At 35.9% G+C, this 72,089-nt stretch overlaps 2 protein-coding genes across 2 annotated transcripts; both read right to left on the reverse strand.

The window, feature by feature from the left end:
* Positions 1-13,890: 13,890 nt before the first annotated feature.
* Positions 13,891-17,688, reverse strand: LOC145012906 (fumarylacetoacetase). Its single transcript, XM_078971703.1, has 13 exons — positions 17,294-17,688; positions 16,587-16,665; positions 16,433-16,491; positions 16,240-16,364; positions 16,077-16,151; positions 15,916-15,991; positions 15,728-15,827; positions 15,569-15,628; positions 14,783-14,916; positions 14,608-14,672; positions 14,434-14,530; positions 14,181-14,306; positions 13,891-14,082 (listed from the first exon to the last, which is right to left on the reverse strand). Exons 1-13 carry the CDS (start codon positions 17,501-17,503, stop codon positions 14,020-14,022), a joined length of 1,269 nt encoding a protein of 422 aa, XP_078827829.1. The 5' UTR covers positions 17,504-17,688; the 3' UTR covers positions 13,891-14,019.
* Positions 17,689-32,791: 15,103 nt separating this feature from the next.
* LOC145010968 (very-long-chain aldehyde decarbonylase CER3-like) lies at positions 32,792-39,591 on the reverse strand. The gene is made up of 11 exons (XM_078969566.1): positions 39,225-39,591; positions 38,931-39,157; positions 38,618-38,853; positions 37,807-38,026; positions 37,298-37,425; positions 35,891-36,147; positions 34,575-34,682; positions 34,294-34,500; positions 33,980-34,090; positions 33,253-33,426; positions 32,792-33,104 (listed from the first exon to the last, which is right to left on the reverse strand). The coding sequence occupies exons 1-11, from the start codon at positions 39,279-39,281 to the stop codon at positions 32,934-32,936; spliced, it is 1,896 nt and encodes a 631-aa protein (XP_078825692.1). The 5' UTR covers positions 39,282-39,591; the 3' UTR covers positions 32,792-32,933.
* Between the last annotated feature and the right edge of the window lie 32,498 nt (positions 39,592-72,089).

The following is a 72,089-nucleotide window of genomic DNA, read 5'->3' on the forward strand; positions in this document are numbered from 1 at the left end:
ATACATGAGTCAGAGAGAGAGTATCATAAGCCTACGAAGAGCCATAACATTCATGAGTCAACTAGAGAGGGTATTGTAAGACTGCGGGGAGTCGTAGCATTCACGAGGCAGTCAGAGAGTGTCATAAGACTACGGGGAGCCGTAACACTTGATGGTCAGTAAGAGAGTGCTGTAAAATAGTGGGGAGCCATAGCCTTTACTAGTCAGGGTGAGACGCAGAGGGGTTCTTAGGCTTAGGTAGCCTTTCCAAATGAGTTTGTGGGAACCTGGTGGCTAAACCAGGGGCGAGACTGGGGTCTCAACAATGGTTGGAAACCGTTGTGTTTTTAGTTGTGACATCCCCAAAATCACGGCCAGAAAAGACCGGTTTGTTTATGCTTTGTTTAAAAATCAGAGTAACATTTTAAATAAAAGTGTTGCGGAATTTGTCCCAAAACAATAACATGATAAAGATGTATCAAAAGCATTTCCATAGAAATGTATTTCATTAAAAGACTCGGGATGTCATGTTCGTACAGATCAAAAGCATAAACAGTACAATACAAGCCTTACTACATTATTTCATATCTACAGGCCTATATCCGTAATCCCTCGTCCAAACATCATATATATGCTCAAGCGCCACTACCTGTAATACATAAAACTGAGTGGGTCAGGCTTGGGAGCCTGGTGAGCACATAGGGTTTTCAACCCATAATAAATAAGTTTATTAATTTCATCAATCAACAATAACCCGATTACCCGTTCCCGTTATCCTCACTTTACGTCCCTAAACACCTATCATAAGGGACCTAGCCTAAGGATTATCATCGGGACGGACACTACTGCTAAGGGGATTCCTCAGCAATAAATGTCCTAATAGGCAACCATGTGGGGGATGGAGTACACCGGTGAACACATCGTTCACAACACCTACAGGTTGCGAACCTGCTAGTGTTCCACTGGACTGTCTAGAAGAGTCCGTGGTCGTCATCTATACTCCGCTAGATGACTGGATCAACAACAACAACATCGAGGCCTCTCATCATTTTATCACACATCACCTATTACATCTACCCATGTTTTACCCCAACATTTTCGTAGATATAAAATACATATACAGTTTAAATCATTGAAAACATGTATAACAACGTTCATCTAGCATAGATAGCAAGTATTCAGATAATATGCACACATAGCACGTAATTTATATAAAATACTTCATATCTATGTGTAAGTTGAAGGTAACTATGCACTCACCGGAAAAGGTGGTGATTCCGAACTCAGACAGCGCTTCGCTTCTTAAAAAGAATTTTTCTTCGACGAAACCTAGTATTATTACCACTAGAGTTTAGTTTATTATTCGTCGAGACTAATTAATAGTCTAGCTATTATTATTATTATTATTATATAAGTGTCAAAAAAATACTTATATAACCCATAATAATAGCCCAAGTATTTATTATAAGTTCCTAATAACGTTACTATAATTAAATAAAAGTTATATTAAAAATAGCGTAGGCGTAGCTCACTTACAGCGGGTTTTATAGAAAACCGGGCTTTGCTTGGAGCAGCGTTCCCGAGCCGAAAAGCTCTTCTTCTCAGAGCCTTCGAGCACTCCGGGGCTTCCGCCTCGTGCTAGGGAGGTTCCCTAGGCTTTTTGGGGGATTTCGGGGCTAGAGAGAGGTTCTAGAGAGAGAGAGAGAGTAAAGAGAAGAAAGAATGGGAAAGGTGTGAAGAAAATGAGGGTGGGAGAGGTGGTATTTATAGGGTGAAATGTGGCTGAACTTGGTGCCACATGTCACCATCTGGTGGCAAGCCTTGGGGAGAAAGCAATGGCCAAGATTGTGCCACATCACCCATTTTCGCACAGCACACTTCCGACTTCTAAAATCCGTAACTTTCACATACGACCTCCGTTTTTGACGTTCTTTATATCCACGCGTAGGTAATAATAAGATCTACAACTTTCATTTTGACACCGTCAGCTAATTCTCGACCGATCTTAAATTTAACAGTACAAGGAGATTATACTGTTAAACGTCTGCGTAAAATTAATAACTTCTGCATACGGACTCTGTTTTTGTCTGTCTTTTTACCGTTGATTTCCTATTAATGAGATCTTCAACTCTCATTTACGTTGCGTAAGCCAAAAACCGCTCGAACTAAAATTCGAGTTTCAGGCCGTGCACTGCTAAGCCGAATCTTAGAAAAATCATAACTTCTTCATACGAAGTCAGATTTGGGCGTTCTTTTTATCGATGTTCTTAGTTTAACATATTCTACGAATTTTGTTTAGATTGCTAAGGCTAAAAAGTCTTCTATCGTAAATTCACTATTTACGTCTCCCAGTGTCGTGTCGGTTTTGCCGTAAAACTTCGGCGGGCCATAACTTCTTCGTTATAGCTCGGATTTCGGCATTCTTTATATGTACGGAAACCTTGAGACATATTCTACAACTTTATGTAGAGATATCGGGATTATCTCACACTTTAATTTTGACGCTCATTTTTATTCTTTATTAATTATACATTTATAATTAAATAATAAACACATAAACACACATAATTCACATAATACTCAAATATTTCATATTTATTACTTCAAAAAGAGTTACAATAGTTGACCTAGACTATTACATTGACAAAAATGCTTAGCCCTGAAAACCCGGGCGTTACAATTCTCACCCCCTTAGGATGATTCCGTCCCGGAATCATGCATCAGCAAACAGATGTGGATAGCGACTCATCATGTCATCCTCTGTTTCCCAAGTGAGATTCGGCCCATTCGAATGTTTCCATCGGACTAGCACCAAGTCGACCATCTTGCGTCGTAACTTCTTAATCTTACGGTCAATAATTGCCTCAGGCTCTTCGATCAGCCTTTTATTCTCATCCATCCTTAATTCCGAGATTGGAATTATGTCGGGAACATCTCCCGTGAATTTCCTCAAATAACACACATGGAAGGTGTTATGAATACCATTGAGTTCTTCGGGCAATTCCAGCTTGTAAGCTTGGTTCCCAATCTTCTGAAGAACTTTGAACGGTCCAATAAACCTTGGACTCAAGTTTCCTCGTTTCCCAAATCGTATAAGTCCCTTCCACGGTGAGACTTTAAGCAAAACGGAATCCCCAACTTCGAAGGTTATCGGTCGTCTTTTCTTGTCAACATAGCTCTTCTAACGATCCTGAGCTGCTAACATTCTTTCCCTAATCACCTTCAATTTCTCAGCAGTCTCATGGACCATCTCGGGGCCCATAAACTGCTTCTCTCCGGCTTCAAGCCAACAAGAAGGCGTACGACACTTTTGTCCATACAAGGCCTGATAAGGTGCCATCTTGATGCTCGAGTGAAAACTATTGTTGTAGGAAAATTCTACTAGAGGTAAGTGCTCGTCCCAATTCCCTTGGAATTCGAGGGTACATGATCTCAGCATATCTTCCAACGTCTGAATCGTTCTTTCACTCTGACCATCAGTTTGCGGATGGTAAGCAGTACTCAAACACAACTTTGTACCCAGCTCCTCTTGTAGACTCCTCCAAAACCTTGACGTGAAACGACTATCACGATCTGACACAATCGTAAGAGGGACACCGTGATGTCTTACAATTTCCTTCACGTAAGCATTTGCGAGCTTATCCATAGACCACTTCTCGTTGGCTGCTATGAAGTGTGCACTCTTGGTGAAACGATCCACGACTACCCAAATCATGTCGTGTCCGTTCTTTGTTTTGGGCAGTTCAGTCACAAAATCCATGGTGATGTCTTCCCATTTACCCATGGGTACAGGTAAGGGTTCTAAACTCCCATACGGTTTTTGATGTTGTGCCTTAACCCTCGCACATGTTATGCACTCAGCCACATACTTCGCAACATCGAGCTTCATCGTCGGCCACCAGTAGTAGGGTTTTAGGTCCCTATACATTTTAGTGCTACCGGGATGAATCGAGTACATGGTCTTGTGTGCTTCTTCCATTAGAAGATCTCTTATTCCTCCCGTCTTAGGTACCCAAATTCGATCTTGGAATACCTTTAGTCCTCGACTGTTCGTACCGAACACTAACGTTTTTCCCAAACGTTCTTCCTTTCGGTCATTCTTTTCTAAGGCTTCTTCTTGAGCTTTCCTGATACTTTCCACAATCGTCGAGACGACTTCAATTCTTAACGCTCTCGGCCTTCTTCTTTCAAGATTGACTTTCCGACTGAGAGCATCAGCAACAATATTTGCTTTACCTGGGTGGTAAAGTATCTCACAGTCGTAGTCCTTGAGAAGTTCTAGCCAGCGTCGTTGCCTCATGTTCAACTCCTTCTGATTAAAGAGATACTGGAGACTCTTATGATCAGTGAAGAGCTTGCACTTCGTGCCGTAGAGGTAATGCCTCCATATCTTTAAGGCGAATACTACCGCTGCCAACTCCAGATCATGAGTGGGGTAGTTCTTTTCGTGCTCTTTCAATTGTCGAGATGCGTATGCTATCACCTTTTCTCTTTGGGTCAGAACACAACCTAACCCGACTCCAGATGCATCACTATAAACTGCGAAATCTTCGACTCCATCGGGTAGAGAAAGTATCGGCGCTTCACATAACTTCTTCTTTAGCTTCTCGAACGCCTCATCATGTTTCTCACTCCATGTATACGTAGCTCCTTTATGGGTCAAAGCTGTTAATGGAGCAGCTATCAAAGAAAAGCCTTGGATAAATCGTCGGTAATATCCGGCTAATCCTAGAAAGCTTCGAATCTCCGTGGGATTCTTCGGACGTTCCCACTTCATTACAGCTTCGATCTTGGCAGGGTCAACCATTATTCCTTCTTGGTTAACAACATGACCCAAGAATTGGACTTCCCGTATCCAAAAGTCGCATTTGGAGAACTTTGCAAAAAGCTTCTCCTTCTTTAACACCTCCAACACTTCTCGTAGATGCTTGCCGTGCTCCTCCTGGCTTTTCGAGTATATGAGAATGTCGTCGATGAACACTATCACGGATTTATCGAGGAATGGTTTACAAACCCTATTCATCAAATCCATGAATGCTGCGGGAGCATTGGTTAGTCCGAACGACATAACCAAGAACTCGTAGTGTCCATATCTTGTTCTGAATGCAGTCTTCTCAATATCCTGCTCTCTCACCTTCAGCTGATGATATCCTGACCTAAGATCGATCTTTGAGAAGTAGCTCGAACCTTGCAGCTGATCGAATAGATCATCAATCCTCGGTAATGGATACTTGTTCTTCACCGTTGCCTTATTCAACTCTCGGTAGTCTATGCACATCCTCATGCTTCCGTCCTTCTTCTTCACGAATAACACCGGAGCTCCCCAGGGTGATGAACTAGGTCGAATGAAACCGCTATCCAACAGCTCCTGAAGTTGCATCATGAGCTCCTTCATCTCCGTCGGTGCTAATCGGTAAGGTGCCTTTGCTATCGGTGTTGTTCCTGGTAATAAGTCTATACGAAATTCTACTTGCCTATCAGGTGGTAATCCAGGAAGATCTTCGGGAAAGACTTCCGGATAATCGCACACAACCGGTATATTCTGCACCTCTTTCTTTTCTTTCTTAGCATCGATTACGAATGCCAAGTACGATGCACATCCCTTGGACAAACATTTCCTAGCTTTCATCAAGGATATGATTCCAGAACTCACTCTGCGTTTGTCCCCGTACACCATAAATGATTCCTTTCCGGGTGGGTTTATCCTAACTATCTTCTTTCGGCATAATATCTCGGCATCGTTGGCGCTAAGCCAATCCATACCCAAAACGATGTCGAAACCGTTTAACTCTATGGGTAATAGTTCCTCCTGGAATTCGTTTCCGTTTAGGTCAATGACGATGTTCCTAATACGATTACTAACAGGTACGAATTTGCCACTGGCAACTTCTACAATTAGGGCGTTATCAAGTTTTTCTACAGGTAATGCTAATTTCGCACTAAATTTATGCGACACAAAGGAGTAGTTGGCTCCGGAATCAAACAGTATATTTGCAGGCAAACCATTTACAAGAAAGGTACCTGAAGCGACGTCTGCTGCCTCCTTTGCAGCCTCGAGCGTCATCTGGAAGGCTCTCGCCTTCGGCTTTGGTGGTATGTTGGGTCTTCCTGCCTCCTTCTTCTTCGGGCAGTCCTTCAAAATGTGCCCTTCTTCATTACACCCATAACAGGCCTTCTGGTTAAGGGTGCATTCGTTGGCATAGTGCCCAGGCTTTCCGCATTTGTAACAAGTGACCCCTCCATCACACTTCCCAGAGTGCTTCTTCTTGCACTTGTCACACCACTTTGCTTCTGATCCTCCTCCTCTCGAACTAGACTTCGAGAATCTACCTTTCTTACCGGACCTCGAGGATCCGTCAAATTTCCGTTTCTCTCCCACTTCCGCTCTCTCCAGACCCTTTTCTCGTATCTGGGTCTCCACATTCTTAGCAGCCCAGATGGCAGCTTTTAGAGTGGTAGTTTGCTTGACCATTGGACCGAAGTCCGCTGGTAATCCGAGGGCAAATTTGTTAACCTTGGAGAGTTCAGTTGGGACGAGGTGAGGAACAAGCTTCATTTTCTCAGTAAAGCTTGCAGCGTATTCAGTAACGCTCATTCTTCCCTTCTTCAGATTCTGGAATTCGTTGCTGATCTCCAGAAGATCCTGCTCAGAGCAGTATTGCATCTTCAACTGTACCAGAAAATCCTCCCACGACATTTTGCTTGCTTCACCTTTGGGCATTGAATCAGCTAATAGCTTCCACCAGCTTAGTACTCCAGATTTCAATAGAGGAACTGCAAGAGCAGTCTTCTGCCTATTGCTACACTCGCAACTCTCAAACATTGTCTCCATCTCAGAGATCCAGTTCATGACTTCCACCGGCATCGGGCTTCCGGATAGACTCGGTGGCTTGGATGCCATGAAATCCTTGTATTTGCATCCACGTCCATCATTTCCTCCATCCTGGTGGTTTTGCCTAACTATCGGTGGGTTGGCTTGACCAATAGTCCCACTGTAGTTTCCTTCTTCAGTCTGCCCTTCGTTCAACTCGGGCTGTTCGAGCTGAATAGTCGCTTCCTCTCGATTTTGCTGGAGCAAACGCCTGGTTTCCTCCATTTGACGATCCAACATTGCCTGGATCATCGCTTGCACTCCGGCCATCGTTATTGGTCCGGCAGCGGCTTCCACAACTGGTATTTGCTCGATCACGGGGGGTTGGTGTCCGTTCCCATTTGCGTTTACGTTTCCACTACGGGTCCTTACCATCTTGATCTATATACCGAATAAGGTGGATTTAGATCTTTATTTAGGAGAGACGTTTTAAATCGTCCTTATCACTCCGAAACGTTCACATGCTAGTTCTAATATCGTAGTCGTACGTTTAGAATCCTAAACACATAAGGTTCCAGATCCGGTCGGCAACAGACCATAGATCCCGAACAAAATAACAGCATATCATGCATAAAACATTTAGCACATAAAAGCATTTTAGGCACAATTCCTAAAATAAGCTAGTGCTCACACCTCACAATCATCGCTTAGCATTCTAAGTTTAAGTCTAGAAATCCTACAAATTTCTAGTTCGCTTAAACTAATGCTCTGATACCAACTGTGACATCCCCAAAATCACGGCCAGAAAAGACCGGTTTGTTTATGCTTTGTTTAAAAATCAGAGTAACATTTTAAATAAAAGTGTTGCGGAATTTGTCCCAAAACAATAACATGATAAAGATGTATCAAAAGCATTTCCATAGAAATGTATTTCATTAAAAGACTCGGGATGTCATGTTCGTACAGATCAAAAGCATAAACAGTACAATACAAGCCTTACTACATTATTTCATATCTACAGGCCTATATCCGTAATCCCTCGTCCAAACATCATATATATGCTCAAGCGCCACTACCTGTAATACATAAAACTGAGTGGGTCAGGCTTGGGAGCCTGGTGAGCACATAGGGTTTTCAACCCATAATAAATAAGTTTATTAATTTCATCAATCAACAATAACCCGATTACCCGTTCCCGTTATCCTCACTTTACGTCCCTAAACACCTATCATAAGGGACCTAGCCTAAGGATTATCATCGGGACGGACACTACTGCTAAGGGGATTCCTCAGCAATAAATGTCCTAATAGGCAACCATGTGGGGGATGGAGTACACCGGTGAACACATCGTTCACAACACCTACAGGTTGCGAACCTGCTAGTGTTCCACTGGACTGTCTAGAAGAGTCCGTGGTCGTCATCTATACTCCGCTAGATGACTGGATCAACAACAACAACATCGAGGCCTCTCATCATTTTATCACACATCACCTATTACATCTACCCATGTTTTACCCCAACATTTTCGTAGATATAAAATACATATACAGTTTAAATCATTGAAAACATGTATAACAACGTTCATCTAGCATAGATAGCAAGTATTCAGATAATATGCACACATAGCACGTAATTTATATAAAATACTTCATATCTATGTGTAAGTTGAAGGTAACTATGCACTCACCGGAAAAGGTGGTGATTCCGAACTCAGACAGCGCTTCGCTTCTTAAAAAGAATTTTTCTTCGACGAAACCTAGTATTATTACCACTAGAGTTTAGTTTATTATTCGTCGAGACTAATTAATAGTCTAGCTATTATTATTATTATTATTATATAAGTGTCAAAAAAATACTTATATAACCCATAATAATAGCCCAAGTATTTATTATAAGTTCCTAATAACGTTACTATAATTAAATAAAAGTTATATTAAAAATAGCGTAGGCGTAGCTCACTTACAGCGGGTTTTATAGAAAACCGGGCTTTGCTTGGAGCAGCGTTCCCGAGCCGAAAAGCTCTTCTTCTCAGAGCCTTCGAGCACTCCGGGGCTTCCGCCTCGTGCTAGGGAGGTTCCCTAGGCTTTTTGGGGGATTTCGGGGCTAGAGAGAGGTTCTAGAGAGAGAGAGAGAGAGTAAAGAGAAGAAAGAATGGGAAAGGTGTGAAGAAAATGAGGGTGGGAGAGGTGGTATTTATAGGGTGAAATGTGGCTGAACTTGGTGCCACATGTCACCATCTGGTGGCAAGCCTTGGGGAGAAAGCAATGGCCAAGATTGTGCCACATCACCCATTTTCGCACAGCACACTTCCGACTTCTAAAATCCGTAACTTTCACATACGACCTCCGTTTTTGACGTTATTTATATCCACGCGTAGGTAATAATAAGATCTACAACTTTCATTTTGACACCGTCAGCTAATTCTCGACCGATCTTAAATTTAACAGTACAAGGAGATTATACTGTTAAACGTCTGCGTAAAATTAATAACTTCTGCATACGGACTCTGTTTTTGTCTGTCTTTTTACCGTTGATTTCCTATTAATGAGATCTTCAACTCTCATTTACGTTGCGTAAGCCAAAAACCGCTCGAACTAAAATTCGAGTTTCAGGCCGTGCACTGCTAAGCCGAATCTTAGAAAAATCATAACTTCTTCATACGAAGTCAGATTTGGGCGTTCTTTTTATCAATGTTCTTAGTTTAACATATTCTACGAATTTTGTTTAGATTGCTAAGGCTAAAAAGTCTTCTATCGTAAATTCACTATTTACGTCTCCCAGTGTCGTGTCGGTTTTGCCGTAAAACTTCGGCGGGCCATAACTTCTTCGTTATAGCTCGGATTTCGGCATTCTTTATATGTACGGAAACCTTGAGACATATTCTACAACTTTATGTAGAGATATCGGGATTATCTCACACTTTAATTTTGACGCTCATTTTTATTCTTTATTAATTATACATTTATAATTAAATAATAAACACATAAACACACATAATTCACATAATACTCAAATATTTCATATTTATTACTTCAAAAAGAGTTACAATAGTTGACCTAGACTATTACATTGACAAAAATGCTTAGCCCTGAAAACCCGGGCGTTACATTAGTAAGAGAGGGGTTGTCGCAAATCGGAAGGATCAAGGTGTAATACATGTGTAGATTCGTAGAACATGGGAAATCCTTGAGGCTGCAACGATTTACTAGAAGCGACTTTAGCTACAAGCTCCTGTTCATCCATATTGTAACATCCATAAAATTTTGAAAATTTTAAAACTTTTAAATAAATCTAAGAACCATCATTTATTACATATTGTTTTCAAAATGAGTTTCACATCAAAGTTTTCAAAGAAATCATGACACAAAATATGAGGAGGTGCACAATCAAGCCTTTGCCTTCCCGCGATCATTTGAGGTATGTAACATCTTGTTTCAGATCGTCTGTGATTTAGGGTTTGTGGGCTGAAACCCGGACATGAGAAAGCCTTGAGGATGTGACGAGTTACTAGAAGCGTAGGGCTTCTCGCCATCTTTCTGAATATATAAGGATTCGTTGGAAACGGACTTATAAAGAAGAATCTATGATAATTTGAAGTTTTGGCAAGTTTAGTACTTTATTTGAGAAAAAGGTGATAGCAGAGTACGCGGGGCGTACGCATGTGTACACTCAACATACTCTTGTGTGTGTTTTGGACGTGAAAGCCACCTAGTATACTGGGCGTACTAGAGGGTACAATAGGCATACTAGGCTTAGAGTGAAAACCCTAAATGAGGGCTGTGTCCCTATTTAAAGAACATTATGGTCTCATTTCTGGCCACCATTTCCAGCCTCCAACTACTCTCAAAACCCTAATCTCATTTCCATGGCTTATGTAAGTGCGGTGGCTCATTTGAGTGTTTTTGGTGAAGCTCTTGGTGAAGAAGGAGTCTTGAAAGAGGATATCTTGTGCTTCTAGCTTATGGATCTGAGTTATACCCTTGCTGGTGCATCTTCCAGAGGTATAAAGGTCGAAACTTTCTTATGGTTGTGCTAGTTCTTATTTTGGGTCCATTTTTAGAGTTTTATGTCCCAAGATTGGAACTTTGTGAGTTTGGTGAACTCCGGAGCAAATCTCATGTCCTTTTAAGTGTATTGGGTTGCCTTAATTCATAAAAATGAGAACTTGGTCGTCTAGACTTCTTCATGCATGATTTAAGAGGATTTAAGAGAGTCTTAATGGTTATTTATAAGTTAGGTCCCATTAATACATGCAAACTGATAAAGTCGCCAACTTTATCAGTTAGGAGCTTGTAACAAAGGTTCCCTGAGGTTTGGATGCTTTGGGCTGAAGTGGTTAATTCGAGAATGAAGTTTATGGACATGAGCATTACACCCCGCGTAATTCTAGTATGCCCTGAATACTGATCTAGTGTCCCCGATCAGGATTCGTGTGTATGTTGAGCGTACCAAGGGAGGTACGCCCCGCGTAATCTCGTTGTGAGCTTTTTGGGCTAAATCTTATATTAGGCCTTAAGTGTTGGGCCTGGATTTTGGGCTTGTTGTACTGGAGATTTTGGATCAGAGGAATATATATATATATATATATATATATATATATATATATATATATATATATATATATATATATATATATATATATATATATATATATATATATATATATATATATATGTCTTGAGCCCTTATGTTGGGCTTGCCATTTGGACTTAATTTTAAAAAAAAGAAGTACCTGAAACATAAAATGAAAACCATAAACACAAAGCTTAGTAAGTTCCCCAAAATACCACATAGCATAGATACATAAACATATAATGGGCCCCGCCCAATGAGTGTATCGGGCCCCATCTACACTTGCATAACGGGCCCCACCCACTGAGTATATCGGGCCCCACCCAAACTCGCATATCGGGCCCCGTCTACTGAGTTTAACGGGGCCTTGCCCAAACTTGCATAATGGGGCCCTCCCAACATACATATTCACATATAATCATGTAACATACAAACACATGCAATAATTACAAAGATAATAGCATACAATACAATCATTGGGCCCCACCCACTGAGTATAACGGCCCCCACCCAAACTCGTATAACAGGCCCCACCCACATACAAATCATATATGACCAATCAGATACTATCATATAAAATAACCATCAGGCCCCGCCCAGTAAGCATACAAGCGCATACACACTCAAGAGTCATGCATACATATAGCACCCTACATAAAAAACTATGGGACGACATTGGTGCCTTTGACCTGCCAAACACAGTGAGGAAACTCACCTCGCACTGTCGAATCTCGCATAAAGAACCTTTGGCTGCTGGCCCGCTAAAATCCACGTGCTATTAATCATAAAATAGTCCTCCAATCAATAATCAGATCCTGACTTAAAATGAGAGTCCAAACTAAGGCAAAAGACCTTTTTACCCTTTTCATAACTTAGCTCAATCCAAATAACCAAAGGCCTAAGTTCCATAATAATCACTTAAAGTCTGATATGGCTCAATTTTCCAAATTGGGCCCAAATCCTTTTCATGGGCCTACAACCAAGGAGTCCAATAAAATTCCAATAGCACAACAAGAGAATCATGATGGCCCAATAAGGCCCAAGTCATCACAAACCCAACCTAGCCCAACACCTTGATGCCCTTAAGTCCGAAGTCCAACTTGCCAAGTATGCGGGGCGTACTCATCAGGTACGCATAGCATACTCGCTTTAGGGCTTGATGCTAAGCGTACCTGCTTGTACGCCCAACGTACTCCCCTATTTTGGCCAACCTTCACTTTTCCAGCACTTAATCGATTAACACCCCGATCCAAACTCATATATGACTTCCTTAAGATAGTTTATCATGTAAAGTTGCCTACTTTATGTGCAGCATGGCTTAATGAGGCTCTTAGAGCTCAAAAAAGCTTAATAAATGAATTAATGCATGCATGAGACCATAAACACCATAAATTTTGCACCATTAAGCTTGAGGAACTCATAATATGCCTAGATCTAAAAGGATAATCCCCACAAACGGCTTAACTCAAAAAACTAACCCAGAAGGACAAAAAGAATAAAAACCATGAGATGAAAAGATCCAATCATACAAGGATCAAGGTTGGGACTTTATACCTCAAACTTCACCAAGAGATGGAGCTAAATATGGATCTCTAAGCTTCCTTCCAAAGAATTAGTCCACCAACTTCTTCTTCTTTCACTTCAAGGAGCATAAGCCACCAAAATCAAGACCAAGGCTTAAGAACACTCACATAGGCTATTAGGGTTCGAGATTAGGGTTTTAGGACAATGGAGGTTGACAAAGAGACCAAACCTAGGAACTTAAGGAGCTTAAATAGGGTGCAATACCCCAAAACTAGGGTTTCATTAAGCCCCTCGTACGCCAAGCGTACTCGAATCCGCGATCACCCCTCCGTAGTACGCTAATCGTACCATTCGATATGCCACGCGTACTAGCTTCTTAGCTAGTATGCTAACCATACCTAATGGTACCCCCCACATACTACCCTAAGGACCAAATTGCAATATTTTAAATAAAAAGGGCTAAAAGGAAACATACCCCAATTAAGTGTTACATGTTTGGTGTCTTAGCTAGTATTTATTCTTCTCTTTCTTGTTCTTAGCTTTCATACTTTTCATCTAGAACACTTGTAACTTTTCTCTCTCAATAATCATATGTCTTAATTATCATGGTATCAGAGCGGAAATTTGATATGTTAGAAGGTTTTGTAGAAGTCATTAGGGTTGAGTGTCTTAGCTAGTTTCCTGTAGCTGATGCGTTTGATGTTCGGTTGTTGTTCGTTTACTTGTTATTGTTCATTTGTCGTTGCTGTTATTTTGTTGTACTTGTTATTGTTCTTTGGCGTACATACCAACCAATCATTAAATATGTTGAATTTAACTTAATATACACGTACAGAATTGCATTCTAAAAAAGGTTTCTTCTTGATTTTCTATTAATTTATGCAACATTGCAGAGTAATTGGTCCATTACAAAAATAGCCAACTTAACATACTCTGGATTTTTGTTTTTAGTTTTGTTAAATTCTCGAAAATAATATATAAAAACCAACTTGTAACCCTACACGGGAAAAACAAAAATCAACCGTTGCTTCAAAATCTATTTGATTACAGATTTTTGGTTTTTTTTGAATTATTGTTTAATAGTAATAGAAATATCGTACATAAAAGCTTTCAAGCTAAATGAAAATCACTAATCACGGCAAAGATGGAAGGATCTTCCCTGAGCATGTACCAAATCCAACATTGTACCCGTTTCCCTGCACAACATTTCACAAATTCACATGAAACAATTCTCGACACAAATCCATGAAAAATTATATTAATATTTATTTATTTTAATTAATTTTAATCATACCTTACAGATACCACTGATAATAACTTCATCTCCATCTTCCAAAAACTTACGGCTTGTTTTACCAACAGACAACTCTTTTGTTCCATTCCATGTTAACTCCAGCAAGCATCCGTAAGATTCAGCTTCCTGTAAAAATCAATCTAGTGTTATTTTCGACGATGATGAGGAGGGGCATTTACGTCTTTTCCACAAAAAGAGAGTGTAAAAAATTTATAATTAAAAATTTAGAACAGAAAATTTAAAAACAACTTACGGGTCCACTAATTGTTCCGGTTCCAAGGAGATCTCCAGGTCTCAAATTACAACCATTTATAGTATGGTGTGCGAGTTGTTGGGTAAGTGTCCAGTACCTAAAAAAAATTAAAATAAAATTAAAGTTTGAAGTCAAAGAACTTCATTTTGAAGTCAAATGTGCATATTTTCTTACAAGTGGTTGAAATTGCTGCTTGTGACAGTGAATGAGTTTTCTTCTCCTGCTGGTTTAATCCGAACCTTGAAGCAGTAGACAAGTTAGATTTGTAAAAAAAAGAGTAGTTCAAAGAATTTGCTTGAATTTATATGAACTTTATTTATAATTAAAGCATTAAAATTTGAAACCACACCTCCAATGAAATATCATAGTTTTTGGATATCTTTTCTGAAAGATATGGCAAGGGTGGAGGGATTTGAGTAGGAGCATCACAAGCAAATGGTTCTAGAGCATCTAGAGTCACAATCCATGGGGATATTGTAGTCCCTGGAAGACACCACACCACTAGTCAAAACACAGTTCCGCTAGCACAGTATATAACACGACATGACATGACAGGACAGGATAGAACAGATTGTACTATGTTTGGCATGCATTGGACAGGCACTGTGACTCATGTCAGTAAGACAAAAATTGAAATTTTTTGTCCCACCCAAAAAGGTGGGACACAAACTCGCTCTTGATCTCTCGTATATGCAAAAGACGTAAATGCCCTCCTCATCTTCATCATTGAAAATCACTCTCGAAAGCTTGTCTAGTATAGTTCAATGTAGTTCAGTCTAGTCTTGTCCCGTTACACGGGACAAGACTGAACAGAGCAGGACTAACCCTAACCAGGACTAGACAAACTTTCTAGAGCTATTTTCAATGATGAGGATGAGAAGGACATTTACGTCTTTTGCATATACGAGAGATCAAGAGCGAGTTTGTGTCCCACCTTTTTGGGTGGGACAAAAATTTCAACTTTTGTCATACCGACATGAGTCACAGTCCAAGTCCAATGCATGTCAAACATAGTACAACCTGTTCTGTTTTGTTCTGCTATGTCATGTCTTGTACAGCTTAACAAACAGGTCTAGATGATTGAAAACGTAAAACTCGTATTTTTCCAAGAGAAAAAAAAATCCCGGATTCTTACCAAAACTTTTCCCAAGAAAAGGACCAAGAGGTACATACTCCCACGCCTGAATATCTCTAGCTGTGTAGAAAAGGCCATTTTTTTAATTAATATCAACAGACAACGAAATCTTGTAATAACTTATGCAATAAAGTAAGGTGAGTAAAACAGCATACATACCACTCCAGTCATTCATCAGCACCACTCCAAAAATATGATCAGCAGCCTCATTAACATCTATAGGCTTTCCTAGTTCATTTCCAGGTCCAACTACAGCAGCCTTTAAACAATGTAAAAAAAAAAACAAGGTGAAGGAATATTATTTCTATATTTAAATCCCAAATAGCTTATGTACAACAAAAGCTCACCATTTCCAGCTCAAAATCCAACTTTCTTGAAGGTCCAAAGTATGGTGGAGAATTGCCACTTGGATGACCTTGACCTCTTGAGGAAAAACATATAAGTATAAGATTATTTATGCATAATGCAAAAACATCTAACACCATTCGGTTAAATAGATTTATGTTACCTTGGTCTAATAATATCAGTGCCAGATATAACAATAGATGATGCTCTTCCATGATAAGCAATGGGAAGATGGAACCTGAAAACCCATAGATTTCAAGGGTAAGTATGTAAATTCATAGAATGAGTCTTTAATTTGTATATATAAAAATCTTGAAATTTCATACCAGTTGGGATTGACTGGGTTTTCTGGCCCTCTAAATATCAACCCACAATTCTTAGCATGATGCTTTGATGAAAAGAAGTCTGTGTAGTCCCCTATAGCAATAGGAAGAAGCATTTCCACCTCATCCTGGAGCATTATCTGTTAAATAAGTTCTAATTCAACCAAAAGAAATGTACAATGAATATATCTCTTACCATAGGCAAAAGTGCCATCTGTTTCAAACTTGCATTGTTTTGTAAAGCGGGTTCATCAGCTACATGAGGAAATGACAGAAACTATTCAGGTAAATACTTGAAACCGAATATTATATACAAGTTGTTAAAAAAAATAGATTTAATGACATCGCACATGACAATAGTTTTTGCAATGTAGCACGAGCTTCCTTCCATGCTGGTCTTCCCAATTCAAGAAACTTGTTAAGATTTGACTGCATTTGCAACAGTTGAAGAAGTTATTAAGAATATTCTTCATAATGCACTCTCAAGTTTACAGTTTAACGGATATTGAACAAGTATATTTGAATCCATTATCCAATACAATTTATCCCAAAAACATTAATCCAAGAACAGAACAGAATCAGATCATATTTATTTGTTAGGATTGATCATTTAAAAAGGAGCGGCTGCTTCAATCATGTACTTTCAAGGTGCTCTACTTCTTATACTTATTCTTTGATTGTTTCGTTACTCGCCTAAAAGCTAAAGTTAACCTTAATCCAGTACGCAACTGGAAATAGAATACTCCATTCCCCAATAACTTCAACACTCAAATTAGAGCTTCATTATAACTAATTCTGTTAACAACTTCGAAGCTGAAATCCTCTAATGTGAGATTAGAAACCTATCATTTCGAATCTAATAGCATGTAAACTAGGAACACTCCATGGAATTTGATCACACGGTTGTACTTCAGTAAAAGTAGATAGAACCAACACGTCAAAATCGGGAAACAAATATGAATATGAGGCTGAAAAGTAGTACACTGGTGTAGCAACTAGAAAGGTTGGTAAGTAATATATTCGAAATGTAAAATTAAATGAAACACAAAACAAAAACCTGATGGAAACAATCGGAATTGCACAGTAATGGACCATCAAACAATCCGGCAGATTGAATTGCTGAGAGATCGAGAACGTAATCTCCGATTGCAACTCCAGGCCTTGGAGTAGTGGTATCAACTCCACCATGTTTGAAGATACCGTAGGGAAGGTTATGTATCGAGAAGTGTGAGTCGAGTTTAACTTCAACAAAAGACTTTAACGCCATAGTTGATCGGACGGAAGAGAGCTTCGCCGGCGATAGGAGTTCCGATGAGAACACAGCAACAAAGAAGCACGAGAGTTGCTAAGAGAAGAGTGAGCTTTAATGGAAAAGAGCACCCCACGTTACGCTCTCCTTTCTTTGGTGTGACCGCACATATTTACTCGTGTACAAAAACAAAGACGCAACCTAACGTGTTCATTTGTGAATGACCGAAAACAAAGAAAATGATTCCCTTTTTATTTTATACCCTAATAAACCCATAAAACGGATATTTAAAATTTTCAAATTAGTTAATACAAAAAGATATTAACGACAAAAAAGTTCAAGAGTAGATAAATAAAAGTGCTAATCACAAAATTGAACAAAATGAAGAGTTGTAATAAAATAATTAATATTGGGAACATTTTTTTTTGGGGAAAGTAATTCAATTAGTGAATCAATCTTACAAAAAGTGATATCAAGAAACACTCTTTCTTGCGAAACTAATTCAACTACTGAATCAATTGTAAGGTGATATGAAGAAACGGTCCTTCTAAATTCTAACGATACCAATGAATCTATATTATTTGGGTTAAGGATATTTTAATGGTAGTTTGTTGATTTTTTTTTTTTTTTTTTTGATATTTCAATAATTTTAATAGTTTTTTTTTTCACGAATGGTGAACATTTCAACCTTTTAATTTTAAATTAGAGTTTTGTTGATTAGGAATAACAATGATATCCAATTATAAAATTGTATTTCAAATCCATGTTTCGTTTCAAATCCATGTTTCGTTTAATTTTAAATTAGAGTTTTCAGTTAGTAATATTCATTAAGTTTACAGTTATATCTGTAGGTGACGGGTATCTCCTGCTTATGATATTAATAAGTGAAAATTTTATCGTTGTATTTTTTATTAGTCTCATGTAATACATAGATTAATTTTTTTTAAAAAAAATCAAATATAAATGTCAAAATATTTGACAACTTTGAATTTATAAGAAAATAAAAAAAATAATAAATTATTATAATTGAAATGTTTTTTATTTTTTAAATATAAATAAATAAACAAAAGAAACTAATGAACTTTAATTTGGGTATTCTGAAATTAAAATGAAAGTTCATTAATAAAATTGATATCTATTTATTACTATATTTATTGCAAATTATTACATTAAAATATTATGTTGAATTTAAAAAAATAGAAAAACTCATAGAATAACACGTGGGAAAAAAATTAATTAAAAATAACTACAAAATGATATTTGATAAATTGATTAAAAGTGTGACATGTGATATAAAAAAAACTTTCATTTATTAGAATAGATTACCTAAAAATTAATCACAATCACATCCATACAATGATTTGAATTTTGTATAGTTCTAATTTCCAACAATATTAATAAGTTTAATCTCTAACAAATGTTAAATACATGTAATTATCACCATAAAAATTTATAATATTAGAAATTTGTGATTAACTAATAAAGATCATAACATAAATATTAAAATAATATAAATAATTTTCATTTGGAATAATAAATACATAACAAACATTCTACTTATAAAATCACATGTAACATTATAGTTTAAATTTCAAATTATATTTAATAATAATAAATGATATAAGTAATATAAAAATATAAATAATTTTAGTGCAATAAAAACAATCCCTTTTCCCCTTAACTTGTTTATAAATGTTATAACAATATGAATGGTTTGAACATATATAAAAATCAAAGTTACGACTCTAAGTGTTATTCATTATTAATCTATATTAAAAGTGGAAGTTAACTTTTAAGATAATTGACTTTTAGCTTTGAAGAACAGTGTATTTGTACACGCCATATGGAAAAACTTTTTCATGTGTCGCACATATGCGATATCATTTACAAAGATGACATGCAATTCATGTGTAGCCCGTCTTTGATGTAATTGACATGCATTTTTCATGTCATTTTCCTAAGAATCTTTTATGTTTCCATAAAACAAAAGTCAAATATTCCAATCATATAATATATGTTGAATGTTAAGGTTCAACTAGCTTTTTTTTTTTTAATTTTTATGAGCACATGTGGATCATTAGCAAAGATAGAAAATATGTCGGTGTATGTCTAATAAACATTTTGCATACTGAGAATGAGAACAACGATACATAATAAAAGTAACAGGACCTAGTTGGTCATCACAGATATAGGTATTCTACCACACATGTAAGAATGGTGAAGAGAATCACCTAACACTCACAGCTAGTAAACCTCACATACGAACTGCCGGAACTAGGCTCCGCCTAATCAACATAATAATTAACCCTAATTAATAATTAAGGTCTAAAATCCAACTCAAGAGTCCAAATCCAACGGCTAAACCTTCTAAGTGAAAAAGGACCATTTTTCCCTTCTCATAGTCCAAAAACCCTAATTCTTAACCAAGGGTCAAAGTCAATAAAAGCTAACGCTCAGCAAGTACGCTGAGCGTACCACTCCTTACGTTGGGTGTACAACGGAGCCAACTTTTCATCGGGGAAGAATCAGGCTATGCTTCACGTAGCCAGTAGTACGCCCGACATACTTCATTTGCCTTTTTTTCCACCAAGTTAGTGTCTTAATCCTTTAAGACAACCAACCTAACCACATATCTGACTAATCTAAGACATCTTAATCCATAAATTCGTTGGCTTTAATCCATTGCATGGTTATGAAAGACTCAAAGCATCACTTCATCCATTCTAAGCTGCTTTACTCATGCATGAGCTAAATGGGAAGGTCAAGCAAGCATTTTTATGAATATAAATGTCCTAATAGGCATGAAAGGATAGCTAAAACCCTCTGGAGGGTCCCAAACTCATAAAGGTCCAAACTTGTGGACTTTAAGCTCATAAAGCTTAAAGCAAAGAGATCTTAAAGAAAGCTTGCCAAGGTATAGACTTTATACCTGAAAATGATGCACAAAGGTGGGAAGTCTCTGGATCTTCAAGCTTGCTAGCACCTTCTTTTTCTATTCTAACCTCCTTCGTTTACTACAAGAGCCAAGAACACTCAAAACTTGAAATATCTCACACACAAGCAACTCACACGAGACTAGGGTTTATGAGATGATTAGAGGTTGATAAGGTTAGACAGAAATGAAATCATAATGTTCTTTAAATAAGGTCAACCCTTAAAATTAGGGTTTAACATCTAGGCTAGTACACCCGGTGTACCACATGTGCGCCCAACGTACTAGATGGCTATCTGCGATCATGCACACTGCATTAGTATGTTACGCGTACTCATATGTACGCCCCACTTACAAACACTTTTGAAAGCCTTTTCTTTGAGGGACCAAATGTGCCAATTTTAATAAAGATTCAAAAGATAAAAAATTATATCTGATTTCGCGATGTTACACAAAAGATTATTAGACAATAGACCACTAAATTCACAATATCAAACATCAAAATTACCACAAGATATCAACCTATTTATATACATATGTATCGAAACTACCACAAGATTATCAACCCATTTATATGTATGTGGATCAAAATTACCATATCTAGCATAAATACATCTATACCACTCACTTACGATGAGAGACATTAACTAAAGCATGTGAATTTAGTGTATAGTATAATAATAAGGAGGTCAGGTCATTAAAGTAATCAAGTTGTAGTAAAAGAAATCGACTATTAAAAGGTGTTTAATGTAAAACATGGATTTAAACTCCAATTATACCAAGACATCATTAAGGATTAAAGAACAATTACAAATAGAAACAACACAAGTCCATTAAATAACATCCAACAACATCTTAACCACTTAGAATATCAACAAAAGTAGCTTCATTAAGAGCTCCTAAAATGAAACCATATGCATCAAAAATAGCATTTAAATTTCAATGAAACAATAAACACCATTAGGCTACAAAATTAAAGTCTAAAAAAACAAACAGTGATCATAGATTCTAATTAACAAAACACAAAGATGATTCTTATATGTCTACATAACATCCAAAAGCACAAATGATATCTAAATTCAAATAAGATTATCAGAAAACAGACCACTACATTGGCAATGCCAAACATTGAAATTACCACAAGATTATCAACTCATTTATAAACATGTGGATCAAAATTACCAAGATTATCATCCTATTTATAGGCACGTGGATCTAATTTACCATATATGGCATCAATTTATCTATATCACTACAACGAAAAGACATTAATTAAAGCATGGAAATTCGTGTATAGCAGAATGGTAAGGAAGTATGGTCATGGAAGAAAATGAGTTGTAGTAAAAGAAATTGACTAACAACAAACATTTATCATAAGACAAGGGTTTAAACTTAACTTAAATCAAACATTCAAATTTCTAACAAAAATAATAGAAAAATGAGAGCTGAGGTGTTTCGTCGAGGATGAGGGGAAGGTTGAGCGCATAGGGGTCGACAATGGAGGCACATCGCTTAGCTTAACGACACTTCTAGGTCAATACAGGACAATGACAACGAAAGGAAAAAAAATTAGCGCACAGAGGGGATGACGATGGAGACGCATTGCATGGTCGACAACGCTGCTTAGGTACCCTCATGTTGACTTCCTCATCAAGGTCCCCATGTAAGAAGCTTTATTACATCTAAGTGACCCACTATCCATTGTTTTTACGAATCAACCGCTAATTCATAACAAAGTGAAAATTTTATAGGAGGAAAGTTTCATGAAAATCCACAACTTTAAGTTGCGTATAGCCTTTCACCTACAAACGAGCCTTATAGCATTCTACTTCCTCATTTTGGTTTTATAACATCCAGTGTCCTTTCGTTTCCTATTTTAGGGTCGTGAGCTAGAAGTTGATTGTGTAAAGGCTTTGGGCCTTAAGGAGGAAAATTTTATTCCTTGTGGAAGGAGGTAATGATGGTTAAGAGAATTAAACCTTGAACTATGTATTGGGTCGAATGATAGAAAAGGGGAAAGTCATAGGCTGGGTTCTTGCATGAAATATGGATTTTTGTTCGAAAATTTTTTAGTCTAATATATATAGATAATATTGTGGGGATCTTCAATAACTTTACGTGGATATAAAGATCACCAAAAACAGAGTTGGAACGAAGAAGTTATGATCGTTAGAAGTTAGGAAGGTTTTGAGTTTAGTCTAGTACGTTGGGCATACGGGGTATACGATAGGCATGCTAGGCATGGTTGATCGTGGAAGATCAACCTATTACATTGGGAATACCAGGAGTACGTTAGCCATACGCGATCAGAACCCCAACCCTAATTCCAGGGTTTTGACCCCTATTTAAGCTCCTTAAATCCCCTAAACCCTTTCCATTCTTAGTCTCCACCTCTCCAACGTCCTCCCTTGAAAACCTAACCCTAGTTTGAGCCTTTTATGAGCAAAATAAGGTGGTTTTGAGTGCTTTGGAGTGTTCTTGGTGCATCATGGAGACGAAGGAGCTCATTGGAGAAGTGTTGGTTGCATTGGAGCTTGTTGATTCAGACCTTCTTCTTCTTGATCTTTCTTATAAATGTATAAGCTTGAATCTTGATGATGCATTTGTTAGATCTAGCTAGTTTTGGGTGTTATGAGCTTTTGGTCACTTTAGTGCAAAAAGTTTAGATCTTGAAAGATTGTTTCCTTGTTATGGATAAAGTTAGAACTTTATCTATCTAAACATCATATTGATTCAGATCTAAAGGTTGGAGACTTGGACTTAATAGATTAAGTTGAGAAATATGCACTTTTAGTCCCTTTGTGACTTAAAGACTAGATCTTGGTTGTTTGGACCATCCTAATGGATAAATTTGGAAACTTTATCCATTATAGCTATTAGGAACTATGAAAATGTGATCTTGGTCCTTCTATCCCTTTCATGCAAGATTTATGATGTCTTAATGGATTAAGAAGTTAGGGTTTTAACTTTTGTACCTTTTCTAGCCATGGAAGGTCATAAAGGTGGAAAATTTATGATTTAATTCGATGTTTTGAGTCTAGATATAAGCTCTGGAAAAAAAGCCTTAATGGATAAAGTGATTAGTGTAGGAGTAAGAGCAGCCCGCGTACATTGGGCGTACGTTGATTATGTTGGGCGTGCTCAGTAGCCTTGGACTTTGACTTTCGTTAACCATTGACTTTTTAACCAAGTTTGAATTTTGGTCAAATTTGAGGATTTTGGGCTATTTATTAAAAAATTATCTGGTTCTGGTGTTAGTGGATTCGCGGGTGCATGTAGTGCTGAAAAGAGATCATATCGCAATCTTTCAGAGTTCTTTGATTCAGGTGAGTTTTCCTCATTAGACATGTGGGTCGAAGGCACCAAGGATGACCTACTAAGTCATGTATCCTGGTATATAGGATGTTGTAAATTTGTGATGATCTATTAGATCTGTATCCTGGTATATAGGATGTTGTGTTATAGTGATATGTTAGATCTGTGTATATCCTTATATGATAGGATGATGTAGTAGTTGTGACATCCCCAATTTCACAGCCAGAAAAGACCGATTTGTTTATGCTTTATTTTAAAATCAGAGTATCCTTTTAAAGAAAAATGTTGTGGAATTTGTTCACAGAAAAATATGATAAGTACATTATCAAAGTATTTATGAATAAATGTATATTATTCATTTTAAAACATTGGAATGTCATTGTCAATACATAAACATACGCATAAACAGACCTTACATTTATTTACACTAGTGATCTACGTTTCTTTTAATCTCTCTGTGTAATGTAGCTTCATATCGACACCTGTGATACAAGTAAACTGAGTAGGTCGGGTTGGGAAACCTGGTGAGTACATAGGGTTTTCAACCCACAATAATAAAGTTATTATGTTTCATCAGCAAACAATTAACCCAATTACCCATCCCCATTTCCTTCTTTATTTCTTAAGGATCTACCCTAAGAATGATTTATCATTCACTCATTCATTCCTACGGATTTTCCCAAGGAATAGGCACAAAGTTCATTGTTACCTATGACACAGCTGCCAATGTTATCTATTAGGCCCAATTGCCAATTTTATCATTTACGTGTATCTACCAGGATTATGACATTCTCTAATAGGCGCAACTTCCGATATTATCCTTTAGGTGCAACTGGCAGGATTATGATGTTCTCTATTATGTGCAGTTGCTGATATTATCCTTTTGGCGTAGCTGCCAGGATATTTAGAGCACATCGTAGTTCAAAAATATCTATAGGTTATGGCACATCTGCCAATGTTCAACTATAGGGCACTAATCCATAGCTACCATTGTTCAACTATATCAACTTTCATCCCTCATCATTCCTCTACCCATCTTTACCCAATATTTTTACGGGTATAAAATACATATATAGTTTATATAAAATAAAACATGTATATTCGGTTCATCCAACATAGATATCAAGAACACAGATAATATGCACACGTAGCACGTGATTTATATTAAATTCATATCTATGTGTAAGATGAAAGTAACTATGCACTCACTTTTTAAAGTGATGATTCCAAACTTAGGCAGCACTTCGCTTCTAACGATTCTATTTTCCTTTGACGAAACCTAGCATTATTATCGCTAAGTTTTAGTCTAATCTTTATTGCGATTAGTTATTAGTCTAGATTCATAATTAACTCAAAGTCTACTTTCATGATCTATCAAGTAAGGAACAACCAGGTAGGATCATCTTGGAGGTAGGGTCTGTTTGGTATACGAAGTATACTGTTTGGAAATCTCACTTTAAACAACTCACTAAATCACAGCCTAGACATCATCCCCGTAAGTAGATGAATCAATATAATGACTTGAAATCACTGATAAATCTTGTTTATAGGTTCATAATAACGATAATGAACTTAAACATAAGTTATAATTAAAGTACGGTAAAAATAACTCAACTTACAGGGGATTTAGCGAGGAACCGGGCTCTGCGGGGCAGAACTTCCGAGCCGAAAAGCTCTTTTTCTCGAAGCTTCAGGTGCTCCAGGGCTTTTCTCTAGCACCTTGAGGTTACTAGGGCTTTGGGAGGGTTTTAGGAGGCTTAGAGAGAAGTTAGAGAGAGAGGTGAAGGGGTTTTGATGTGAAAAATGATGAAACTATCGCATGGTATTTATAGGATGTAATTGGGTCAAACTCGTCGAGTTGGTTCCACATGTCACCATCTGGTGGCAAGGCTTAGGGAGAAAGTAATGACTCAGATCGCGCCACGTCACCCACTTCGCAGCAGCACCCTTCCAACTTCTAAATTCCATAACTTTCACATACAAGCTCCATTTTCACTGTTCTTTATATCCACACATAAATCTCCTTTTGACTCCATCAGTTAATTCTCGACCGATTTTAAATTTAATGGTGTGAGTAGATTACATTGTTTAACAAGCGTGTAAAATTCTTAACTTCTACATACAGACTCCGTTTTCGACTGTCTTTTTATCATTGAGCTTCTATTAATGTGATATTTAACTCTCATTTAGGTTGTGTCGGCTAAAAATCAATCGATCTAAAATTCGAATTCCGGGTTGTGCACTATTATGATAAATCTTAGAAAAATTATAACTTCCTCATACGAAGTCAGATTTGGACGTTCTTTTTATGCATATTCTCGGTTTAACATATACTACGACTTTACTTTAGATTACTAAGGATAAAAAGTAATTTATCAAAAATTTATTTTTTACATTATGCGGTGTCATGCCGGTTTTGCCGTAAAACTTCAACGGGTCATAACTTTTTCATTATAACTCGGATTTCAGTGTTCTTTATATGCACAAAACCCTTATGACATATACTATAACTTATTTAAGATTATTTATTTTAAATAATCTTCTATCAAAAAAATCATTTTTGACGCTTATTGTCTATAAAGAGGGGGCGGACGCAGGAATAAGTAGTAGTAGGTGCACAAACATAACAAACTATTGTGAAAAAACTTCGTGAAGGGTAAATTGGTCTTTCCATGGGCAAGTTCTTGGTCTCGTGGAGTTTGTTTCCGTGTTAGTTGTGGTTGTATAAAGTTTTGAAGGCATTATTACCAAAATTTCATTCCAAATTAATGTATTTTTTTGGTTCCGTTGTTTAAAGCAAAATATAATATACAAATGCCAACTAATAAATGCATTTTTATAAGTCTATACATTTTACATTGAGAAGAAATTAAATAAAATATTATGAAAGGCCATGGGTCACAAAAAATTTGTATATAACTCTGATATACCCAATTGTATATGAAAATATATATTAAATATGAAGAATGTTGAAATGAATTTTAGCTCGTGGGAGCATATGTGTGCTAATGGAAAAAAAAATGATTTTTTATCAAATGGTTGTCAACTTAATTAAAAAGTAAACGATTAAATATAATAATTTTAAACATTGAGGAAAGTCATTTAGTTGAGTTTTATTGAAATGACTTAGTTTTAACAAGGTATATTAACCAAATGGTATGATTTTGATCGCTAGAGATTTTTGAGGGCTCATAACAAATACTAAATAAAAGGAAAAGTGAATGTAAAAATAAAAAGCCCTTACTTCAAGGTATGATTTTGTTTTGTTGGCTAGAGATTTTTGGAGGCCCAGTAACAAATACTAAATAAAAGGAAAATGGATGTAAAAATAAAATAAGAACTTAATGAGTAAGATTTGAACTCAAGCCCTTTTCCAAATTATTGAACTTTAACTGCTCCTTTGACCAACTTAGCCATCTCAACTTTGGATTATACATATGAACTATAATAATAAATTCTCGTTTCTTTATAGGTGCATAATAGTAATATTTTTTTTTACATTAATACGAAAAACTTTAGTAGTTGCTGGTGCAACCCCGTGCACCACTATAGATCCACCCGTGTCTATAAATTGACTAGTCCGAATCTGTGGGCGTTACAATAATAGTATATTGGTTATTATCTAGTGGGGTGTCGTAGGGGCTATTTGTAGTCATGTAGGATAGCCTGAGAACTCTTGATCTAGGATTTATTGTCTGTCACTTGCTTGGTTGCGGCTCTAGAGTATGATCATCTATTTGGGTGGCTATCTTACATCTGGATACTTATGGTTATGCCTTTCATGGAGGTTAGCTGGTAGCACGTTAGTGTGTTGTAAGAGGACTAGTAGGCAGTAGTGAGTTGTATGATTGATGTTTGCTTGTATTGTGTGCCTACTTGATCCTTATCCCTTGATTGTTTATATGTTGACATATGGTAGTATTAGGTTGAGGCGGTCTTACTTTGTGTGGAAGCCAAAAAACCTAGGGGTAAGCCAAACATAATTTGTGGGCCTGAAAGTCAAGCCATACTTATATTGTAGGATCAGAGCAAGCCATACATAAGTTGTGGGCCTAAGAGGCAAACCAGACTTATGTTGTGTGCTCATGAGTAAGTTGGACATGAGTTGTGGGCTGGTAGGCAATGTAGACTCATGTTGAGGACTTAAGGATAATCTAGTATGTTAGTTGTGAACCCAATATGCATGTTGTTATATGTTTGTGTGGTGGTATTTTAGGGGAACCCACTAAGATTTTTGCTTACCTAGTTGTTTATGTTTTCAGGTTTTATCGGTGATCGTTGGAATGTGAAGGCGGGACTGTACACACTCATCAGTAGCATTGAGGATTCCGTATTTTTTTTATATTACTCTGATTCTAAATAATGTATTTTGGAATAAACAGTTTTCTTAATAATGGATTTATAATTTGGTAGTTTACTTTAATAAAATGAAAAAATTTGGCTGTGAAAATAGGACGTTACAAGTTGGTATCAGAGCCCTAGTTTGAGCGAATTAGAGGAGCACTTGTGTGAATCCAGTCTCAAACTAGGATCTGAGAGGTTTCACAGAGCGTTTTTTTTAATATAATAAAAGGGTTGGGTTAGGGACATGGGCTCGGTCTCTTCTCATATTCTTTTTTGATTGTTGACTTGGGATCCGAAAAGTGAACCTTGACTTAACCTTGGTTTTACAGGAAGATGCGGCGTATATAGTTAGCCAGAGCCCGAATAGGGGAGTGGTTCCCAAAATACCCATACTTGTTATATGTGCTGAGTTTTTTATTTTGTTGATATGTGAACTTTTAGAAAGCATGCTAGTGGATAATCTAGGGTTCTTATAGAGACCCTTGGATATAAGTGCCTGATTTCGGTGATGCCTTATGATATACTTAATTGCTTGTTATATGTTTCTTGATTGTGTGATTGTTGCGTGTATGTTGATTAGTTGTATGTGGTCGGGATTAAATAGCCTTATAATGATCAAATTATCCTTACTTTCTGTTCCATGTTTGGTTGTGGAATTAGGGCAGAGTTGATTATTCGATGATTATATTAAGTATTGATATTTGTATGAATGAAGAATTCATGAAATTAAATTTTTTATAAATATAAATATCTATTTTATTACAGGATGATTATATATTTTTAAGCATATATATATATATATATATATATATATATATATATATATATAGTGATATTTACAAGAACAAATAATGTTTCTTATATTTAAGTTCAAATCAATGTGTGGTGGTATCGGTTTATCTCTATATAAGTTTTCCCAATAAATTATTAACACTCTTCATCCGAGGCAAAGTAACTGCTTGAGTTTTAGTAAAAAGGGAAAACAAAACCAAATAAAAAAACTGACAAAAAACCGAACCGCAAAAGACCACAAATAAAACCGCAAAAACCGAATCGCATAAAAACCAAACAGTATGGTTTCTAAACTTCAAAAAAACGAAGTTTTGGTTTTCGGTTTTAGCCAAAAACCGCACTGAACCGCACCGTGGTCACCCTTAGTTAGCTGGTAGCAGGATAGTGTGACGTGAGAGGAATAATAGGCGGAAATGAGTTTTATGATTGATGTTTGCTTGTATTATGTGCCTACTTGATCCTTGATTATTTATATGTTGACATATGGTGGTAGTTGGTTGAGACGGTCCCACTTTGTACAGAAGCAAACAAACCTCGGAGCAAGCCAGACATAAGCTACGGGCCTAAAAGGCAAACCAAACTTATGATGTGGGGTCGGGAGCAAGCCAAACATAAACTATGGTCCTGAGAGGAAAACCAGACTTATAATGTGGGCTAGGGAGTAAGCCAGACATAAGCTGTGGGCCGGTAGGCAAGCAGGCTCATGCTAAGGACTCAAGGGTAATCCAGTATGTTAGTTGTGAACTCAATATGCATGTTGTTATATGTTTGTGTGGTGGTATTTTGGGGGAACTCACTAAGCTTTGTGCTTACCAAGTTGTTTATGTTTTTCAGGTTTTGTCAGTGATCGTGGGAAGGCGAAGGCGACACTGTACACATTCATCAACAATAAGGATTCCGCGTTTCTTATATTACTCTGATTCTCAATAAATTTATTTTGGATTAAATGGTTTTCTTAATAAATGATTTGTAATTGTGAAGTTTACTTTTAGAAAATAAATTTTTTTTGGCTATGAAAATGGGATGTTACATGTTTATATTTAATTTTTGTAAACTCATTTTGATTCCATTGCCTGTTGCTATGTGGTAGTTCTGTTATCGTTCAAATTTCATTTTCTTCGAGAGCTTGGATTTTTTTTTGCTAATAGCCACCCATTTTGGGTTTTTTGTTGCTTGAGAAAAAAAATTTAGGGACATATAGGATAGTTTTGGTTGTGAAAAGTTGTTTTCATGTTCCAATAAAATGTTTTCAAAAAATAGTGTTTTCATTTTTATTTTCCATCTTAAAAATTTGAAAAACTATAATAATCAATTTTTTCTAATTAACATACAATTTGAAAAACTGAAAATTTTCATTTTTCTTTGAAAACGTTGAAAAACTGAACGAACCAAACATATTTTCCAAATTTCCGTTTTTCTTGAAAAATAGAAAATTTAACATACATAGGGACATAACAGCCGCTAGAAAAGCACCGTAAGTGTTTTAAAATTTATGATAAGATACAAACTAAGAAAATGGAAGATATAGTGGGCATGTATTGCGTGTGTTCAAGCGAAGGTAGCAAATTATGACTTCTTTTAGATGACGTTTGGTTTGCATAATGTTTTTGAAGGCATTTGAATATGTTAAGGAATTGAAATCTATTAAGAATTGCAATTAAATTTCATATTCTGTTTAGTTGATAGGAATGAAATTTGAATCCAATTCCATATTATATTTGGTTGGCAGAAAATAGAAATGAAATAACATAAAATGAAAAAATGTCATTTTTGAATATTTTTACTTTGTTTTATAACTTATATGTAAAAATATATTATATAAATTAGAAAAAAACATCATAAATGATCCCTATGGTTACCCAAAATCTGAAGTTTAATCCTTGTGGTTTAAAAACCTCATAGATGATCTCTGTATTTTCAAAACTTTTGACGATTGATTCTTATTGCTAACTCCGTTAACTTTTAATTCCAATGGGTTACAGAGGTGTTTCATATGTAGTGTTAAAAGTGAAATATGTAATATTGTAACATTCAACATTCTCACTTGAAAATAATTTAATTCCGTAAAATTTTAGATGAAATTTATTTTCTATCAAAAAATTTGACTCACTTTCACTTCCAATTCCTTTTGAAAGGTTTAACCAAACAAAAAAATGATTGAATTAGGTTACATATGAATGTTTGGATTTTTCCTTTGTTTGAGTGCTTTGGCGGACGTTGACGTTGGCATTGTGAGCAGGCTGGAACATTATCTCATCAAGTACCAGGCTTACTTGGGCTATTATGAGCCATGTTGGGCACTTAAGGGCTGTTTCCATTATTCAGGTCCATTCGTGCCAACAATGTTTTACCAAGTGGGCTATGTTTACCTTTCAGCCCATTTTCTAATTTTGCTTGGGCTCCACTTTCATCTCTATTCTAATAAAAAAATAATTTTAATCTCCTTTTAACATATGTCATCATATTAGACCTCCTAATTAACACATATTTTATTCTTTTTTTGCCATGTTCACTCTATTAAACTTATTAATTAATGCATGCCACTTGTCAACCTATTAATTTTTTATTTCAAATTTTAAAAATTTCACTTTAATTACAATAAATTAATAACAATTGAATAAAAATTAAAATAAAATTAATACAAATTATAAGGTGATATAATTCCACATATTTATTTAAATTAACGATTATAATTGATTAATAATTTTGTGTTCTAACTATTAAAGTTTAATTAATTTTGTAGCCGTGGTTTCACGGGTTATAAACTAGTAGACTCATAGTCATAGCTGTGCAAGGTATAGAATCAGCAGCCAATGGCTCATTTTCATCGTTATCACTAATCAGTTCAATTGACTCATACAACTTGATACATTGAGTTTTTGTGTGAAATCATTGTCTGCATCAGAAGTAGTTGGTATGTGTTTCGTTAGGTCATAAAATCTGAATGTGAAATAGGTTGTAAATCATTAGGGAGGTGATTATTGGTTCACTTAAGAAACACAATACACATGCATGTGCTCTATCCTGTTGACATCAACGAACTTTTTATCAAAACTAGTTAAATTAGGTTAACGATGAAACCATATTTTTAAGTAATTCCGGTTGAACATCAACATCGGAGCAGATACCTTCTTTTGAAACCAAACCACTCTAGAAATATAGTTAATTTTGGAACTAAACCATAACTATGTGACTTAAATTAGGTTAAAGAAATCTCTCCCATTTGTTTCTGTTTTGATGAACAAATACTCAATTTGAATGGATATCCGTTGGTATTACTCACGCCATGCATTTTTTTTTTCACGGATATTTATCTTTCAAAATCCCGTCGGCAATTAAACTGTGTTTCCAAGGTATTAATTAGCCGTTGGATAAAAAAAACGCTTTTCTAGTAGTGCGACATGTGTTAGGAAATTTTACTTGAAGTACAAAACAGATGGCATAAAACTTTTTATATGGTATATTATAAAATATAATTGAAAACCTCAAGTTTCACCCAAATAATTAACGTGCTAGAACATACATATATTTTGTGTGTAAATTTATATGATTCTTTACTTTTGGATGAAACATTAATATTTTACTATATGGTCTACTATAAAAAATAATTGAAAGACACCAACTAATAGACATATATTTTGAATGTGACAAGGCAAGTTGATCATAAATGGAAGTCGGTGGCTATGAATGTCATTACCGGCCTGTATGGCCACATTTGATGAATGGCGGAAAGAATGGTATGGTCGTATGGGGCACAGTGACATGCACAGTTGATTCCGGGAAACTGTGTACTCTATCTCTTTACTTTGGTCCTATACATGCTTTTCTATGACACTCGAATCAGTTCTTCCTTGGATTATATAATATATATAACTTTTTTTCAATTTCGTCTAGGTGTTAATGTAGGTGTCCCCAACATTCACTTAAGATATCGTGTAAATCCATGCTCGTTTGATCAATAACTTTTTGAAATGATACATAGATGGATCATACATGGTGAAACTGGATATAAGATTACCAAAGTGAAGTATGTAACAAGTAAAGGATGAATTTGGAACAATGGGATCATTTGGGATGACTACAAACAGGCTGGAAACCATGTTTTATTGCAGCTTTCCAAACAACATCGATTCTATCAACATCAAGAGCACCAACTTCATGGTGAGTCCATCCTTCCAAGCTATGCACCACCCCTCCTGCATGGCATGCATGCACTATGCCTCTTCCCATTGTATACTGCTTGCATGCATGCATAAAATCAAATCAAATCCCACATATATCGGATTAAACAGAATGCATATATATTTTTTATGAAAATAAAAAGAAAGTAATACGTTTGATTTTGTATATTTGTAAGACAATGAGAGTATATGCATGTATATACCTCGCAAGATCCAAGACCTTCAACATCATCAGGTAGTTTCATGGCTGCAAGGTCACCATAAGTGCAGTCTCTTCTAAAAGCAAAAATCGGTGGTACTACAAACTGATGAAAGTGAGTTCCTGATGGGGCCCACCTTTGCTGTCCCGGAGTTATCCATTTTCCGACCACCCACGTCTGGCATCATAAAACAATTCAAATGTTTCGAATACAAAAAAGAAACTTTAAATTCATTCCGTACAATTGGGGGTCTACATCAATATTAAAAACGCTATTTAAAGAACTTGTTTAATATAGAAGACTTAAGGATTGTTTGAATGTCTTTTACTTGGTTTGGTAAAAGGTTGAGTTTGGTTTGTCAAATTAATTTAATACCACAATTATGGCTTTGACAAGAGACTCATGTAGTTCAATCAAATCTATTACTTAGAACATCACAACGCATTAAAAAGGATTAATACATCATCAATTTACTTGTTATACAACTCTATATTAATTTTCCTACAATAAAGTTCAATGATATATATATTAAATAGTTAAAATGTTTTCTTTTTTTCATTGAAGAGTTCAATGACCATTAAACTCTATATCCATTGAATATCAACATGACATCTCACAATGGTAGGGTTTAATTCATTGAATGCCAATTAGACATGTCAACTCTTCCATTAAACTATGCATTATAGATGCTTTTAGTCCTTAAACATTCAATCAATAAGTTTATAAAAACCTTGCAGTTTCTTGCAGCTTGGTACTTGGTGACTTGGACCAAATTCTTCTGGCAATCTATTGGTGCTTCTGATTGGATGTTCTGAAATCTCTCTGTTGCATGAGTCAGCATCTGCAATTAATTTGAATCACGATAGGTAGTTGGCAGTTTAATTCACCATGATGTCACTCTTAAAGTAAACGTTGGAAGCTAGTGTACCACATATTTGAACTTTTAAAGGAGTCGTTTTTGTTGATTTCATGAGTTTCCTTCACTATAAAATGTTTTATGTGACTAGTAATGAAATTAGACGTTGAAAGTATGTAAAGACTTACGAGAACACGAACTCCTCGTCTGCAAAGGTAGAGGGCAATGGCTCTTCCAAGCTTTGAAGTTGCTCCCGTGAGAAATACTTCTTTCACATCTTCATGAATCTCGTTAAGGATAACAGCTGCTGTTAATGTATTCCCATGTACTACTCGTACTTTCAAATTCGGGTGCTTTTTGACAAACAATGTTCCACCTCCGTTAAGTGCTTCGTTCTACAAATTTTAGATATTAAATCAACCAAAAAAATTCACTTAAGAAATGAGTAAGAGATTAAATTAATAGATACCTTATTCAAAGCTGCAAGGCTGATGACCTTTACGCCTAATTTATCGGCCCTCAGAATTGCCTCCTCGATATGCTTGTTAATGCCTTCACTAGCGAATGGCAAGAAATACTACATAGAAATTAACAAATAAAATGAATATAAAAAATTTATAAAATGTTAAGGACTTAAACATGAGCAACACTTCATTTCTTTGTTGGATATGTATTAAGTTACAGGGGTGTTCATTGTTCAAATCCATTAATCCAACCATCCATTGAATGTTAAATTTTATCCCAATTCAGTATAAGAAACAGAACCATACAAATCCAACTGGATGTTGGATTGGATCCGTTTTATCTATCTATCGAATATTTTTAATTGGTTTATTCCACCCGTTATCTATTATCCAACAAATTATAATCTAGTTCTATCGAACAACCAGCTATAACTATGATAACTATAAATAAAAACCCCACACAATTACGTTGAATAAGACTAACATAGTAACATCAACTTGAAGTCTTCAACTTACTAGATTTGGATAGGGGTGCTAAAATTTCAACTTTGACATCGCTTTTTTTTTTTTTTTTTTTTTTTTTAATTATGTCATTACATTTATAACTTTATTGTAATATAAACAATTAGCAGATTACCAAATAAATGACATCACAATATTATGATGTAGAAGCCACGTCGGATCTTATGTGATAGAATTGAGTTTCAAATAGAGGGTGTGAATTGAGAGAAAAAAAATACAGTATCAAAATTGAAATTTTTTGTTAACTTAATTGTTTTTATTGCAATTTCTCTTTTATTTAATTAATAATCAATCATAAATAAAATGAAAAATACGGAAAACATGACAAACAAATGTGAAATCTCATCAATTTGGTTTCGAATTTTGAACACGAATACAATATGACACACCATCTTATTTATACACTTAATTCGAACACGACACAAATATGAATTCAAATTTCAGTTTTGTTCTAATTTCGTTTCGTGGTATGTATTTTTGTTATATCGTGTTATCAATTGTCGCCTCTAGATTTGGATAATAATATTGGATATTAATTGGATTGGTTCGGTTCAGTTATCCATTAATCGGATTTTCAAGATGATCCAATAACCTATCCAATCAAACTGAAATTTTCACACCCGATCCAACCAATTGTTATTGGATATCCAATGCAATCGGTCGGTTCGTAATTGGATCGGTTACTTTATGTACACCCTTATTAAGTTGAACAAAACTATCCATACATAACTTAATTAGCTCATGTCTTGTTTTATATTACGTTAAAATGAAAAAAAAACATGTAAAGGAAGAGACAAACCTGAAAGCCAAAACGAGGAACAACCCATGTTTGGTGCAATCTCCCTCTTAAGTTGTAAAAAGATAAAAGGAATGTCTTAGCCTTAGCCCACATCACCAACATCACAATGAACGCGGAAGGGAATATTGGTAGCAAGAATAGTCTAGCATTATAAGGCAATGAAGAAAATGATCTAAAGACAAAGGGAACATGTAGTGCAGATCTAATATCAACCACATGTGCCAAGAACACGAAATCTGGCACCCTTGTCGACTTACCTGCATGTAAATAAAAAAGAAGATTACTTCTACTTAACTCCAATAATTTTTTAAGTTTGAAAAAACACAATCATAAACACAAATAGTTGTTCAAATAATATTGAAAATGTTTAATTTTAAAGTAATTCGACTTCCACTTTCACAAACTCAATATTCACGAGATCAGGATTGAGAATGAGATTAGGGTTTCATCAATTCAATTATATGATTTGAAAATCTAAACTAAACTCAGTAAAATAAATGGATGGTTATGTGCATATTTCAATAGTAAAAGGGGTTATATGTCAAAGTGGAATAGTATATGAGTTTCTTATCCAAGTCAAGTGTTTACCAAGTTGCGTGTTTTGATTTTAACTAAAGATCAAGCATTTATTAATGCCGCCCACTAAAAGTTATGAAGTATACACAACAGTCGATCAGATGTAAGATTTGGATCACTTCACAACTACTAGTATTTATTAAAATCTACTTATAAATTGAAATACAACGCATATATCCAACTACTTATGCCTACAAATGCCGCCCACTTATAATCCAATTGTTTTCAAACGGGACAAATATTTATTATCAGACAAAGTGTATATATATATATATATATATATATATATATATATATATATATATATATATATATATATATATATATATATATATATATATACTATCTTCTATCCATATAAAATGATAGACAAATATCTTATTTAAAACATTTGTATCATTTTATATATAAAAAAAATACATAGAAAAAAATATAAAGGATATTTAACTTTTCTTATTGAGAAATCAAATATTCTTTTATTTTTCTTTCTATTTATCTTTTAACCATATAAAATGATGATAAATATCTTAAAATATTATTAAATTTATTAAAATATAATATATATGTAAGCATTTTATATGGATATGACAATAAATAAAAAGAAAATGTAAAAAGATATTTAATTAACATAACATATGAACTATATGAATTATGCCTTTCATTATTAATAATGCTCTAAATAAATAGTCAATTCAAGAAACATTTTGTAATTTTTCTTTTATTATATATATCCTTTTTCCACTTCATATTTTCTTCCTTATTAAAATTTTCATTCAAACAGAATCTGTAAATTACGTTGGTTTTTTATTCATACAACACTACATAAGTTACCTGCGTCGAGACTTATTCTCTTGTGTAAATCCCAAGACTTTGTGTTCAAAGTATTCCATATAGCATCATAGAGGGGCATAAATAGACAATAATTGCTGTTCTTCTCACTATGATGCAGGCTATAGTATCTGCAAAAATATATTTAAAATTAATTTGAAATTATAATTAATCAACTCAATATGCATACTTTAAATGCCACACGCACTATAAAGAATACAATAAATGATACAACGCCCAATATAGTTTTTCATTAGTACTCATTAAAATCTTCTAGACAAGTGCGTCATATCAACATTTCGTCCAATTCAAAAAATTGAAAAGTTACGTTTCTATGGTTTCTAAAAATTACACCGTTGATCCTTGGTACTAATTCTGCTTCAAAATCAAACGTTAAGTCCTAGTAAAATCAGCAATATGCCTCGAAGTTTTATTTTTTACTATCTGTTTATTTTTTAAAAGTTGGACTGAGACCACGAATTTGAGAGTAACGTACTCTTAAAATAACTTACGTTGGGGTGTAGAGTAGATATTTGAAGAAGGGAAAGTCGTCGAAAATCCAGTGAGGCATGATTTCAATGTTTGAATGTCCGAAACAACATAAGAAGTCAAAGACAAAGACATAGCCGTAGATTACAGTCTTCGATCCGAATCCCAATAAACAGCAAATAACAATGGGTACTCCCATCACTGTGGTCACTAATAACCCTTCCAAGAACGTGGTGCTTCCGGCTGCATTTATTTTAAGTGGAATTAGTATAACAAAATGTCATGGGGAGTAGTTGTATTACGTGTCAGTGTATTCTTCCATCCTTACAACTCATTTGAATACAATACGTACCCACAATCTCTTTATTGAACGTATCAAAACTGTAAAATAATAGATAATCATGTTTGATGTTTTGTCATTTCAAGAAAACGAGTTTGGTAAATGTATCATTCGCGTATTAATTGAATGATATACACCACAACATCGACACTCGACACGTTTTGGGAATTTTACTAGAAGTACAAAAGTTATGACATTGGGGGACCATATATCGAATAATAATTTTGCGCCGTTGAAGTTTGTCACTTCATAAATGTTCTAGAAAATGTTTGCAAAACCTCAAAAATCATACAAATAACGTTTTAGAACATATATATTTTGGATATATACTTGCATGCTGTATGAATCCTATATGATTCTTTCCTTTTTGATGGAACATTAATTAATTTTGTCATATGGTTTAATAAAGGTAACTTAAGGACACCAATATAGACTGGATCTTGAATACATGCATGGTCATAAATGAAGGAAGATGGGGATATGAATGCATTTACCTGTTACTGGCTGGGGCACAGTTGATGAATGGTGGAAAGAATGGTACGGGGTATAAAGGTAATTTCCATGTAGGAGTCTATGTATCCAATAGTACAGTGGCTCCGAAACAAACACATGCACTACCACAATAGCGACTAGCCCTTTGGTTTCCCATACAGACAAGTTTGCAAATCCATAAGGGAACAAGTAAATAGCCATGGAAGCTATTAGAGCTTGTAATATCAAGAAATTGTCCCTGAAAGTAAGAAAGGGTTCATTGTCTAGTCATCTACAAACTTAACAAAGAAATAGGTATTTATGAGAGATGTGTACCAATTCCATTCTTTGTCAATTTGTTCAAAGTCGATGCCTTTTTTACAAATCCGGCGATTTCGGGTAAGGAAAAGCATGTTACATGTGTTGGTATACCACATGTATATAAAAAATCTAAGTAAGCTTATTAGAAGAATGTTGAAACACCAAGTGCTTGCTAGATTATGATCATCCCCTTCAAGTCTTGAATGTATAACCTTCCCCACCAATGGTCCAAGCAACAAATACTACACAAATATTTCAAGTTAGTAAAATTAAAAACAAACGTGTTTTGTGTCAAACGAGATGAATTACCTTGAAAACACCAAGATTTTCCCAAGGCCATGTAGATAAAAGAGCAGTCTTCAACATTATGATTGATATAAAATAGCTAATTAACCCCCTAAGCAAGAAAGAAGAACAGGAAATTAAACCTAGCTAGGTGTGGGTGGATCGAAATCTGGTTAAATCTTTACTCTAAAACATATTGGCTATAAGATGTAGCATTTTTTTGTAGTGGCCAAAATGGTGATTTCTTATAGTATAAGCTCGAGAAGAACATGCACGATAGAGGTTTCCTAAACACCAACGGACAAGGACCACCAGAACGACTGGAGAGATGGGAAGACAATAGATTGGTATTTTAGGGAAAATTGTTCTCTTTTGTGAACAAAATGATAGTAAAAAATTGAGAATATATAGGCAAGAAAACATGCAATATGGGCCTACATGAAAATGTGAAATGACTACGAAATGGTAGAGCATTGTACCTCCCAAAATGTAGTTAGGGAGTGGTGGGGTGGAGGGTGGGGAAAAGGGGTGTGTCATTTAATTTTCTATACAAATTTACCATTTTATCCTTCAGCGATTGTTAGTTGATTGATTGCCATGGTTCTACTTTACAAGACTAATATTATATGTTGTCAACCAAAAAGAGAAAAAAAATCTGAATTTTAGCCTATATAATCTTTAAAAGGATGTTTGAGAAAACTTTAAAAAAAAAAAAAAAAAATTTAAGTTACGGTTTTATATTATATATAGTTATTCCACATCATAGACAAGTTCTGTAACTTATCAAAAACTCACACACCTTTTTATTTTTTTTAATTAATAATTCGGAACGCTAGATAATAAACTAATTTGTTATTAAATAAAAAATACATATTATTTTATATGCAAAGTGTTAGGACACAAGAGGCGTAATTTGACGTGCAATTTAATTGATTCGGTTATATAGATGATTTGAAAAGCCTAGAATTCGGTTATCTTTAAGAAGTTAAAATACAACCTAATGAAGATGGCGAAGAAATCCAACTTATTTCATTCATATGGATTAAAGCATGAAGTTAGTTTGAGTTCTTTGAGTTGGAATACCTGCTGTTATTTTTCTTTTAATGTTTGAACTTTGTTTTGATCTTTCGCTAGCTCCTTACTAGTCGGTTTATTTTAATATATTTTCAACTGTTAAAAATTATATTTTCAACTGTTAGAAATAAAACACTTATTATTTTAAATAACCACTCCAAATCACCCCCAGTCCTACAAAAGCAAAAGATTTTTACTTTGTAAATAAAAAATAATTTAGAATGTTTGATATGCAAAAGAATGTGGATCTCTCTCCTAAAATAGTATATATATATATATATATATATATATATATATATATATATATATATATATATATATATATATATATATATATATATATATATATATATATAACATCCCAAAATTTACATACAAAATTTTTATTTTTAATTCATTCAAGAATGTCTAGTAATTAAACATGTCAAAACAACCAAAAGTGCATCATAGTGTAATAATATCAGAGTACAAATCCCAAAATCACATAATACGGAAAATATGGACGGATGCGGTGCGATCAAACTAGGCCCTTCCTTTTCGAGCTGGAAATACCTGAAATATAAACTGAAAAATGTAAGAACAAAGCTTAGTGAGCTCCCCTAAAATACCTTATACCATACATACATAACAATCAAACATAACTGGGTCTATTTCACCCCTTTCAGTATCTTTCAACCAGTACTGGGTCTATTTCATCCCATTTGGTATCTTTCAACCCGTATTAGATCTATTTCACCCCTTTCGGTATCTTTCAAATTTACTGGGTCTATTTCATCCCTTTCGATATCTTTCAAATTGTACTGGGTCTATTTCGAATGTATTTTTCAACCAGTATCGAGTCTATTTTACCCTTACCACTAACACATATAATCATAACAGTAAGAGTTACAGAGACATCAAGTAGAGACAAGCACAACAGGTAATTGTCACGAAGATAATCATCATACTACAAACATAATCTAGTGGGCTGACATTGGTGCCTTAATCCCAGGGCCACAGTGAAGGAAACTCACCTCATATTGAAGGTATCAAATCACACTCGAGATGCTGACTCGCGCAATCCACTCACTAAATCACAAACAATGAAACCCTAATTAGAAATTAGATCAATAATCCAACCTGTGGATCTAAACCCTAATCCTTGTCTTATTGGGCCTAACCCACCAAGGCCCAAATCCATATTAATCCAAAAAGGTACTCCAAGTCCAACAAAAAGGACCCTAAGGCCCAACATAGGACCAAGAGCTCCATGATGACCCTAAGCCCACAAATGACTTGATACCACCGATAGGCCTAAGGCCCAAACTCAATCAAGGCAAACGCCCATCAAATCCTGAGCCCAAAACTCCCAAGGCCCACAGAAGCTCGTACGCGCGACGTAGCTGGCTCGTACGCCCGGCGTATGCTGCATAATCTAGAATCAAGGGGCTGGCCCAGTACGCCCAACGTACTTAGGAGTACGCCCGACGTACTGGTCGAACAACCATCCATCTTGTATTGTCTTAACCCATTAAGTTTTTGACATCCAAATTAAGATCCAAAGTCATTATGAAACATCCCAAAAATACGATCTAAAAATTTCATTTATAATCATTAATAAAACCATAAACATCATTCATCATATAAAAATCATGAATCGTGTATCTCAAAAATATCATAAACATCTGTCAATATATCAGAGTGTAAACACCCCATGCTGAAATAAATGGTGTGTGCACTGCAGTTTTTCCGAGCTCTTCCCCTTACCAGCGGAAGTACCTGAAACCAAAACTGAAAACTGTAAGCACGAGACTTAGTGAGTCTCCCTAAACTACCACATACCATACACATATCACATAATCAGATAACAACATATCATGGGCTCCACCCTATTACATTGGCCCCTGCCTGACATCGGTCTTTACCGGCATCGGGTCTCGCCCGACATCCGACATCAGATCTTGCCCGGCATCGAGCAAAGCTTGACATACGTATGAGCATATCTACTAATACACATAAACATAAACATAATATCCTAATCAGAGACATATAAAAATTCCTCGGCCCCTCCCAGTGTTAGACCGAGATCCGGAAAACATACAAACATTCCTCGGGAACCGCCCCACCATCGGACCATAGTCCGGAAAGCATAAAAATGCAAACACATGCAAGAATCAAAAAAACATCAAGCATACAAATATTCATCGGGTGCCGCCCCAACATCAGATCGTAACCCGAAATAACATATAAACCTACATCGGGCCCCGCCCAACATCGGACCTTAGTCCGGAACATACTATCATACATAAATGAGCCGGACTTGGTGCCTTTGACCCGTTACTACAAGAGAAAACTCACCTCAAATGTTGGGTGAAATAGTTGTATGTCTCTACTCCTGCAACCGACTCTACTCACGCATTATACAGAAACAACCGCTTAGATACCGTTCCCTTCTCAAGACCCCTTTATGGGTTAACATTGGTCAAAGTAAAAGTCAGATTCAAAGTCAACATTCAGAGTTGACTCAACTCGTCGAGTCATCCTCCTGACTCGCCGAGTTCCCTTACTACTCGTAGTCGTGATAAAGTGAGTCAACTCGTCGAGTCCCTCCTCAGACTTGTTGAGTTCTACCCTATTTAGAATCGGGACAAATAGAATCAACTTGTCGAGTTCCTCTATGGACTCGACGAGTTCCTCAGTCTGTTTGGGCCATCTTAATAGATTAAGCCCCTTCTCTTCAGATCTAAGCTTCATACTTCTCATATATACCGACAATGTCCTTTTAAGGGTAAAGTTTCCAACTTTACCTGTTAATACCTTTACATAATGGGTTTAGCTCAAACCCTAACTCCTTAGGAACTAGATCTTGATTCTAAAGCCATCAATACTCTAAACTAAAGCATACAAACATAGATCTAGACCCTAAACACTACATAAACATGTAAAGCTTCCAGCTTTCTGTAACATCCCAAAAATGAGACCCAAATTTTTTTTGTTTAAATATAGTACTTATAAAAATAGTTTACTGGAAACATCATTGCTATCATTTTAAAACGTCAAGTCACAAATCACAAGTCTCAAAAATCATAACATCAAATAGTAAAATGTCAGAGTATAATCCCAAGGTCCTCAAAGCGAAAATCATGTGTGTGCGATGCATTGCTACCCTGCCGGCTCCTTCCCCTTAGCTGAGGAGGTATCTGGAACCAAAACTAAAAACTATAAGCACGAAGCTTAGTGAGTTCCCCCATCATACCACATACCATATAATTATACATACTGTCGGGCAATTCTGGGGTGCCCGACCTGGCCATGTCAAGCTATTTTGGGGTGATGACCTACCCATGTCAAGCCATTAAGGGGTGCTGACCTACCCGTGTCAGGCCATTATGGGGTGCCTACCTACCCTCCGGTCTATCTCACCTAGTCTTTGGGACTATTTTACCCCTACTACTAATACATAATAACATATCATAAACATGCAGTCAAACATAGCTGGGGTGTCTGACCTAACCTTCGGTCCTAACGACCGAATTAGGGACTATTCCCCTCCTACTACCACTATCACATATAACATATCATACTGGCACATAGAACACATCAAGTAATAGCAAACCAAGCAATTATCACAAAGACAATCATCTCAACCATAATCAACTACTAGTGGGTCGACCTTCGTGCTTTAAACCCACTTCTATTGAAAGGTAACTCACCTCAATGTCGTATAGTATCTGCACTGTGAAAATCGACTCTCCCCGGTTCATCAATCCCTACACGACAACTTTTCTAAGTTATCAATTCATGCTCATAACCCTTAAAAGGGTCACTCAAGTCCAAGTTAAAGTCAAAGTCAAAGTCAAAGTCAAAACCTTGGTCAAAGTCAACTTTTGGTAAAGGTCAACATCTGGTTGACTCGACTCACCAAGTTGTTCCACCATATCGCCGAGTCCCCATGCCCACAAAATGCCATAATTCCACCCCTACTCATCGAGTCTAGCAAGAGCTCGACGAGTTTTCCTTCAACCACTCATCGGGCCATCTTCAACCGACTTGCCGAGTTCGTCCTTGAACTCGTCGATTCCATCTTCATCTAGATGAACATATCTAGTCTATGACTCGCCGAGTTCTCTATGAGCTCGTTGATTCCGACTTCATGGGGTTGGGACATTGCCTTGAAACTCACCGAGTTTGTTCATCCACTCGCCGAGTTCCATGATTTCCTGGTCCCTAATGAGCCTAGACAACTGAGGGTTATTCTTTCTAGCATATGGTCCTTCAACAAGAAGGATTTGATGGGTAAATACGACTCGAATCGTCGAGTCCCAAGAATGACTCGCCGAGTCCCTCCTTTCTAAAACTATTTAGTCGATTTCAGTGGTCCTTAATGCATCCAAATCATAAATCTGGGGTGCATATGGCAACAAAGTTGGCACCTTTATGGGGGTTGGGGTGCATATGGAAACAAAGTTGGCACCTTTATGCCATATGGACCCCCAATAGTTCCAGATCTGAAGTGCAACACCCAACACACATACAAAATCTGATTATGGCTCCACTATACCTATAAAAAGGGTAGAAATAGCCCCAAATCAAAATCTAAGAGATAGATGGTCAAGGTTCCATCTTTTTACCTTGGATGATCTGAGAATGGAGTAAAACTTATGTATCTTCTTGCTTCTACTTGAATTTCCAAGCTTTTTTCTTCTTCTCCAACTTCAAACACACACAAAAGGCACCAAAAGCTCAAGAGCACTCAATAAGGGCTTAGGGTTTCAATCTAGGGCTTCTCTAAGTTAGGAGGGGGTGATGGAGGCTGGTTTGGGACGAGATAAAGTGTTTAAATAGGGTGCAAACCCTAAACATTAGGGTTTTGTACAGACAACTCCTACTCATCGAGTCGGACCCCCGACTCGTCGAGTAGATCACTAAAACCCCCGCATAATGTCGAGTCTACTCGACGACTTGGTCCTCCAACTCGCTGAGTCCCAGAGTAGAATACCAAAAATACTTGAATTTAAATGCGTACCACGAACCAGGTACTACAAATCTCCCCCAGTTATTTTAGACTTTGTCCTCGAAGTCTATTGCTGAATCCGGAAACAGCTAGGGGTAGTGCTCCATCATCTTGTCCTCTGGCTCCCAAGTCCATTTCGAGCCCTTGCGGTGCTGCCATTGCACCTTCACCAGTTCAAACCTCTTGTTCCTTAGATCCTTCGACTTCCTGTCGAGGATGTCTACTGGTCACTCAATGTAATTTAGGCTGTCATCCACCTGAATGTCCTCTAAAGGCACTACTTCTAAATCATCCACCAGACATTTCCACAACTGGGAGACGTGAAAAGTGTTGTGGATCTGACTTAGTTCGGCTAGTAGATCCAGCCTATACGCCACCTTGCCTACTCGGGCTGCAACCCTGAAAGGTCCAATATACATAGGGCCCAACTTGCTCTGCTTCCTGAATCAGATGACACCTTCAGGAGCACTATATCCCCGACCTGAAACTCCAGGTCCGAACTATTCCTATCGGCATAACTTTTCTGCCGACTATGAGAAGTCTGAAGCCTGCTCCGTACTTGCTGGATCCTCTCCGTAGTCTTGATTACCACTTCGGTACTCCCGATGACCCTCTAGCCAACCTCACCCCAACATATGGGGTCCTAAACTTCCTCCCCTACAACATCTCTAAGGGAGGACGGTCACTACTCGCGTGATAGATGTTATTATAAGAAAACTCTACAAAAGGAATGTAAGTATCCCAACTACCTCTGAAGTCTAAAACACACGCCCGCAACATATCCTCTAGAGTCTGGATGGTTCACTCACTCTGACCATCCGTCTGCGGGTGAAAAACGGTGATAAAATGCAGATAGGTACCCAGCTCATCGAGAAACTTCTTCCAGAATCTGGAAGTGAACCACACATCTTTGTTAGAAATCACCGAAACTGGCACCCCGTGCCGAGCCACTACCTCTCTGATGTAGATGTCGGTCAACTTCTCGGCTGAAATGCTCTCCTGAATCGGAATGAAATAGGCGCTCTTGGTCAATCGATCCACGTTGACCCATATTGAATCCACTCCCCGTACGGTCCTGGGAAGCTTGATGATGAAATCCATGGTAATGTCTTCCTATTTGTACATGGGGATGTCCAACGGTTGCATCTTGCCATGAGGCCTCTGATGCTCAGCCTTGACCTTCCTGCATGTCAGGCATCTATCCACATACCAAGCTACATCCCACTTCATACAGGGCCACCAAAATTCAGGAAAAAGATCTCTGTACATCTTTGTGTCCCCAAGATGGATGGAAAACCTGGATGTGTTCGTCTCCTTCATCAATAGTTGGCGCACACCTCCATGATATGGGACCCACACTCTACCAAGTAGCGCTCCTTGTACAACCACAAAACACAATCTCTGAAAACCTCTGACGCCCGCATTGATCAGTCGTCCACAATCTCAACCTCTAAGGGAAATCTAACATGCCCGAAGACTCAGGAAACCTCTTGCTAAGTGCAAGAGAAACAAATGATCGGGTAGCACCCGAATCAAACAACACCTGAATCGGGATACCGTTCACATGGAACAATCCTAAACGAAACATAAAGCATAACACATCAATATCACCTGCGACATATAATAAACGTTAGAGAGAAGAAACCATACTCGTCACCACATCGGGTGCGGCACGTGCCTCCTCGGCTGTCAGTTGAAATGCTCGACTCCTTAATATCACAAGCGACATATAATAAAAGTTAGAGAGAAAAAACCATACTCATCATGATTCATAATGCTCCACCATGTCGTGGTGATGCTCAACCACGACGTGGTCACCTAATCAAAAGTTAGAACATAAAAACAAATTTATATTAGGACTAGATGTTACAAGGAGTGAAGGGGATACAAAGCATGATGTGCCACCAAAGACGAAGGCTAGAGCATACCATATGATACTTAATGAGGAAATAAGAGGAATATAATTTGGAGTTACCTGTATGGAGTACTTGTGATAAAGAGATAAAAAGTAGTATTATCCTATGCATCCTAAAATTATAACATCCAGGAATTTAGGTATATCTCTTTGATCCTCTTCTTTCCTCAAGTTGTCAAAAGTAGTCCTTGAAAGAAATTTTGGGCTTTTGAGAACGTTAGGTGTAAGGGAGAGTACGTTGTGTGTACTCATGAGCGTATTCTTGATGTGGAGTCTACCCAGTACTGTCACAACTAGACATTTTGTGTCTTGTAATCACTATACTCAAGTAAATGTTAAATTCAAAAACTCAAGAGCATGTATGATGCTTACTCAATGGAAAACTAAACCCCAATTCACTACATCAAGCAATTGGAAACCTAGAAGTTCTTGATTAGGTCCATTTTGGACTAGGACTTCCTTATTGGACCTAAATGGACCAATAAGCTTCCAATTTGACTATCATGAGCTTAGGACCCTTAAATGGGCTCTAATTGGAACCACATTTACTTATTTCAATATTTTGGGCCATATTGGGCCTAGAATGAAAGGAATTAAAAGCTTAGATCCATGAATAACCTAAACTAGTCCAACAAAAATGCAAAAATCCTACCACATTCTTTTAGGCTTAAAACATACCCAAACAAACTCTAATATTGGGCTTAGGGGCAAAAAGCCCAAATTTTTCCTTTTCCCTTCCAAACTCTCGGCCCAAGGCCCAAGTCCAAGAAGAAATGGAAGAGTTGACTATTTGCTTGCCACCTCACTAGTAACCAAAGGACTTCCATGCAAGAGACCCATACTTCCATGCACCATCCTTTCATGCATCTCTCTTCTTCTCTCTCACTCTTTCTCTCGGCCATATTCAAACACACACACAAAATTCACTCATTCTTCTCTCAAAGATACTCTCTCATTCCTTCTCCATAATTTCGAGATTTAAGGAGCTTTCAAGGAGAATCCATCACCAAAATCATCATCTAAGGTAAGTTGATGACTAATCCATGATCTAGCTACTTCATTTCATCAAAAATCTCTTCTAAATCTATTCCAACTTGTGATCATGCACCTTAGAAGTCACCAAACTCGAGATCTTCAAGAAAAGGGTGCTAAGGCCAAAAATCACTTCATTTCTTCCATCCTTTCTTCAAAAACCGAATCAACACCCAAGGTGAGCTTCATACCCCCTTATTTTCGGTTTTTATAAGTTTTTGTGGGGGAGAATACAAGCAAAGGTGTAGATCCATCATTATGTGTATGTTTTGGTTGATTTCTATGCTTATATGTATGTTTTGTATGATTTTGATGCTAGATCTAGTTACGAATTGCTAAAAACCGAGATATATTTTATACTAGCATAAAATATACTACTACATGCAAAGTATACCAAGAAAAATAGCCAAAAGGCTTGACAACACTTATTTTGGGCTAAAAACTCATTTTTTTGACACAAAATGTTAAAAATACAAAGTTGAAGGGCCTAAAATGAAATATTTCGAAATCTGATGGGTGAGATGAGTCAAAACAGTTTCCATAATGTATTTTCTGAAAATATACTATTTGGAGGATTAAAAGCATAAATTTCAAGCTTAATGGGCTAAAAATGACAATTTCGGCCCAATAGAGCCCATTATGCGAAAATTTCTGTTTTGGAGGGCCAAAACTGTGTTTTTCTGTAAAACAATGGACCACTAGTGTCACAAGTACTTTTCAAAGGTTTAAAATGCTTTTCAAATTTAAAAAGGACCAAAGTTGCAAAAAATTTTCCAATTTGGGCCAAAAATGTAAAGATTGCGAAAAAGAGGGTTTACAACCGAGAAAACTGCAATTTCAGGGACTTAAACTGTTTTCAATGAAAAATATGCTGAAAAATATTAATTTCAATAATTTTTGGTGTTAAAATGTCAAGAAAAATGGTTTAAGAACTAAACCGGAAATTATTTTACCTAAAGGGGTGAAAAAGTAAATTTACAAAATAAAGAGGGGTTGTAAACAGAAAATTTTCAATGATAATTCAATACACTCGTTGTGAACAAAGATTGACACTACGACTCTCGATGGATTACAATACACAATATCACCAACAATCGTTACCAAACGAATTGATTCGGTCTCGAATCAATAACAAATCCAAAACTACTAACACTACAACGCTCAATACACATATGGAACTCTTGGAACTCTTTACTCTCGTGGAATTACTCAATACGTCGACGTACACTCCTTAGGCCCAAAAGTTGCAAATCATGCTTGTCGAGCCTAGCTAGCCCGATGACATGATCTTTAGGCCCAAAGGACACTTGCTTACATGTAGTTGGGTCTAATACGACTCGATCGCGTGTAAAAGGATTTTCAATGGCAAACATGTTGCTGGTCCCCAAGGGTCCTTCAGTGCTGCTAGTAAAGTCGGGAACTCACGATTGCGGGTTGGGCTCCGGGCCCTTTGCAATTGCAATGGTCTTGAACGACGTAGGGAAATACCGAGGGTTTCGCACCTTCACTTTTTCTCCCCGGTCGTGGGACTACACAAGTCCGGGAGGATTGAGTTGCATGAATAACTGCGAGTGACGCCTAAGGGATCGCTAGCACGGTTGTCAACTGGACGTTTTCATTAACGTACGTTACAACAATTCACCACCCTCTGTATACTCAATGCCTCCGGAGCTCAACGAACACCTCTAACGTAATGAAATAACAGTACACAAACTAAGTAAAGCAAAGTGATAGGAAAACGTCGGGTTTTCCTAGGGTTTTCAACAAGTACACTTATGAACTACATGTCGAATTTCACAACTCTTACGCTTACATCTATAGAATTCAAACAAGCATACTCACGGATCTTCACATATTTTTACGCTATTCTATTCTCAGAAAATATCGGATTTTCTGGTGGTTTTTCAAAACATTACAAACATTGGATTTCAAACATTACTTATGAACTCACCAACATTTCACATGTTGACGTTTTTCAAAATACTTGTATTCTCAGGTAACAGATAAGTGAAGAAAGGACTGTACTCTATGATTGTTTTGCGGTTGTTTAAGTAACAACGAACAATGTATTTTGGAATGTAATATTTTGAAACAATGAAATGGATGTAAATGCTACCAGTTGTATTATTCCAATGCTTGGTGATGTATGATGTTACGTTTCATGTATATTCACTGTGATGGTATTCAATTGAGTCACAACAGCCCCCGGACGTTTCCGCCGTCTGGTTCGGGGGTGTGACAAGTACGTTGGGCATACCATAGTGTATGCTGGGCACACTAGGTTCAAATGGAAACCCTACTTGTAGAGGTGAGCCCTATATAAGGAACATTATGTTCTCACTTTTAGCCACCATTTCTAGAGAGCAAACCCTAAGAGTGCCCTAACCTTCGTTCTATAGCTTGTGTGAGTGTGGTTGAGCTTGAAAGTGTTCTTGTGTGCTTTTGAAGAGAAGGAGGTGCCATTGAAGGAGCTAGAGTTAGAGGGTAAGCTTTGGATCTGAACTTTCTAAGGTTGGAGCATCATTTGGAGGTAAAAAGCTTGGAGCTTTCTCAATCTTTTTGATTTGTGCATTATGGACCATTTCTAGGGTTTTTGTCCCAAAGGTGGAGACTTTATGAGTAAAGGAGCTCCATAGACCTTGATATGTCCATATTCAGTGTATAAAGTGTTATAGATCCATAAAAATCCAATATTGGACGTTAGGAGTGAGCCATGCATAAGATATGAGCTCTTTAGTGAAGAAAGTGGTGAGTTTTGGGTGATGATGACCTTTACAGCCATGCAAAGGCGTAAAGTCTTCAACTTTGTGGATTAGGAGGCTGTAGGGGGTCCAGATCTGTATTTTGAGCCAAGGTCTTAACTGATTAAGACCAAAAGTGAGATGATAGTAAAATTTGGACGTACGATGAGCGTAAATCCCAATACACAGGGCGTGGGGTTCAAACAACCCGATATCAGCGTAGTGGTCGAGTACGTCCAGCGTAGGGATCTGGTGCGCGCCGCGTACTCCTCAGGGTTGACTTTTGTTGACTTTTAGGGTTTAGTCAACAGTTGGACTTTTGGACCATTGAGGGGGTAGAATGGTCTTTTACCCTTCTAAGATAGCATAGGAAGGGATTAGTCTAGCTTTTGAGAGCCTTTATTAAGTAGAGATATTTTTGTATGTGATTAGGCGGAGGCTAGATCAGTGTTTCGAGTTCGAGATCTTTCAAGTTACCCGAGGTGAGTCTTCTCACTATACTTTACCTAGAGTGGTAGTTATGTGTGACCAGAGGGTCTTATGTGCTTGTTAAGTTATACATGATTGTGTGATATGTATTGTATGTTATATTGTTGTTGCTTAGACCGGACCGGAGGGTCCAACGTACTATGAGGCCAGAGGGTTCTCAATCAGACCGGACCGTAGGGTCCAATGAGCTAGACTGGACCAGAGGGTCCAATGAGCTATGGGACTGGAGGGTCCCGCTGAGACACACAGACCGGAAGGTCCTACAGAGTCTAGCCTCGAGTGGCGAATTTGTTGTATGTGGTATTTTGGGGAACTCACTAAGCATTCGTGCTTACCATGTTATGTGTTATGTGTTTCAGGTACTTCCGAGGATCGTAGGAAGGCACCGGCGTGGTTGTACACACACTCTGGACATTGAGCTATGATTGTGGATCCTGGAGTTGATATAATGTTTTGAAAACTTTGTTGATTATTATGGTGTTTTATATAAAATGACATGTATTTTATGAAATTAAAAAAGAAAAAATTTATTTGAAAATCCATGTCGTTACAATAATATAAGGCATTGAGTATGATAAACTCAAATAAATATTGTAACCATTCTAAGAAGCAATATAGATTATGTTATATGCTAAGTTTATGTGTGTTCCTTTTTGTGTTAACTTAGTGGAATACAAGATCATTCTTGGGACAAGAATGAGTTGGTGTGAAAGGTAGTTGAGGCCTATACTACTAGAAGCACATGACTAATACTTGGATAAGTGAAAGAAACAAGGTTACTAAGAATCTAGTAGTTGAACCATTTTGTTTATTTCCATCATTACCTTTCTTTCGGTAGTGATCAAAGAAGATGAATTATGTTCCAACCTTTGTAATCATCATAAATCAAGTCCGAGTAAGATATATTCATAAAGTAATAGACTTGGTTCTGAGAACCATGTTCGACGTAGTGTCCGACTTTAATCAAAGATCGAATAAGGAAAGAATCAAGGAAATCGACTGAAACGCTGCAAATCGTCATTAAAGCTTAACAGCTAGTAGCTAGGGATTGATATCTGCTATAATGAGATTATATCACATTAGAACATGAAGGAAGATATCATCCATAATAGAGTTTGACTTAAAGAGAACTAAGTCTATCCATCACATCATACGATGAGAGATCACTAAAACATGACCCATCGGTCTATTAGGGTAGTCTTGACCTTATCTTAGGCTAAATCTTTTCTAGAAAGAAAATGAGCTACCAATAAAGATCGAATTTAGAAGGAAGAGCAGGTGCAGGACCGACGTCAGTCAAGAAGTCTAAGAGTTAGAAAAGACATAAGATTTATGATTATTACCTAGGATGGAAATGTAACATGTAGATACATCATATGATCCTTGTTTTGTTGATGATTTTGGGATGTAATCATCCTAAAGGGGAGATAATTGTCACACCTGCTTATTAGGGCTAGTCAATTAAGATATATTAAGCATTAAAAATGACTTTTTGATAGAAAACTATTTAGAAAAAATAATCTTAACCAAAGTTATAGTACACATGACAAGGATTTCGTACATATAAAGAACGCTGAAATCCGACTTCGTATGAAAAAGTTATGCTTCTTGGAAGTTTTTCGATTAAACCAGCACGACTCTGCATATCATAAAAAGTGATTTTTTTTGATAAATTATTTTTTAATCCTAATTAATATATACGAAAGTTGTAGTTGTCGTTAAACCAAGAGCATGCATATAGAGGCATCCAAATGTGACTTCGTGGGAGGAAGTTAAGATATTTCGAATTTTCAGCGCAACAATTTGGGCACAAAAATTGAAATTCTAATCGGTTAGTTGTTAGACAAAAAAATCAAAACAAGAATTGAAGATCTTGTAAATACAAACCAATCGATAAAAAGACAGTCGAGAACGGAGTTCATATAAATGAGTTTTGAATTACACACATACTTTAATTATCTAAATCGGTCTAAATATGAATTTTTGTTAGAGCAGGAATTAGATATTGAGGCCTTAATGAAAGTTGTAGAGCTCGTCAAGAGGATTTCGAGGATATAAACAACATCAAATACGAAGCTAATATGCGAAAGTTATAGCCGTCTGAAGATTTCAGGAAAATAGCTATGTTGATGATGTGGCAGCACCGGAGTGTGCCACGTGGCAAATCGGCCGCCCACCCCTCCAAGAGACAAGGTGATGTGGCACCTTGAGATTTGGACCCGTGACACCACGAAAATGCGACACGTCGCAGTCTTCTAGAAAAGGTGAGGTGGATGTCTCTGGACGCGACACATGGCGAAGGAAGAGTGGAGCCAACATGGCACTTATATGTGGCACACCTATAGACCGTATGCGGCTCACGTTTGCATAAATATATATAAACCCCTTCGTTTTATTCATTTCACACCATTTTGCAATCCTATTCTCTCTGAGCTACTATTCCTTCTTGAAACCGGATTTTTGGGGTTCATAGGGGCATTTATTAAGGTTTTGAGGGGTTGAGGTGTCGGACAATTAGAATCTTTCGGTTTCAGAGTCTTGTCCGTGCGTTTTCCCGGTTTTCGCTAAAACCTCTGTAAGTTAAGACACACTCTTTTGCTTTCAGTGTAACTTATATTTATAGTCATAAGTCGTTATTATCAATATATATATATATATATATATATATATATATATATATATATATATATATATATATATAAGATTTATAAGTGATTTCAAGTTATAATACCGATTGATCTACTTACGGGAGAGATTTCTAGAATGGGCATGTTGGCTTGGTTGTTGGATTTCAGAAAGACTATATTTCGAAATGGTCCCACCTCCCAACTGTCCTGTCTGGCTGATCCCTACTTGATAGATCTTGATGTAGACATTGGGATTAGTGAGGAATCTAGACTATAATTATTGTAGTCACCAGGATTTTGAAACTAGACTAAGACTTAGTACTTTATTCATCTAGGACTTTTCAAAGTACGAAGCGAAACACTACCAAAATTGTCAGACATTCTCTTTTATCAAGTGAATGCATAGTTCCATTTATGAACATGATTTTAATACAAGTATTAAATATCTATTAAAGGAGTTATATGTGAGATATTTGTTGTTTCCTGGAATATGTGATAAGAAGATATCTGATAATATATGATATGCGAACCAAGTATGGTTCTGTATGAGTTAAATTATATATCTATTATTTCATGATAATAATAATAATAGAAGTATCATTTGAGAGAGATGGATAGAGGTTTATTAATACCTAAATACTCTATACATACCGAGGTAAGATAGTGTTGTCTAAACAGAGCTGGTATTAGGAGTTGAGCATTGGAGTCTTACCAAGAGATAATATAAGACTTATAAAAAGTGACTTAAGTTTAATTAAGTTCGACAATGGGTAGCAACTTCTTAATAGCACATATGATATATAAACGAAAAGTAGAATTCCGATATCCTTAATTCGAGTGTATGGATTAGGCATAGTCATTCATCCCTAATATGAGACTATGAGTTAGACATAGTCATGCGTCCCTAATCCTAGAGTATGGATTAGGCATAATCATTTATCACTGATCCGAGAGTATGGATTCGACATAGTCATTCATTCCTGATCCGAGAGTATGGATTAGATATATAATAACTCCTAATCCGAGAGTATGGATTAGGTAAAATCATTCATTTTTGAATCCGAGAGTATAGATTATGTCGTTGTATAGGACTACAACGTGAGGATCGACGATATGGTGTAGATTGCTTATATGAGGTGTATTTATATATTGCAAGTTTTAAGGTGGGATTAAAATCCATATGTACTCACCACGTTTCCCAAAATGACCAACTCAACTTCTCTGTATCATAGGTAACGGTACAAAGGTACATGCACAATGAGAAATTCATGGACATGTAGATTGTTATTATCAGATACTGTAAGACCTGTTTTTTCTTATGTTTTATATCAGTCATGACATCCCAAACTTTTTATAAATTAATGAAAAACATTTATTTAAAAATACTTTTTCAGAGACAAATTTTGCATCTTTCAATTAACTCTCTTTTAAATAAGCACAAATAAAAAGTTTTAAAATGATCATGAAGTTGGGGATGTCACAGCAAGCGAAAGCAAATGACGAAATAATTGGAGATTCTTCGGACTAACGAAGAAGATATGTTGCCCAAACATTTGGAAGTGCTACGAGCAATGAATGAGAAAATTTAGACAATTAGGACTATCTTTTTATGTTTTTAGATTTATCGTATTTTTTCCTTATAATGTTTTTTTTAAATTATTTTAAATGTTATTTTTTCTTTCTACTAATGTTTTTTTTTAGTTTTTAAATGTTATGTGTAATTTAAAAAATATGTTTTATTTAAATAATATGTTTTATTAATAAATTACATTTGTTTTTATAGATATTTAAAAAAATCAAAAGAAAATTATGACATAGAAATTAGTGCATTGTAAATTGATGTTGTTATATCAAAAGTTAAAAAGTCATATCACATGTTTCATAGCATGTCTTAAAAGCACAAACAATATTTTTTTCTTGGCATTTTCGTGAATTCCTCTATGAAAGTTTACGTAATTAAGGTTATTGACTCTCATTAAATTGACGGCAAAGTCTCCACCGTCATTTTCTCCTCCGTCCAAGTTTTTCGCTTCTTTTCCTTTTTATTTAATGGATTACGTACGTACTCCATCTAGTCCTAAACCTAATCCATTAATCTAAAAGTAGCAATTTTTTTTTTCCCTTTTCTAAAAAAGTATTTTAGTGGACTTTTCGGAAAATTAAAGAACAACATATTTTGTCGTTTTATGATGTTTAACCAAGTATCTATTAAGGGAGTTTTTTTGTTTTAGAAAGATATAATGTTTGTATGATAATGCAATTTACATTGGGCTTGTTAGGATTTCAACCAAGGTTTTAGAAATTTTATCCCGGCCCAATCCCAAATATATATCAGAGAAAGTAAACTTATTATTAAGATCATTAAATTTTTCGGTTTATTCATATTGATAATTTTTTTTTTACATAGATAACAAAAGATAATTACCCAGATGTGAACAAACCCAAAAAATAGTTATAATAGTTATATGTTAACACTTTCAAAAAATTCGTAGGAGTTTACATCCGATCATAACCAATTATAATGGTCATATGTTAACACTTCCAAAAAATTCGTTATCTAGATGTACAAAAAAAGATAGTTACCCAAATGTGAATAAACCCAAAAGGTAAGTAAATTACACGAATTGTTCCTATGGTTTGGGTAATTTGTACATTTGGTTTATAACTTATTTTTCAATTCAGATGATCTATATTGTTTATTTTTGTTGTTTGTTTGTCATGTCTTACTCAAAAGATCAGTGTGTCTTTTTAACTTATTTTTTAATTAATTTTCTTATTTATGTATTTATTTGTTATATATTTAAAAAAATTAATAGAACTCACATATTTGTATCTTTTTACCCACAACCAACTGTCTCTTTATCGAATTTTTCATCACCACAACTCAATAGAAGGGTTGTGGTGTTGGTTCGTCAGAGTTGAATGAACAAAAAAAAAGATGGTAAAGACGTTGATGCTACTAAAGTTGGAAATGAAATAGAAATTGAGGGGGATGGGAGATAGGATGGTGACTGATGAGACTCAACTTAAATTTCTCAAATGTGTTTTTAAATTTTGGGTGAAGAGATACATATATCTAGGTCTATTAATTTTTTTAATATATAAAAAACAAATACATAAATAAGAAAATTAATTAAAAAAATAAATTAAAAAGGGCACACTAGATTTTTGAGATAAGACGGAGACCAAATGCATAACAAAAATAAATAGTAGATATTACCCGAGTTAAAAAATAAGTTAGAAATCAAACACACAAATTACCCAAACCACATGGACCATTCGTGTAATTTACTCTTACATTTTCGGTTTGTTCACATCTGGATAACAATATATATATATATATATATATATATATATATATATATATATATATATATATATATATATATATATATATATATATATATATATATATATTTAAATTACACATCTAGATAACGAACTCTTTTGGAAGTGTTTACATATGACAATTATGATCGGATGTAACCTGCTACAACCAGTCATATGTGAACACTTCTAAAAAGTTCGTTACATAGATGTGTACAAAAAAGATAGTTACCCGAATATGAACAAACCAAAAAATTAACTACTTAATAAGTCTATTTCCATTATGTATATTACAATCAAGTCTTTAGTTTTGTAAATAAAAAGAAATTCTTTTTTCCTTTGAAAGTAGCAGCTGATATTGAAAATTTGACCATTTGTTTTTAAAGTTAACCTCATAGACTCATTTATTCAACTCGATATTGAATATTGTATACGTTCATATCAGACAACAAAATTACGACAAGCTAGGTGTCAGTTTATGATCTTGTGTTTTTTACATTTGCAATTAAGCTAACAGAGTGACGTCATTGCAATATTGCATACGACCTCCAATTTTTTGTGACGCGTAGGCACCATCTAGCATGCTCCTATTTGATGTCATTTGATGTCTTTACACGTTATCCATATCCATATCATTTATGTTAGGGGTCTGATTCTTCCACGAAAGATTTTTATTCTACCACTGAAAATATTATGTATTGACATTTATACCCATCCCTTGCACACATGAGGGAACCATGAAGAGAGAAAGATTCATCTGCCATTTTTTTAAAGCTACACAACTTCTCCTTCATCATTTCAATCGGTGTTGTTGCTTCTTCAGCCACTGCTTCTTCATCCTTTCATCTTCGATTCAGATTGTGATTCAGGCAGGAAGTGAACTTGCATCCATCTTTGATTCTGTTAAACCCAAAATTACCCGTGATCTTTAAGCTACGACTCCATCAAAATGTCACCTGGTTCTTTAAGTCACACTAACTCCCACCAGACTCTAAATGCAATGATCTTAAAAATTCAAGCATTAGATCATGTCTCCACATTATCGTCTTCCACATAAATTGCCTAATTTCACCTTCATTACCTAAATGTTAATCTCAATTGAAATTGTGGTTTTTGAACATTTTGCTTTATTCAAAAGCATGATTTGAAAACTAATGAATACTAGTGTAATCATTGTCTTCTACTTGTTTAGAAAAAACACAGATAACTGCGATTAGGGAAGATGTTTACTCAGTCGAATTAATGAGTTTGGAAAGGAATGTTGTAGGAAACATAGAGCTACTGAGCGTTGATCTATTGGAGGAAGTTAAACTTGCGCCATTATTGAAACTAAGCCCACAGTGGCACCATTGCATCTTAATCCATACCAATATTATGATAACAACTATGCAATGCTCTACTATGCATATGGGATTTAAGATTTTTATCAACAGAAAAACAAAGTGAAAGGAATCAGGTGATAAATCAACAAGTTTTCACGATTCCATGCCGTTAAGTCTTTTTTTAACGATTCCAACGTGTATGTGATGAGTAAAAATTGATCGAAACAGAAAAATATAAAGAAGGCTTCGAAGATGAAAAGGAAGTGGAAGAGGAAGAAGAAGACGATGAACAGGGAGAAAACTGGGGGAGTTGATTCTGAGGGTTATACCTATCGCCTCCATTGAAGATGAGGATGATTGGGATGATAACGAAGAGGAAGAAGCAGATGAGTTGATTCCAATTGACATAACGTCACTGAATATTTCAAGTTCTATTTCCGATATTAGATCAATCAACAATGACTATCTAAACGAATCAAATGATCTTGAGTCCGTGACAAGTGCTCTCTATCTAACGTTGTATTTAATGCATGTCTAGACTAAGAAGACAAGGGTATAAATGTCAATACACAATATTTTCAGTGGATAAATAAAATTCTTCCGTGGAAGAATCAGTCCCCTTTATGTTATTTATTTCTGAAATAAAACATATAACATTCAACTTTAAATAGATCACAACATTAAAATTAAAAAAGTACATTAAAATAGAAATACAAATTAATTTTAAAAACATAACATGGAATATAAAAATCATGACACAAAATTAAAAAAAAAAATTATGATTCAACTAAAATAAGTCATTCAATTACAAAAAACAAATCAGAAAATATAGTCGTATTAAGATGAACATGTTTAATTTTAAATATATCCTTAGTTTAAATGCCACTAAAGCAAATATATGTTTAGTTTAAATGCTACAAAGGTCGTGATGTTTGTCATTGCTACGTATCTCATTTCTTCATTCAACATACGGTGGGGGAACCGATTCTATTAGTGGCAAACACGAGGAGGAGACATTTGCGTTTTTTACATACCTATATATTACTTTTTCATATTCTTCTAAAATCAAATTTTGTAAAATAGTATGTGTATAATAATAGCTAGAAGTTTTTTCCTAATCTCATGGACATGTCAGATTGCATAGTATGTGCCAAATTCTTGAGGGCTAAAAATGTTCATTCAATCTAATTTCTAGCTCTTTCTTAAGTTGTAAAATATTATACGTTTTGGATTACCTAGACATGTCAATGTTTTCACAAGCATAAAATATTGAGGATATATATCATCTACAAGATAATAGTTGTATTGGTTATATTTTTATGTCACTCTATTTACTTCAAACCGACAATCAGGTGTGGATTCGTCACAAAAAGCTGTTGAATATATGTGACACACTCAAAATGTTGATTTCATTATTTAAGTCGAGAGGACCAAAGTAGGAATGTAAAAACCAAATATACAGTGATGCATCTGCTTCAAGTATGTCTGTTGGGTGAGTTTTATCACCCAACATAGGGCAACCAACCTAATCCCAATGAATACAATCCAAACTTCCAAGCATTCTAGAAAAGCCATGAATATTTTCGTGATGATCATATATTTGACTTAATGTCACTGAATATAGACATATGCAAATATCTTAGACCTTAACGTGCAATGATGCATCTATCAAAATCCTCAACGCTTTCTCATAAGACCCGATCAAGCATTTAGAATTATCCATTTCATGAATCTGATATGGAACTATAATTGACGAACTACAACAATGGATATTTGTATCGAACTAAAACCTTCTAGACCTGTTACATTAGGATGTTTCCTAATGTAGTTATACATGATCATGAAATTGTTGACTAAACGTAAAAATAAAAGTTCATTCATTCAAAACAAGTAACAAAGAAAGTGTAATCCATAAATAGTATCGTGATTGAAATAGTGTACCATAAGACAGTCGTTTGCAGCCTAACGATCTTTGAACACCATATTCCACGTACTCAACTCTAAACTTTCTTCTTCTTCTTCTTCTTCTTCTTCTTCTTCTTCTTCTCCCCCTCCCTAACACGATTGGCTTGACCCAATGTTGTAAGTAAGTCGCAAATCTCACCCATAACATTTCCCCCGATACGTTGCATTCACTACACTGACGATGTAAATACAAGTAGATGCATCTTCATTCGAGAGTGCTACTTATCATTGTTTCCCATTACTAGAAACTTCCCACCTAGACGTGATGTTTGATACATCGCCATCATTACGCCAATATCATTATAGTCCTTAAACACCTTAGTGTGCATGGGCCATGTCCTAAATGTTTGTCTAGAAAAACCATTCAGCATCACTATTGGCTTAAGCTCTTTCCATTTAGGTGTCTTTTAGCCAATAAGTCCCTCACAAGTATCGAGATAGGGGATGCACCCTTAAGTCTGGGTTTCTACCATTTACACCCTACTAAGGGTATTCCCCTTTTGAATTAATATATTATTAATCCGTCACATAATGATTACACTACAAGTCTCCTTAAGTAATCATTATAAAGTTCTATTAATAATATTAGATGTCATATTACTTCCATACTTCACATTGTGTAAACACATAACAACGTATCACAAGTTAAGACATTTTACATCTTTTATATAATCATACTCATGTCATCACTTCATCATTAACGCATATTATATCACTAGCATGCATCGTCCTAACCAACATAGGCAAATATTACCAAGAATTTATAACAAGCACATATCACATAGATTCAACACAAATCCCTCTTTGTATCATGGGCGTATCACATCCCTCACATCAAATGTATCATAAGTATAACATGAAGGAAACTTCATGCACATGAAAATGTCATTTATAATTTGGGTACATGCAACCTGTATAACCTAGGTTCATTTCAAACCCTCTAAGATATGGAATTCCTAACAAGTACTTTAAATGACCACAAAGATTGACTCATCTTTATCAAAAAGCACGCTTTCCACACTTTAAATCTTGTAGTACTTGAGGTATCAAGATTTACCCTATTAAAAAAACAAATAAGTATATTACTATAAGTATACAAGATCAAAAATAGCTATTCCATACTCCAAACATGTAAACTAGTTACTAAGAGAAATTCTCATATTTTGACCTGGAATAACATCTTGTTGAAGGCCACATTTGCACCACCAAAACTTGTAAAAATTACAAGTTTTTTTTTTTTTTCATATTCCAGTTGTTTATACTTTTATCTGTTGGATATTTTGATAACCAAAAACATAAATGCGGACGCAGAAACATTGGATCTTTAATCTCGAATCTGATTAAAAGAAAACTTAAACATGAAAGAACAACTACATACCTAATTTCATTATGATCTTCGGATCTGAATAATTAGGGTTGAGTTTACCAGTTTATCTCAAGAGCTCTCTCTAAAATCCCTTAGCATACCCTAAACGAATTTTCATGTGTATTTCCTTTATGTTGATATGCTCCTCAACACATGTATATATAAATGGAGATATACCCTAAAGTGAGAGATGGAATGGATCTTGAGGATCTTAAGTCAAACCGGGAGCTCAACCCATAAGGTAAGTAAATAATCTATAAATAGGTCCATCAACAATTTGTATTCTTACCATAATAACTGGATTTAGTGATAACATTACATATATATATGATTTGGTCTCATAATTATCTAAAAATCTCCTACTGGACCATGAATATATAAATGTACATATAACTGTATAAGCGCTTTAATGAATGTTATCATAATATTGGTACCCTTAAACAATCTCGCCCACTAATCATAATAGTATAGGATCAAAGCGGTCTTTGTTACAATTTACATAACAAAACCTATCAGTGGTCACATATACATATATAACTAACGACATAGATTAAACATGATATGTGGTTTTAAAATCTAAATAGATTTCCAATGAGTTCCTTTTTAACTTGAAGTGAGATAAAACTTCAAATAAGTTCAACCAATAATGGAGTTAACCGAATTTTTTAATTCTGTATAGAAAAACATAATAGTTCTTAAACAAAACATAAAGCATCATAAAACTCCCACTAAAACCAAATATCACACCAACGTGTGTAGTATGCTCATGAAAGACCTAGGTAGGTAATCCCTTTATGAGTGGATCCACTTTCATGGAGTTTTTCTATATGTGCTACATATATTTCCATTTTGCACTATTATATTAGTAGAAGGAAACTTGATGTCAATATGCTTTGACTTAATAGAACTTCTGTTATTGGAATATAACATTGCTGACTTATTATCACAACTTTAGTGGTCTTTCAATACCAATAATATGTACCCTTGTGACAAATTTCCGCAACCATATTCCATGCTACAAATTATTCTGTCATTATGGAAGAGGTTACCGAAGTCTATTCGAAGAAATGTCTCATCATGCTAAAATGTAAAAGTGTCCCAACATGAATCGGTAACTACTTTGGAATCTAATAAAATCATATTCTTAATAAAAATGATCTCCAAACATATGATTTCCTACAGTTGATCATATAGCCTTTTGTTATATATAGACATCTCAAAATCGATTTGGCTACTTTCTTATGATCCAAACTAGGGTTGCATAGATATTTGACCAAAACCAGAAGGATAAATTTACTACCACTCAATATATGATACACAAAATCATCTACTATATTTACCTCAAAACCAAAAGAGATAATAAATTGATGAAACATTGGTACCACGCATCGGATGTCAAAAGTTGAGGTTGTTGAGTTTGTGTATTATGAATAGGGGATTGAACAACATTGTTGATCATTGATTCATAATATGCATACTATCAAAATCAATAACAGGAATCAAGATTAATTCCTCCTTAAGGATAATGTTTTATCCTTGATTCTCCCCAAACTCAACATCTTAAAATAATGTTGATATATCCAGAATACAAGGTCAATATCCTTACAACTGAGAACTAACATAATGTTCTCATTTCATTCCTTAAAGTTAATCTCATGGAGTACATGAGCCATAAATGTGATCAATGTTAGAAGATATAACACCATAATTCAAATTTGTTGTTTTGAGAACATAAGCAAATCTATTTTTATGCTCATTAATCCATAAGTCGTAATTAGTGAATTCAATTTATGACATCTTTACAAGGTATCAATACAACATTGATATCAAGTCTTTAGACAGTAATACTAACTTGCAAGAGATGTCCTTGTTTTAGAGATAAACATTGAAAATAAATCATGTCAATTAACAAGCCCCTCTTTAGATTGACTTATTAATCATATGTAACCAAAAAATCGCCACATGTTTATCACCACATATATGTTTATTCGGCCAAATATCAATCGACCTTTGGGTCGGATAATAAGAATTGACAATATATCATGCAATTAATAAAACCCTCTTTTGAATGACTTATTAATGACATGTAACCTAAAAATTATCGCATATTTATAATCAAACATCTGTTTATCCGACCGAATATTAACCTACCTTTGGGTCGATTAATATCCACATTAATAAACACAAACCAAATGACTACTGGGTCTAAAGATACTCAACCATCATCCCAATATATTGTAGAAAACCCATTCAACATTCCTTTCGACGCTAACTAAAATGACCCATGCTATACCCTTTTATCATGTACAATTCTTTGCATAACATAGGCTGCTACCAATGCAAATTCAAATGAAAACATGGTTGCACCTAAACAACGAATTGGATAGGCAGTTGTATTCTTGCTCCAACTCAAAGGACCACAAACCAATTAAGAACCGTACCAATGAATTCATACCAGGTGTTCTCATGTTATCTTAAACAGTCCATATAAACCTCCTCGTGACCATATTTGATGACCTACCACAATATACATCCCCAAAGGGAAGCACATAACAACCTCTAGATCTACTGCATTCCTTCTTACTGACAACCTTACCCAAAGGGTGAAGTGTTAGTAGATCTAATGAAACTCAAGGGGTTGAAACTGAACAGATTCCTTCATAACGTAACTAGCTCGAGAAGACTTCCAAGGTGATATAGAAATGATGACAAACTTGAGTCGGATCAACGCCATTACACGTCCTACCGACACAGCAAGCCAACATTATATTCTTCACAAATCAAAGTCACACCTAGAAAATTGAACGATGTTGCCCTAACATTTAAACTTCCAACCACCAAGGACAATTACCAAACTTGAGCTTACTATGAAACAAAATTCAACACCACAATTAAGGGTAAACATACCCATAGACTAAAGAAACATAAAAGATATGGAACTTGACGATAGGTTGACCCATCCATTGAACTTCAATTGACACAACTCGTAACTTTTAAAGAACCTCCCCTTAAGGATGAACGAAACAACCAACAATTGAGAACGCATTGATACATAAGCCAATGAACCAAAACATGCATGGAGTTGAACGTACTCAAATCTGAAACTGATTTCCCGATCAACAACTACCCAAGCTAGACTATAAATAGCAATCCAAACAACGAGCTGACAAATCCCTCAACAACTGATACTCAACCTGAGTGATCCTAGCGGATCCTCATCTATTCATTACATACATCCAATAGCTAGTTACTCTACACCACTACCTTAACCAAATCTTGAATCGAGATCCAGCATACCCGTACCACAGATCCCTATGAACCATTCTTCCAACACCATAAATTCGAATAGATCAACGATCCTCCAAGCAGAATACCTAGTTCTCTTCAACTTAGGGTTTAGACTACCACCCACTAGTGTTACAACCCAAACATATCTCAAACCAGCTCAACCAAGTACAAAACATCCCTGACTCTTGGAAGGTATAACACACACAAGACGATCATCCAAGTAAGGACCAAGAAAACCCTATGAGATTCTAAATTTCAGATGAAGACCTCAAAATTTTTTATAATCATAACCACCTTTCACACTAAGGATTTCATGAAAATGCATAAACAAAACACCGTCTTACTATCCACAACATACATTCCTTGCCTGTATTCCCAACCTTCAATCTGGTACCTGACCTACCTATATCCATGGAAAATAGACTCTTGACCACATCACTAAGCATCCATACCATATCAATCCTCCTGCGTATTCCCACGTTGTTATACTATCACCAAACACCGCTGCCAACTAGCCCCATGCTGGGTTTACATCCGAACTGTGAAAGTCACAAGCCTGCTCACTCCTTCTTGAAAAACTTTTAGGACATAATCGTTGTCATAGATAGCGACATTCCAATCTGTCTCTCAACCACTCAGATTCTAGCTGCTATCCTCATACTGATCACAACAATCATTTCCTTCTTGAGTCATGAAAATAAATTGCATGACCTCCACAAAGGCCTTCGCGAACTCAAAACCAAAAAACTTACTTAGGTCCGCACTATTCAAACCAAAACTAACATTGCCACTGAGGCGCAAAAAAATTACCAGACCCATCCTCATGCTTGGACGACCATAACCAAGAGATCGAAAGATATGGAACCACTACCACGAATCATGGTATCAAACCTTGCTAGCTTCCCTGACCAGGCCTTAGAGTCCCCAAAACTTTCCTCGATTCAAGTATGGATCTTGTGCTTCCACTAGTATGAGCCCAATAATACCTTCTACACCTATCCATACTTTCCTCAAGAATCATCCCGAGTCCTCTAAGTCATCTACTTCGAATAATACTCCCAATACCTTCTCAACAACATAATACCCACACTAAAGCACTTCCTAGGCTCTCTTAAGATTCACCACCTCCCCTTCCATCAGCTAACCACTTCATGAATACGATTATTGTAATGCCTAGTTCCTAGTATGTAGTTAATTCATAATTACTCATTTTTGTATAGAAACTCAACGAGTTGGAGGCTCGAAACTCGTCGAGTAGAGACAGATTTTGGATGCGGATTAAGAAGTCTACTCAACGAGTTGAGAAGCCTCAACTGACGAGTAGGATGGCAGAATGAAACCCTAATTTTTAAGGTTTTTCACCCTATTTAAACACCTTAACCCCATAAGCTGGCCTCATTTCCAGCCTCCATTGCCCCAAACCTAGCCACGAAACCCTAATTCATTTTTGAGAGTTTGAGCCTACTTTTGTGCATTCTTGGTGATTTTGAAGAAGAAGGTATTTGAAGAAGGAGCAAGGACGTGTAGGAGGAGAGTAGATCCAGAAGTTGAGCTTCATTTCTGGTTTATCTAAGGTATAAAGCTTCTACCTTGTCTATAGCATGCTAAAATCTAGTTTTAGGATGCTTCTTTCATGTTTTGGTCCAAGTATGTTGGTTTTTGAGATTTGGACGTCCTATGTGGGAAAAACCTTCAGATCTAAGGTCTTGAGGGGACTTCATGGCATAAAGGTTCCAACTTTATGGCTATGGAACTCCTATGCAACCTTTAGCCAATCTTGTTGGTCTTTTGGGCAAGTGGGTCATGCATAAAAGTAAAGACGGAAACTTTACATGACTAAATTGTCCCTTGAGTCCAGATCTGTGACCCCCTGGATTATTTTGAAGTTTTGATGGTTTTTGGAGTTGGATCCAAGCCATTTTAAGTTAGGGTTAGAGCTCACTTCTACTAGGATGGATCTTAATGGGTAAAATCGGAAACTTTACCCTCCTAGATGTGTATTCAGCCCAGATCTGGAATATAGGACTTAGATTCGAAGAGTGATGGCTTAATACATTAATAAAGCTTAACAGACTAAATAACTAAAAGAGGTCAAATAGGAACTCGACGAGTTAGGATGAAGTGCCCCGATTCTGTAAAAAGGAAGAACTCGATGAGTTCAAGGATGGAATCGACGGGTTAGTTGAGAGGTCTTGAATCTGTTGATAGGGAGGAAATTGAAGAGTTCATGAAATAACTCAATGAGTTGGATCGTGATTTCAGGGTTTTATGATTCATTGAACTCAGTGAGTTGAAGGAGTCAACTCGGCGAGTTTAGTCAACTTGGAATGTTGACTTTGACCAGGATGTTGACTTTGAATTTGACCAAAGTTGACCCTTAAGGGGTTATGAGTATAAAAGGGGAATTAAGGGAATGTTTCATGTGTAGGGACTGAGTTGGGTTGATTTCAAAGCCATAGATTTCTCAGCCACGTTACAACATTCGAGGTGAGTTACCTTCCTGTAGAAGTGGGTCGAAGACACCAATGCCGGCCCATTAGTAGCTGATTATAGTAGAGATGATTGTCTTTTTGATAATCGTATGGTATGCCACTATCTATTATGTTTTATGTGCTAGTATGCTATGATATTATGTGATAGTGGTAGGAGGGGTGGGTTAGACCTCGTATCCGGTCGAAAGGACCGAAGGGGTAGGCCAGCACCCAAATATGCTAGGAAGTAGGTGATATATGTGTTTATATGATAGGATATTATGTGGTAGTGGTAGGGGTGAAATAGTCCACGTGACCGGGTGAAAGAGGCCGAAGGGGTAGGCCAACACCTAGATATGCTTGGTGGTTACCAGTTGAAAGAGATCGAAGGGGTAGGCCAACACCCAGATATGCTTGGCGGTTACCGATTGAAAGAGACCAAAGGGGTAGGCTGGCACCCAGATATGCTTAGCGGTTACCAGTTGAAAGAGACTGAAGGGGTAGGCTAGCACCCGAATATGCTAGGCAGTATGTTTATTGTATGGAGCTAGCGTGATTGCTGTCACACCCCAAAACCGGAACAGCGAAAACGTTCGGGGGTAGAGGACGTCTTGTTAAGTATCACGAGATATGTATATGGTAAGTAAGTAATGAACAACCATTTCATTTAGAAAGAAAGTGTTTACAATGTGTGCGTTCACAAAACATAGAATTCATACGCAAATAAAAAAACACGACTTGAAGCTATAATGCTTCATCTTCTGAATCCCCAGCACGAGCACCTATCTAATAGTCTCCTGAGAATACAAGTTATTTGAAAGAGTTGATAAGCAATTAAGCTGGTGAGTTCATAAGATTTTAGTGATGTGAGTAAGCTGTAAAGCGTTGTGGAAAATGTATATGTAAAAGTGATGTAAGCTGTAAGTTCTATTTTGAAAAGTTTGCCTGTTCCTCTAGAAAATAATATATTTCCTACTTGAATGAAAGTTAAGTAAAATAACACTACAAGCCTTTCTATGGGTACTAAGTGGGTACAAGTTATTTATAACTCAGCATAAACAAACAATCGATTGTGCGCATCTGCCCTAAGCTCGCAACCCAACATGGAACAGAAAGTAAGGCGGATAACACACATTCCTTTGGTTGTTAGATAATTGTCATATATAACCCTGGTGTAATCACTTGTTACTCATGGAGTTATTTGTAATGGTTCCTTTATATCTAATAAAAAGTTCTTTTAAGAAAACCTATATTTCTCATAGTAAAATATCGACCACAATGACTACTTTTATAATAGCTTTGTTTATACTGCTATATATATAATATGATATCGAGTAGAAACTTAATTGGGTGAATCTGCCCTAAGTCCACAACCCAAAGGAGAACAGGAGGTAAGGCGGAAAAACACACATTTAATTGCCTATTGGTATTAGTTTTATATATCAACATGGTGTATAAACTAAGGTACTACAGAGTTACTCACCTAAAGTCTTTTAAAATTTAACTGGCTTAATAAAATGGATTAAGCCCTTATCAGGGAAATTTCTAGTTTTGTATACCAAAAGTACTGACTTTGAAAAGTATGTTTTGTACTAGAAAAACTGTGCTTCGAATCTGTGTCCTATAACCTGATCCATACCTGGTACCCTTATGATGACTTAATGTATACTAAGCATAAATATATATAGGATCGGGTAGATAATAGATTGGGTGAACTCGTTCCAAGCCCACAACCAAACAAGGATAAGAAATGAAGCGAAGAGCACGCATCCTATTAGCTGTCGGAACCTATTAATATATATGTATCCTGTGATGTATACATTAAGGAATCATAAGTCTAGCATTATGGTCCTATCCTTTAATCGTATCCTTCTACCAAGGCATCTTCTGTTCTGTGCTAGACCCGACTGTTCTTTTGTTGATTTGTAACAAGTATATTTTCCCTAGTTTATAACTATCTTGACTAGAAAATAGTTCAACTTTCAAGTGGTACTGACACTTTATGAAAGTAATGGGAAAGTAAGTACACGAATGTCGTTTATAATGACATACGGATGTACTAAATAACCTAAAAACATATTTGTTTTATTACGGTCATAATGTGAAGGCTAGAACCCCTACTAAACGCTCTCTCTGACAAGAGATTTAGGGAACCAAACACGACCCCTGCAAATTCATGCAAGCCGTGTAATTCACATTAAAGTTATATGATCATGTATACCCAATATAACTATCACCTTTTGTTTAAAACAATGAGTTAGTGATTCATTGGTATAATTAGATCCTGTTTGTGTGTTCTCATGATATAGCAACCTAACTTGTTTGTTATGTTCTGTTTTGTTCTGTATCTCTTTACTACATGTTCTGTATGGTATTGTTTGATTCTCTTCACTGTTTGTTTGATTCTTGCATGAACTGACTCTTTGTGTGCTTCATTGTACTAGTAGTAACGAATAGCATTCTCCTAAACTACACCTATTATAGTTTACTAATGTTCTACTTGTACTATTATTGAAAAGACTCATTTATCTACTAAGTTATGCTTGTACTTTAAAAACGGAGTTTTATGTAACTATAAAGTAACATAACTTTAAAGAGTTTTGAAATGTTTTGACAACTTATAAATAACATAAGTAACATTTTGAAAGATGTTTAACAACAAACATTTACAAAATTATCATTGTGTTCAACTTGTATCCCCCCCCCCCCCTTAAATAGTAAAATCAATTAAAAGATTCATTCTGGGGTATGAACTCACCTGATGTGGGTGATTCAATCGGGTATGCGTGTAAGGATGAGAAGTTCCACTAATGAACTCCTGAGACACAACAAGTCCTAAATGACAGATAAGGACACATATTGACGTGAATATAGCGTTTATAAACAACTATATGAAAGGAAACACCTTCCGGACTAGGAAACACCTTGATTAAGTGTTGGAATCACATGTGATTCATCAAAGGGAAGTGAAATGGTATCTAAGGGTGTTTACGGTTTCGTAACCAACTCCACTTGAGTTTACGGTCGTAAACCCATGAGTTTACGGCCGTAAACTCTTCGTACTTTGACCATTTTTTGATTTGAAGTCTTACAAGTCATTACAAGCATTCCTACTTCATGTTTAAGCCTTAGGAAGTGTTTGTGGCATCATTACACTCTTAAATGGAGTTTTCAGCCCATGGACCATTTCTCCATGTGATTGCGGCTGTAAACACATATGGATGATGGTATTTTGATTGTTTTGAGTCCTATACACATCAAGGTAAGGTGCTAGGCTAGTTTCCAAGGCATTATGAAAGGATAAGGCACACTTTGGCACCAAAATTAGGGTTTACGGACCAAGATGTTCTTGGACCGTAAACACCCTTATTCCTTGGTTTCTTGGGTGTTTTCGTGGTGTTTAGAAGTGTAAGATCACTAGATTAAGGTATATATCAACTAATTATGGCTTGAAAAGGTGCTAAAATTGGAAGAACACTAGTGTGTGTTCTTGGTGAACTTGCAGATCTACACTTTTGGAATGATTTCACGGATGAAAGTGTATTAGATCACTAGATTAAGGTATATATCAACTAATTAGGGCTTGAAACACTTAAAAGTTGAAGATCAAGAAAAAAAATTCGGATGCTACTTGAGAGGATTTGAGTTTGGATCTTGGAATTGTTAAAACGTGATAAAAATAACCAAGTCTCACTTATATAGTCATTAGGGTTTACGAACCTAATACCATTTGAGTCGTAAACTCAAAACTCAAGGGGTTTTTGGAACCTAATTGATGTACAATAAACACTAGGGCATCCTCTCTCCAGTTATCTCTTGAAGTACTAACTTTAAACCACTCAAACTTATTCCAAAAAGCTTGAAAGTTAGCAGAAACAGTTTTGACTTCAATTGAAGTGGATGGTTGTACATAATGGAAATTTTTGGGTTGTCACAATTGCAGCGCATCACATCAGGATTTCCGCACATGATATCTTTAGGAGTTATACTCTGATATTGTTTTATCATGACACAATTTGATTATTGATACATTGGTTTGATATGAGTTGATACTATGGATGTTTTCAGACAAATGGTTTTATAATTTTTACATTAAAAATGAAATTTTTGGTCTTGGTTTTTGGGATGTTACAATTACATGCAACAAAACTTAAATAATCTTTCAACTAAAAGACCCAACCCTACAACGGTTAGACTCATAAAAGAGCTGCACAATAGGACCAAATCTTTCACTCTAAGATTATTTAACCTTCGTAGCATGTTATTTAATGTATTCATT

Source organism: Lactuca saligna, chromosome 8 (genome assembly GCF_052625555.1).
Source record: "Lactuca saligna cultivar CGN05327 chromosome 8, ASM5262555v1, whole genome shotgun sequence".
Classification (NCBI taxonomy): domain Eukaryota; kingdom Viridiplantae; phylum Streptophyta; class Magnoliopsida; order Asterales; family Asteraceae; genus Lactuca; species Lactuca saligna.

Bases quoted from the DNA above. Each gene is read 5' to 3' on its own strand.
- LOC145012906 (XM_078971703.1), bottom strand. From the start codon at position 17,503: ATGGCGTTAAAGTCTTTTGTTGAAGTTAAACTCGACTCACACTTCTCG. The intron at 16,365-16,432 runs GTAAGAGATATA...ATAATGCTCCAG, and splicing joins AGATGGCACTTTTGCCTATG to GATGAGGTGGAAATGCTTCT. The intron at 14,673-14,782 runs GTGTGGTTTCAA...TACTGCTTCAAG, and splicing joins ACTATGATATTTCATTGGAG to GTTCGGATTAAACCAGCAGG.
- LOC145010968 (XM_078969566.1), bottom strand. From the start codon at position 39,281: ATGTTGAAGACTGCTCTTTTATCTACATGGCCTTGGGAAAATCTTGGT. The intron at 39,158-39,224 runs GTAATTCATCTC...ATATTTGTGTAG, and splicing joins AAAATCTTGGTGTTTTCAAG to TATTTGTTGCTTGGACCATT. The intron at 36,148-37,297 runs GTAACTTATGTA...ATTTACATGCAG, and splicing joins GAGAATAAGTCTCGACGCAG to GTAAGTCGACAAGGGTGCCA.